Here is a 65,658-nt window from a genome sequence, read left to right on the forward strand (position 1 = left end):
TGTGAAACTGTAAGCTTCTTTCCTTCTTACTTCCTAAGAATCTTGTCCAATGGCACAAGTGTCGTTTTGGCTGCACTGCTGAAAATGTTAGCATCAGTTAAAAGATTGAAAGGCTTATAGATTGTTTTAACGATTGAATCATCAATGCTCTGAACTTTAGGTGTATACATTTGCTTTAAAGATCAATGATGAAGCATATAAGTGTGATTTTGATATTGGTTTTTTTTGGCAGGGACAAACTGATAGTACAAGCAAAGGCAATGGAGGTGATATCAGTGTCCCACAAACTGATGCCAAGCGTGTTCGACTTTGAGCTGAGAGAAATTTTCTTTTAATTGTTCTTTTTGGCGTGTTTGGTCTCGAAGGTTATCAATGTACTATGTCTAGTTTGAGGTTTGCTTCTTTTTTTTTGTTGCTGTTAGTTTGCCCGTTGTAACTTGTTAATGCCTATTTCCTCCTCTTGGGTTCTTTCGCCATAAGTAAGATGGATAAGCCAAATGTATATGTTCATATTCTCAACAAGATAACTTCTAATAGGGGAAAATCGCAATTTAAATTCTGAGAGTGTCACATTCTCGCATTTTAAATACTGAACGTTTTTACTAGGACTTTAAATTTTGAAAGTGACATTTTTATCATAACAAATCTCCAAGTCAACTAGGAGATATGTACTGTGCATTTTGTGATGACGTGTCGATTTCTTTTTTAATAAAAAATAAAATACACAGAAAATTCAAAAAAATATCAAAAAATCGAACAAAATTCAAAAATATAAAATTTCAAAAAATATAAAAAATAAAATTTCAAAATAAAAATAAAATAAATATTTTAAAAATTAATCCAATTATAAACCAATAAGTATATATATATAATAACTTGAATGGTGATTCTAGATTCTGGTTTTTTGTTTTTGATTTTTTTTAGTTTTTTTGATTTATTAATACTTAACTTGTTAAATTTCCAAAATTAATCGTATTATTGGTATTATTTATTAAAATGCTATTTATTTTAGTAATTTTAAGTTTCTTTAAAAAGAAATTAACTTATAAGTGAAGTTCTTAACTAGTAAATAACTTTGAAATTAAATAAATAACTAATCAAACTTTAGAGAAACTAAAATATATGTTACTTATCTAAGAAGTTCCACTCATACCAAAACCTAACATATACAAATCTAAAGGCATACTCTCTATCTCTTAATTATATTTCAAACTAACTTACAATATTTTAGTTAAGGTCAAAAACATTTTAAGTGGTCTATGACATATTTTCTAGTTTCACAAAAAATAATAAATTAAGTATTAATAAATCAAAAATTAAAAAAAAAATCAAAACAAAAAAAAAACAGAATCTAGTATACCATTCAAGTTATTACATTATATATATTTATTGGTTTATAATGGATTATTTTTTTTAAAAAATATTTTATTTTATTTTATTTTGAAATGTTTATTTTTATATTTTTGAATTTTTCAAAAAAAAATTGATTTTTTCGAATTTTTTATATTTTTTTGTTTTTATTTTAAAAAAAAAAACGACACGTCTTCACAAAATGAACAGTACATGTCACCTCGTTGATTTGGTAAACAAGTAAACCTCATTGGAGGTTTGTTATGATAAAAATATCACTTTCAAGATTTAAAGTGCTAGTCAAAAACGTTTAGTGTTTAAAGTGCAAAAATAAGACACTTTGAAGGTTTAAAATGTGATTTTCTCCTTCTTATAGTATGTTTTTTGTCTGACAGATCCTTTTTATCACAGTATATTAAAACATTATCTAGCAGATGATAGTGTTCCATTGATTTTGGGATATTTAGAAAACTAATATGAAAATGAAGGAAATTCATCGATTCTTCTGGAATATAAATTTTATTGACTCTCTATGGTTGTTGCCTTTGATGACCACTGAAAGTACAATTTAAAAGATGACAGCTGACAATTTATAAATCAATATCAAACTAAATAAAACTTCGTTGATAAAACTATGAAATTAAGGATCTTTGCGTTCTAATTTACAATTTCGGCTAGATTTTAGCCTTCTAGGCACACTTGCCACTTACATACACACATGCATGTTTCACGTTCCATGTTCTATACACTTACGTACACACATGCATGTTATCAACAATCCGAAAGTTAAGACTATCTAATAATATTCATTTTTCGACCAAGGTCCGGAGATTAATAATATGTAATTATATCCGTTAATCCTACTTGGCTATATAATATTCTAGTGGTAATGGATCGTTGAACATTTTCTATTTGGGGTGATTCTCTTCAAAGCTAAACCACCAAATTGCTCTTTTAAGTGTTTCTCTTTATGTGTCGGGTTACTTTCTCAGTTATTCGAAATTGACATGTCACTTAGATTCGATGCCATGTTACTACCTTCTTTTGTTAGTTCCATGTCACATCTTGTAAACTTTCTGAAAGATTCTTCGTGTCTCCTCCGCGAGTTTCCATTCCCCCGTTATTTGGAAATTTATTTAAAAATGAACGTTTTACCTCTAAAATATCACCGGCATATGAATAATAATTATGATGTGTATATATATCTTGTCCAAGTTTAATATTTTCTTATTTTAACAAGATTAAAATTTCTGTCATTTATTTAATAGATAAAGCTATGTTATTTATAAAGTCTGACTAATTTATTTATTTATAATCCATATATGGTTTAACAACAAATTTAAACTAACAACTTTTAGTAAATAACACACCGATTATAAATTCACAACATATGATAAAATGTGAATAACGCAAGATAGTACACGAAAACGAAGAAGCTTATACATTATACACATTTCACCAAATGAAATATATGAATTTTAGCCATTGTATTGTTGTTTCTTTTCTTCATTCATTCATCATGGTTTTGTTTAGTAAGTAGTCTTGAACGGCTTGTAAACCTTAAGGTCAAGCATTACTCCAGCCACCGAGCCAACTCCGGCGACCACCGAAATCACTAAACAACCACCGCTCAGCATTTTCAAACAAACCCACTTCATACTCCATCTCTCAACTTTCCTCTGCTTTATATACATCTCCACCGGAAAATAAACCGTCAAAGGCCAAAACCCTAACGCTCCCAAGATCCCCACGACGTCGTTAAAAACGGCATAAGCATCGATATCACGGTGGTCAAAACCACGAAACATGACCGGAACACTGCTCTGAAAACGTGACTTTATACGGTGCCCTAACTCCAGGGATCCTGATTTCAATTCCTTGGAGACCAAGTCACTATCAGGAAACCTAGCCGCGGCTTGTTTATCCACAAACGCGAAGATTGGCTGAGCAAAGACTTGGTAAGCTCCTACAAGTGGATAACAATAGCGACGTTGGCCACGTCGAGGAGCCAAAACGGGTTGTAGAAACCGAAACCGGTTAAGAGGTTTCCTGGTGCTGCGTCTCCAAAAGCAGCGTAGCCCATGCACCACATAGCATGTAAAACGTCGTCGTGACGGCTATGCTTATTCTTGTCGCTTGCTTCATCGTTTTTGATTCTGCTGGTGGAGATCTTACAGTGTCTTGAATCTCGATTAGGACAACGGAGTATGAATAAGCAAAGGCAATATCTCCAAGTGCTTGGAAGGTTCTCCATATCTTTTGGGTTTGAGTCACTGTTCCTATGCTTATGCCAGTGAGACTTCCCTTGAATACTCCATTAGCTGAAACCATAAGAGTTAGTTAGGAACACTCTATTTTACTTGTCTAAGAATCTTTCTGAAGTTGCTCCCTCAGTTTCAAAATTTGTTTTAAAGTTTTAAGTTTGTGTGTAAGAGAACAAAAAATGTGGTTTTATTTTTTTAAGACAAATTTAAATAAAATTCTGTATGTAACCTCACTATTTTAAAATGTAATAAAATAGATAGAAAAACTGCTACTAGTATAAAGGATAAAAAATTAAATAGTTTTTAATTTATGTAAAAGTGTCCAAAATGACATTTTTGTGAAACATATATTTTATGTACCTGCGACCTGAATGATTCCGAGAGCTAAACCTATTGCAGAATATGTGAAGGACATGATGGCAGCAACTATGGAGAGCCACCAAATTTGGTCAAAGTCTTTGATCTGAGAGAGCAAGATCTCTGTAACACCAAACATATCATGTAGGGGTTGCTAGACATGTGACAAGGGTTCTTCCCTCCGCTCTCGTGAAAGCAGTTTGATCTCTTAATCGCCCTGAAAGCTTAAACCAAATTAAAAGGGGTTTTGACTCATTATTTAGTAGCTAAGGAAACTTCTTGTTGAGAAAGTGAGACTCACATCATGCTTATAGATGCTGCAATTGTGTAACCGACTGTGATTCCAAAAAGATTCAAGAACTGAATCAGACCACAAATCTTGAACCTAAACCCACCTGTCAGAACACAGAACCAGACAGTGTAAAGCATCACAAAACATATTAAGTAAAACTAATATAAGTTAATAATTACAGTACCGAGGATTGATTGGACAGCATCCATGTAAGTGTAGTTTCTCTTTCCGGAAACAGGATCACCAGTTCTGTAGCAGTCACTGAGAAGAGTGAAGAGAAGTAAGTGACGAAAGAGAACAAGAACATCACTGCAGGTCCAGCGATCCAACCGAGTTGGCCTATGGCCCATGCTAGAGATAGAACACCAGATCCTATCACAGCAGTTATAATATGCGCACTTGCGGTCCAAACCGTCCCTGAACACAAAAACAAAAACAAAAACAAAAACAAAACAAAAAAAATATGAACATCTCTCGTCGGGCTCTTGATGATTTCTAAACTTGAAGTTTAAGTTAACTATACCTGATCTCTTAAGCCTTCCATCATCATCAAAACATTTGAAAGCTGGCCGAGAAACATCCATCTAGGGCTTAGTAAGACATCAAAGTTGTGAGGAATCTCTATAATATTATTTGAGAAGTCAGTTTCCTATGTGTCGCTCTCATATTAACTCTCACGATGGTTGATTACACTGATACCCTTAATGAATTAAAAATATTAAACACTATTATTTTTTTATTTAGTTTCCTTTTAAAAAACTTCCAAAAACATATACATATAATAAAAAGGGAAATTTTTTATAAAGTTAAAAAAAATTGAAAACGAAAATATATGTATATATAATATGATTTCAAAAAAAGGAAAGTTCACAAAGTAGTAATATTACATTTAAAAAATATTTTTAAATAAAAAAAATATAGTTTTGAAGTAATAAAATACTTTATTTATATCAATATTTTTGTAGATGAAAAACATAAATTTGTATATAATGTGATTTTATTAAAATATTTACACGGATAATCTTGATATTAGAAAAAGAAATAACATTTCTTTCAAAACATAATTTTAAACAATACAAAAAAAATTCAAACTAATAGAAGTATTTTTATATATCTAACTATTTTCTTAGAAGATTACACAAAATAATTGAGAAACATAAATTGATATATGTTTAATTGACTAAAAATAGTTTATAATTAGTATTATTGAAGTGATTTATTTATTTTTCATATATTGTTTTGACTATAATAGCTTCCAATTACATCAAAAATAATATCGATAAATTATATTTTACTTATATAATATTATTTTCAAATAAAATTACAATTTTGTGTACTGCTTATTTTTAATAGATATTGAAAACAAAAACAAAAATCAAATAGTTGCAAAATAGATATATTATATTTTATCATTATTAAAGTTATTTGTTTTTTAATATTAAATTTTCTTTTAAATTTTATGTTTTGTGGAACTTAATATAACTATAATCAAAATACCATAGCAAATCTGAATTCTCATTTTTAATATTAATTAAATAAATTTTAGTTTCCATTCAATAAATCAAAGGCATAAAGTTATTTAGAATTTATAGAATATTTTAATTATTATAAATATTAATATGTGTTCATGAGCTTCCAGAAATGTATCACCTACTTATGTATGTAACTTCCTATTGAGCATCACTTTCTTTTATAATTTATTTTTAAAACATCAATATATAATTTGATAAATATTATGAAAATACATGCACGTTTAAACGATAAATAAAATTGATTTGATTTGACTTGATTATAATAAAAATAAAAATATATCATTTGAATTTGAAAGAATAACAATAACTCAATATACTCACAACATGAGTGATTCGACTAATCTAACTTATATATAAAATCATAGATTTAACTAAAATAAAATATATAATTTTATAAGAATAGTAATTTATTTTATAAATATAAATCATAGAACAACTCAAAACATATTAAAATGAAATAAAATATTAAACAACTGTTACAATTTAGTTCTTTTCTAAAATTTATATATATATATGCATGAGACTTGAGAATATTATCGTTATATTAATTTATGTAAATTGGAATCAGACACTTTAGTTTATTTTATTTTAGTCTAAGCACAAAATAGTTGAAGTTATACATAATATTCATAAAATATATTTATATATTTAAGACAATAACCACCTAAATGCAAATAAGAAATTAATCAAAATTTTAATATATTTAGAATAAAAAATATTATAGTTGAATTCATAGATGCATTCCAAATTATGCAAATGATGACTAAATTGACTGTAAAAACAACAAAACCGATTAAATATAACATATATAAAATCATATCTATTCTATTAAATTAGAAACATGACCTATTGATATAAGTTTAGTCCAACATTTTTCCCACGTGATCTACTTAAAAATAACTGTAACTACTTTTTATTAACCCTCCACTTTAATCCCAAAAATCTTGGGAACCATTTCACTCTAATACATATATTAGTGGATGATTATATATTGAGAATATTAAAACTTCCACTTCTATTGAATTCACAATAAAAACAAACTAAACTGAATGGCCACTAAAATAAATTAAGACGGATGCATTGTAGAGAACATATAACTGATGCATTGTTTGTATTTAACTGTCCACTTATATGTTTATACAAAATTATGGACACACAAACTAATAATTTTAACCTATTTAATTTTCTAAATATAAAATCTTGCACAGGTTCAAAATTCAGCACTACGAACAATGTTTAACTTCTTTTTAACAATGAAAACACAAATATGAAAATTAATTTTTTAAACAAAAGTTTAAAACAAAAGATTTTACGTGCCTTTTGAAAGAGCGGGTCTGAATCTAGTGTATTATTAAGTAATATAATATTATAAATATAAATGATGCTTACAAATTATAAATTAATTTAAAATTAAAAGTAAATATCAATCAATCAATATTATAGTATATTTATTTCAAAAACATTTATACCCGTGCATGAGCACGGGAAAATCACCTAGTTACTATTAGTTCACAATACTGTTATAACTTATAATTAACGATTTTGACGGTAAAATATTTTAGAGAGAGTAGTTTACCTCTCTGCTTATTGAGCCTTAAGAGAATAAGCTGTAGACAAAAGCTATATATGCACAAAACTAAACTCGAAGAAACTAAATAAAAAATGGACAAAGAAATAAATGCAAAAGGCAATGGGTGGTGAGAGCAATACTGCTGCTGCATGTTGTTTGTTTTGGGTCTGGTCATCTTATATAAGCCATCATAAGTGGAGAAGAGAATCTTATTTGCTTATAAAAACAATAATTGTTATTTACAGGTAAGATAAATGAAATTTGGCCACATGAGCCTTACACATTTGTACAAATCTCTATATAATATGCGTATCACTTAGGGTATCCAGCATATCTATATATATATATATATATAACATACATTTTAAAAACAAAACATATTCGATACTACATATCAAGTTTTTGATTCTTAAAAAAAAAAAGGTTTTTGATTCTTTGAATGAAATTATTACTCAATAAAATAGATATATTTTGAGTATACGAGTACTCGAGTATTCTTACAAGCGAGTATGTACATGTACATGAATCTCACGATGCTATAACTTTTGAGGTAAATGAATTTGTAGTACTCGAGATGTGGAAATGGAACACGGAAACTGACAAAAACTACCCATAAATTATCTTCGACATACATTATAAATGTTTCAAAAACATTGCATGTGTCGGACAATATGGATAAAAAACTTTCCGAAAGTATTGATATTTAGTTTTATTCTCCTATCTCTCATGGTATAATAACGTGTACTCTTCTTTTCAAGTGCTTTCATTCTTTTTTTTTGGTAACAAGTGCTTTCATTCTTTTCTCATCCATAATTGCAAAGTTCATGCCACGGCTAAATAGATCAAAACATTAGTGATTCTCTTGATTCGCAAACTGGATCGAAACTTCGAATACTTCAGTTTATTCATTATATGGGATATCCTAAACTTATAATAGGTCGAGTTGATATGTAATGTCTTCGAGTTGATATAGCATTAGCTAGGAACAAGTACATACATAAACATCATAAGGAATAATATTTACCTTTTTGGCTTGGATGTACAGAATGTATGTATATATAAATATTTCAACTTGGAGATTTTTAAGAATTATTGTTTCCTCCATTCTTTAGTGAAAATACGTAAAAAAAGAGAATCGAATGCTATATAGTGTACATACATTCTTAAAAATAATGAATCGAATGCTATATTCCCACAATATACTAAAATAAATAATATAGAAATATAAATTATGCTAAGAAAATATTAGTTATATAGTATAACTAAATAAAATTTAAAATGTATTGTGTTTAGTCTGTAAAAATTAGAAAAAAATAAAGGAGATTCTAAATTTGTTTATTTCATACTATGAATTTATTTTACCTAACTCAAAAATATATTGATATATAATAACAGTTAATAATAAAGTAAAATGTATAAAACAAATCATTATATATTAATAAAATCAAATAAGAAACATAACCAATAACATTATAGATTTATACAAAATATAACACTAAAATGTAAATTGTATCTTTGAAAGTTTTACGATGGTATTTGTTATATATTTATAAAATGAAAATCTACCTGTACGGATGTACGGGTGAAAAGTCTAGTAATCATTCTTACTTCAAATGCTTCCGAGCCCTAGGCTATATTAAAAATTATTGGATATTTATATACTAGAGCGAATGCTAAGTTTAGTTTTTTGTAATTTTTTTTTAATATTATCATAGGAATGTGTTTCAAAAAAAATAATTAACATAAGGAATAGCCGAACAAGTGCTGCATCAGCACATTATAAATCTTGTTATATTGTTTTATGCTTCTCGATTTCAAACTAACATGGGCTGAAATTTCTTCGAACATGTATCGATTATAGTTGTACAAAAAACTAAAATTGATAGGGTTCATACAAAAACTAAATTATGCAATTTTCGAAGAATAGTCCTTAAGGTGAAACTTAACTTTGTACTATAGCTTATTTGAACGGATGGATCCACAACATGAACAAAAAAAAAGATCCCGTTTTGATTTCGGTAAGTTTTTTTTTATCTATTTATACTATTTGGCATGACCGCATGAAGATTAAATGTTTTGATTTCGTTAACATTTTACGTATTCGTAACCAATAATATTTCCGTTTGCTAGTTCTATCAGTTCAAGTTCCAAAAGGTTAATTGTTATTTTTAGAATTCAGGCCAAAAAAATATTGGTTTAAACAAAAAACTAAAGCGAAAATGTGTGATCATAAGAGAATCGAATTTCCATGCAATTATGCAAGTGTTATTATCTAGCATAGTATCTTTGAACACTTTCAAAAACTCCTTTTGAATACCAAGATTCTTTTTTATTAATTAACTTATTATATTCATTACATTTAAATTCTGAAAAATGGTTTATAAATCACTCTATATATAAGGGTAAACTTTACACACTCAAGTCTCTACTGTAAACAGTACAAATTACGTCAAAGCTGTCTGAAAAAAGATGGAGAAAATCAAATCAAGCCTACAGAATCTGATTGATCTTTTATTATTATTTTTGAAACTGACCTGTGCAAATAACTTTTATTACCATGACTTCAAAACCGCGGTCATTACGTATCACATCTTTATTATTATTTCTAATCTTCTAACTATTGAAAGTCTAATTCGTAATGCTAGAATGTTCATGGATTAGTTAGGTGAAAAGTAAAGTGATCTAAGAATAATTTAGCAGAGATGAAAGATAAGATTGTTTCAAGTAGATATTTTTAGCAAATATAATTCATTATGATTATTGTCTACCGTCGTATCCTACCCAACATATAACATTATGTTCTATACACGGTGTATATATCGGTGTAAAAACATAACCAACCGTATATAAAATTCAAATTTCATATCTAATCTATATTTTCACATTTTGTTATGCGAAAGTCAATTATTTCCGTTGAATTAAAAATGTATGTTTACTGTGCCGTTAAGTTTTTAGAGGACGTGTATTAAAAACACTCAATATAAATAATATTTTTAGCTTAAAAGTACCGTGGATTTAGCTGGCTTGGGTCTTTATCGGCAGAGCAGATGATAAAACAGTAATAGTATTCTATAGAAACATAATGTTACAGAAATTGTATATGTTTTCTAATTTGTTTAATATAATAATTAGTAGAACAGTATGATCATGCTATTTAAAATTATTATAAAAATTAGTATATAATATATAATATATTTATTTTTAATGAATATATATATTAATATATAAAATTAAAAAAGTTAGAAAAATAATTTATTTTATTTAATAATTTCTAAATTATGTTTATATCGAAAAATATTATTTAAAAATAAATTTTACAATTAAAATATCTATTTTTTAAATAATATTTTACATTTAAAATATAATATAATTTTGGTAACCATGTCATTTGATGAAGGTCAAAAAGGTTTAAAACCTTTGTGGTCTCTGTTTTTCTAGAAAATAGCGTGGTTAGTCCACAAATTTAGGGACTATTATGAAATTTTACTATATTAAATGACAAAAAACTAAAACGATGTCCATATACCATGGAAAAGAGTTCAATATACATTAATACAAATGTAGAATGCGTTTATAAATTTTAAAATAACACTAAAGATCATAGGCTTCAGTATATAGAACCTTTACCAAAAAATTCAATATTTTTGTAAGGGTCAGTTAACACATAGATTTTAAGAAATATTAAAAAGAATGAAAATATTGTTTCAATGCATATTTGCATCCTTCACTAACATATGATAAAGGTCAAAGAGGTTTGAAACTTTTGTAATCTCCAATTCTCTAGAAAATATCGATTTTATAGTGGTTAGTCCACCAATTTTAGGGAGTATTACGAAGTTTTACTAAATTAATTGACAAAAAAAAACTATGCCAATGTACCATGAAATAGAGTTTAATATACATTAATACAAATTTAAAATGTGTTTAAAATTTTTAAAACAACACTAAATATAATAGGCTTCAGTATATAGAACATTTACAAAAAAAATTCATTTTTTGTAGGGTTTTAACACATAGATTTTGAGAAAAATTCAAAAATATGAAAATACTGTTATAATGCATAATTGCATCTTTCACTAACATATGATGAAAGTCAAAGAAGTTTGAAACTTTTGTTGTCTCCATTTCTCTGGAAAACAACGATTTTATGGTGGTTATTCTACCAATTTAGAGAGTATTATGAAGTTTTACTAAATTTATTGAAAAAGAATTAAAAGTATGCCCATGTAGCATGAAAGAGAGTTTAATATACATTAACACAAATGTAGAGTGTGTTAGAAATTTTAAAACAACACTAAAGATCATAAGCTTCAGTATATAGAACATTTACCGAAACAAATAGATTTTGAGAAAAATTCAAAAAAATATGAAAGTTATGTTTTAATGCATAATTGCATCCTTCACTAATATATGATGAATGTCAAAGAGGTTTGAAACTTTTGTTGTTTCCGTTTCTCTAGGAAATAGCGATTTTATAAGTGTTAGTCCATCAATTTAGGGCGTATTATGAAGTTTTACTAAATTAATTGACAAAAAATTAAAATGATTCTCATGTACCATGGAAGAGAGTTTAATATATATTAATACAAATATAGAATGTGTTTAGAAATTTTGAAACAACACTATAAATCATAGGCTTCAGTATATAGAACATTTGCCGAAAAACTCAATATTTTCATAGGGGTTACACATAGATTTTTGAGAAAAATTCAAAAATAATAAAATTATATTTTAATGCATATTTGCATCATTCACTAACATATGTAGAAGGTCAAAGAGGTTTGGAACTTTTGTTGTCTCCGTTTTTCTAGAGAATAGCGATTTTATAGTGGTTAGTCCACCAATTTGAGGAGTATTATGAAGTTTTACTAAATTAATTGACAAAAAATTAAAAGGATGTCCATGCACCATGAAATAGAGTTTAATATATATTAATATACAAATGTAAAATGTGTTTAGAAATATTAAAACAACACTAAAGATCATAGGCTTCAGTACAAAGAATATTTACCGAAAAATTCAATATTTTCGTAGGGGATTAACACATAGATTTTGAGAAAAATTCAAAAATATGAAAATAATGTTTTAAAGCATATTTTCATCATTCATTAAGATATGATGAGTTCAAAGAGGTTTAGAACATTTGGTGTCTCCATTTTCCCAGATAATAGCGATTTTATAGTGGTTATTCCATCAATTTAGGGAGTATTATAAAGTTTTACTAAATTAATTGACAAAAAATTAAAAAGATGTCCATATACCATGAAAGAGATTTTAATATACATTAGGACAAATGTAGTATGTGTTTAGAAAATTTAAAACAACACTAAAGATCATAGGGATCATTATATAGGGCATTTACCGAAAACTTCAATATTTCGTTGGGGTTAACACATATATTTTGGGAAAAATTCAAAAATATGAAAATAATGTTTTAATGCATAGTTGCATCCTTCACTAACATATGATGAAGGTCAAAGAGGTTTGGAACTTTTGTTGTTTTCATTTCTCTAGAAAACAACGATTTTAAAGTGGTTACTCAACCAATTTAGGGAGTATTATGAAGTTTTACAAAATTAATTGACAAAAAAAAATGATGCACATTTACCATGGAAGAGAATTTAATATACATTAATACAAATGTAGAATGTGTTTAGAAATTTTAAAACAACACTAAAGATCATAGACTTCGGTATATAGAACATTTACCGAAAAACTCAATATTTTTATATGAGTTAACAAATAGATTTTGAGAAGAATTCAAAAATATGAAAAAATGTTTTAATGCATTGTTGCATCATTCACTAATATATGATAAACTCCAAAGAGGTTTAGAACTTTTGTTGTCTCCGTTTCTTTAGAAAATAATACTTTTATAGTAGTTAGTCCACCAATTTAAGGAGTATTATGAAGTTTTACTAAATTAATTGACGAAAATTAAAACGATGTCCATATATAATGAAAGAGAGTTTAATATACATTATTACAAATGTAGAATGTGTTTAGAATTTTTAAAAGAACACTAAAGATCATAGACTTCAATATATGAAGCATTTACCGAAAAAATTTAATAATTTCGTAAGGGTTGTTAACACATATATTTTGAGAAAAATTCAAAAATATGACAATTCTGTTTTAATGCATAGTTGCATCTCACAATTTAGGGAGTATTATGAGTTTTTACTAAATTAATTGACAAAAATTTAAACCATATCCATGTACCATGAAAGAGAGTTTAGTATACATAATACAAATGTAGAATGTGTTCAGAAATTTTAAAACAACACTAAAGATCATAGGCTTCAGTATATAGACTATAGAGTATTTTAACAAAAAAATCAATATTTTTGTTGGGGGTTAACACATAGATTTTGAGCAAATTTCAGAAATATGAAAATAATGTTTTAATGCATTGTTGCATTTTTCACTAATATATGATGAATGTCAAAGAGGTTTGGAACTTTTGTTGTCTTTGTTTCTTTAAAAAATAGCCATTTTATAGTGGTTAGTCTACTAATTTAGAGAGTATTATGAAATTTTACTAAATTAATTGACAAAAAATTAAAATGATGCTCATGTACCGTGAAAGAGAATTTAATATACATTAATACAAATAGATGAGGTGGAATCAGGGTCCCGATACGATCTCAGGATCTAAGAGAAAACCCCTAGGTTCTTACACGACCTCATGGTCCAATTACGATTTCAAGAACCTCCGGATTCCCATATGGCCTAACCACTATCCATATGGTCCATACAGCCCCCCGGACTCCAATACTATTTTAAATGTGAAATACTATTTAAAAAAAATGTTATTGTAAATTTATTTAGAAATCAAAATTTTAATTTTGTGGATATAAAAATAATTTTATGATATTATTAAATAAAATAAATTAATTAATTATATATTTTCTTTAATTTTATAAATTATAAACGTAAATGCTTTTCTAAAAGTTTCATATGAGAGCATTGATCAGAAAGCATTTGGAGAACATTAGCATTTAATAAATGCATTTCTAAATGTTTTTCTAACAAATGTTCATTGGATAATGTAGAGCTTAGTATTAGTAATAATGCTAATGCTGATGTACATCTTTAGTTGGTAGAGGAGTGAGTTTTCAGGGGTTAAGGAACACCGCAACGTGCAATTTCTTATTAGTTTGGTTCGGTCATTTTTTTTATTGTTTAAGGTATAATTTTTTTATGAACCAAATCGGACTGAACTTCCATTTGAACTAACCAAAATTTTGGTTCAATTCAGTTCAAAATTCCATGCCTAATCTATTCGGATTCAGATCGAATATTTTTAGTTCGCATTTCAGTTCTTATGCTCAGACTAGGTTCACTAATAATACTTTAGGTTTATATATATATATATAACAATCATTTATTTTCGGATTCGAACCCACTGGAATATCTTTGTATACAATGCTAAGGTGTTATAAAATTTCATATCAACAAGACTTATATATTGAATCATCCAATAAATTTTATTAATCACTCTAATTAACACAAAAATATAAAAAAATTCAGACCCACAAACAATCTTCACGAAAGTTGAGATTGAGCTTGGTTAGAATCAATAACAGATATTGTATTCAAAGAGATCCCAAGAGGATCACCACCTTCCTCTTCAAAAACCACCAATAGATTTCCAGATGGTTTCAGAAACGCCCTTGGAATATGATATCTGCATCAATCAAATTAAAATTATACCCCCCAAGTAAAATGTTGTCGTAGTTCATAATGCGTAGTTAATGGACATGTGTGTCACTTACATAGATTGAGAAGGATGACCAGAAGGTGTGAGAAAGGAAACCCAATAACGACCAATGCTTTGACCATTCACCCATACTTCCCCTTTACCCATACTCCCCATATTAAGCCCCACCGGCCCATCTCCGTTCGGCTCGTCAAACATCGTCTGCATATAAATGAAAGTGCAAATGAGGCTAGAGTAAAATGTAGAAAGTAATATACACATTGTATAACCCATACACGTATTGATATATTAATATGAGATTTTAGTTTTATTTACAAATAATCAGATATATAGATAATAGAGGCATACCTTGTACCAAGCAAGAGGGCAATTCTTAATGAGTCCAGCGTCATTGGTACTCCGCTTTACGCTCTTTAGATTCGCCCATTGATGTAACCTAACTTTATCCCCAAGCAAACCCACCTTCACAAGACATACATGTTAGGTTATTTTACTTATTTATCAACACAACAAATTCATGACCTCAGACGTTTTCATATTACCAAGTGACCCCATTGATATCCACTCAAATCGATGGCATTTGTCTCACCACAGCTAATTTGAGCTTTGGTTAGTCCATAAGATTTCCTCTCCATGTAAGCCCCAGAGTCCTTTTATTCATAGGATGAGAAAAAACGTGTCATGGTTCTAATCTGTGTAATACAAGAAACTATTAAACCGGGGTTTGGTTTAATCAAATACCGTACCGGTAAACCGACCATGCCGCTAAGGATTGAAATGTTGTTTTGTCCGTTGATTAAGCTAACTGGAACTTGGAGTTTAACCACCGTGATGTTTCTGCTTCCATGCCCAGAACCTGCAAGAACACACTTCCACTATATTTGAAAATTGAACACATTCGTAACCAAAATAGTAATGTTCTAAAAAATGCGGCGAATCGGTCAAAACAAAACGATTTTTCTAAAATAATCTCTTATAATTGTGTACCTGCTAGTGCATTATTGACGAACACGTGAACCACATGTCCTAATGACTCAATGTAGAGAGACGGGTTCGCGCAAGGTGAACTCGACTCAAACCTTAAATTCATCGAGCCAATATTGTTTTAGTGGTGAGAAATAAACATTAGAAATATGACGAGAAACATGTCTAATATATTACCTTAAAGTGTACCAAAGATAATCAGTTCTGTCCTTTGTCAAGTTGGTATGTTCCAACAAAGCATTAGTCTTCAAAGGTGTGTCTGAAAATGTTGGGATTGATTCTCTAAACACTTCCCATTTGTCTGGAACATTGAACACCTGAACTGGTGTTGTAACTCTCATATTCTTCGCCACATTCACCTTTGCTGTTTCGTAGATTAGGGTTTTGCAATCCTGAAGAATACCAATTGACTTGGGAAGCAAGCTATACGCATTGTTTCTGAACTGCATTTGAATGGCTTTTCTCGCGTCGTTGTTCACCAGAAACGCAACGCATCCACTGTTCTCATCTTCAAAGACATAAGCTTGCTGCATTGGTCCCAAGGAGAGAACCGTTTGCTTCCCATGAAGCAGAGGATTTGCTGAGGATTTAATAGCAGCGTGAAGCTCCTTCAAGTGACCGTACTTTGGTTGTCTTAAAAGACCTTTAAACACAAAACAAGATCAGAATCAGGTTTGTTAGTTATCTTTCCAAATAATGACTGATGCTAAGAACCGGATTAAAGAGCTTTAGATCGAACCGTATTCATCAAGAGGAGCTTGATCATAATATCCTGTAATGAAATATGAAGATGATGTCCTTCCAAAGTTTGTTCCACCATGGTACTGTATAAATTTATGGTTGATGATTAGTTCCTAATGCGTATAGACAGGGACGTGCTAGGCACAGTCCAGTGAAACATTGTTTTCATCCTTAAATTTTTAAGAGATATTATACATAGATATATGCCTCTGAATAATTATTTTTTTTTAATTCCTTATAAAAATTATTTCTAAATATTTATGGCCTCTAAATTTTGAAGACCGCTAATGTTTAAAGAAGAAATATCGAATCTTAGTTACCATGTAGTAGTTAATGTAGCTTCCGTTTTTCGCAATGAAAAGAGCTGCATGGAAAGCTATATCCTCAGCAGATCTAATATAAGGTTCTCCTCCATAAAATTGATAGCTGTTTTTATCAAACATAGTTAATTAACTTCTTGGACAAGAAAAGGAAAATTCAAAATAGACAATAAAGTAAACCCTTACAAAGATGTCCAATCTTCAGTCCACATTTTGGGTTTATTAGGTGAGTTTGGTCCTGGAAATGTCTCGCCGCATCTCATTCCATTGCACGTATTGATCTACAAATTAAATCCTCGAATATTTAAGAGGAAAGAAACATTGATCTTAGATAAGTAACCGGTAGGGTACGGTACGAACCACTGGATCAGGAGCATCGGGCTGCTTGCACATTATCCATGGCACTCCGGTCTGAAGCCCTACTGCCATTTGAGCTGCCCACTTGACGTACGATGCTCCTTTCTCATGAAAACCTGCCTCCACGTTTCCGTACTCGTTCTCTATCTATATTATTAAAATCACACGAACTCAAACAAACACATTCACATCATAATTAGAAGCTAACCGGTCCGGTTTGACTAAACCGTAAGAACTTAATGTTACTATTCTACTATCAGCTATACTAAATAAACCCTAAAATGAAAAGTGTTGCCCCAGCTCATAACACTGGTTTCAAAGTCAATGATCATGATTGGGGTTGGTATGGTTAAGCACTGGTTCGGTTTAGTTAGTTAATCCTACTTTTTTGGTTTTGGGTTGGTTCCCTGACATTGGTTTCAGTCTTTCAGATGAACAATAATGAAGTTAATTTACCTGGGAAAGAATGATTGGACCTCCTTGAGACGCATATAAGCCCTCTGATTTCATCAAATTTACGATCTTACTGGTGAATCTTTGCATGTGGAACTTGAATGGCTCGTTATCGGTTCGGTATACCATACCGGGTACATCCCGTAACCAAAATGGCAATCCTCTGGTTAACCAAAGCGGTTGTCAAAATTATTCAACAAAATTTTCAATGTACAATAAAATATTATTTTTTGAGTTTATGAGTAGTATACCCATAATTCCATTCAGCTTCGACGAAGGGTCCAATACGTAGGCAGACATAGAGACCTTGTGATCTAATTTCTTTAATAAACTTCACCAAATCGTTTCTTCCACTAAAATCAAACTGCAAATGTTCATTTTAAGTTTATATCTTAAAGTTTAGTACAAAAAAAAATATCTTAAATTATTTTAGCAGAAAAAAACTAAATGTCATTCTGTTATATAAAAGTAACAAATTATAAATTTCACAGAGATAAATTAGTAAATGGACCAACCTGTCCGAGCTTAGGCTCATGGAGGTTCCAAAAAACGTACGTTTGGATCACATCGATGCCTCCTTCCTTTGTCTTCTTTATCAGAGACGGCCACATCTGCATAAACAAACACAATCATATATTTATTAAATTATTTTAAAGTTACAGTAAATCATTCAAATAATTGAAACATTAATGCATTTCGCAACAAGAATAAGACTGGTTGTCTTTGGATCCCCATTGATTAGAAATTTTAATGACATAAGAAGATTTGTTCACGTGATTGTGTTAAAGTTGTCAAAGGCCTAATGATAATAAGGCTAAGAAACAATGATCATCACATGTCACTTAGGTAAACGATTGTTTTTGTAGGCTAACAACAAAAAAAAATATTGTTATGTATTATTGTTTCACACATTTTGATCTTTTACTTAGTCTATTCATTTATTCAATCAATTTTATTTTTACTTATCAACCATGAGAAGACCATTAAGGAAGCACAGAGAACGAATATATGCTAATTAGTTTAGGATTGTAAATGAATTGATTCGCAACTTCTATCGATTATTTTAGTATATGATAATTTTTAGAAGTACAAAAAAAAAGTCCAAGAAGTAGACAATGACAACATATTAGGAGGAGCCTATAAAAAGAACAGAAACTGTGTCGTTTTGAGACCCGTGACTTTCATTTTCAGTAAAGTCAAAGAGTCAAAGATGTCGTGTTAGATGGAAATCTCTGTCTTAATCTTGATAGTGAAGCTTAATAGATATACCTTGTGAACCATACAATAAAATAATTTACAAATAATACTTGATAGATCAATTTCGCTTCACTACGTAATGCATGTCTTTTTCGATTTTAATGTATTATTTATGTATATAACTTTTCATAAAAATTTCAAAACTAATTATCACGTACACGGCATAAACTTCTGACTAGTGTTATTCCTACCTACTGATTTCGTACTTAATTACATTTTCAATCATCAAACAAAATTACCAAAAATTAAATACATCTTAATTTCCTAGAAAAGGTTTTAAGTAAAAAAGAGTTTCTCACGCAAGACGGTACATAAAATGCGAAAACACCTTAAGCAACTATAACTAATTATTTATAAAATAGTCTAGTTACATAAAGTATCATTTGATATATTCCAAAATTCATTTTTCAAGCAACCTCGCATCTAATTTGTGATATCCAAAATTAATACACTGGATTTATTTTGTCATATATATCAGAATTTTGTCATATTACATCAGTATGACACAAGTTCTGGTCCAACCATGTTTTTACAACCTACCATTATTGTTTACACTTGCCAAAATGTGATAGACATATACACATTATCACCCCCCCCCCCCCCCCCCCTTTTTTTTTTGAATTACCAAGATGTTCTGGCCGAAGCCGTAATCCTCTTAAATATAAAACCATAGCATGCACATCAATTTGTCCAAACACTCATTTAAACTAAGGACCTCTGGCACAATAGTTAGGGCATGAGCTAATGACCACATTATCTTATATTATACATATAAAATGAAGAACATTTACCTCGGGTGTGCTGCGAGGATAATGAATGGAACCGGAGAAGAGAAGTTTCCTCTGTCCATCGATAATCAAAGACCGTCCGTCATACGTTACTCCCTTCTCCGCCGTATCACCGCCGGCGGAAGCTGTGGAGAGAACAACAACCATCGCCACAAGAATCCAACACGATGCGACCCGACCGGACATCATCTTCTTTCTTTTCTTCCTCTTTGATGTTTAATTTCTATTACAGATTACTGTTCGAACATGTGTGTTTATATATACACACGCATCAAACACGTGGGCGTACGTATTAACGCATTACATAAGTCTAAAACAGCTACGGATTGACTAAAATGTCCTTCTGATAAGGATTCCATTCATTTTTAGTATGGTCTTTTTTTCTTTTGTCAAGGATGGTAACATATCAACCAAAGTAGTTAGTATCAACTATTAGGATAAGTACTATGTCGAGTCTCGACAGGTATTTATTATCTGGAAGATATTGAGTATCTAGGATAACTTCGTATATAATGTGCTATTATCTAGATATACACAAATCATAGTTTGCATATATATAAATCTAAGATAATGACTACATAATTTAGAATATAAAATTTATACTATTATTTGAGAAGTGAATTTGCTTACTTGTCATCTTCTCCATGATTTTAGTTAATATATTTACTTGTCATTTTTTCCATAATTTTAGAATAAGTCATTAGTTTAATTAATACTATTATTTCAAAATTTTGTTGATATATATCTATATATTTATCATGATATTTAAGATAATTAATAAACATTAACATATTCTACTGATATATATATATACTACTATTTTTAAAAAATATATTTTAAAATATATTTAATAAATAAATAAATATTAACAATAGAACTTTAAATATTATCAAGAATTTTCTGATTTATCATGTTCTCCATAATTTTAGATAACTTTGCTTATTTATCATGTTTTATTAGGTTTAAGCTAAATTATTGATTTATTATTAACTTTTAGTTGAGTCACTAATTTATTAATTTAAAAAATACTCTATTAAATCTTATATAATTAAAAAAGAATTTTATTTTAATAATATTAAATTTATATGTTATATTAAATATTTAGTTAATTTTTTATTTGTCATATTTTTATTAGGTTTTAGACTTTTAGCTAGGTTATTGATTTCTTATTAGTTCTAACTTATTCACTAATTTATTAATTTAAATAATACCCTTAATGAGTTTTATATATAATTCAAAACAAAATTTATTTTAATAATATTAAATTTATATGTTATATTAAATATTTAGTTAATTTTTTTATTTGTCATATTTTTATTAGATTTTAGACTTTTGGCTAGGTTATTGATTTCTTATTAGTTCTAACTTATTCACTAATTTCTTAATTTAAATAATACCCTTAATGAGTTTTATATATAATTCAAAACAAAATTTATTTTAATAATATTAAATTTATATGTTATATTAAACAATTGATTATAAAATAATATAATTAAACTATCAAAAACATATTAAAAAATAAGATAATTTTTATAAACATTGTGTTGTTATCTGGAAACAATATTTTTGATTATGAAAGTTAAAAAATTAAGATACCAAACAATTTATAATTAAATATTAGTCAAACAAAGAAATTTATATAAAATATTTTCTAAACTATTTCTATGATATGAGTGTTTTAAAAAATTTAACACAATAATAAGTATATATTTTGATGAAAAATATTCGACATATATAAATACTTTGATGTTTAATTTAAATATTTGAAAAATAGATAATAATTTATTATGTTAGTTTTAGATTAGTAAGACATAAATTAATAAGAAGCTTATACCCGCTTATGCGGACAAAACACCTAGTCACCAAGTATAAGACTAGCTATTCGGGGATTTTATAATTTAGAACGTAAAACTAAAATGAAATGAACAATGGATAAACTTTAACATAAAGATCATACCATTGTTGATTTGTGCTCATTGCCGAGATAAATTATCTTTGACAACATTTTTGGATTTGACTTAAGGTCATCGGTGCGAATCATGTGAGCCAAAGAAAAGAACAAGTGATTAGTAGTATTAAGTATTAACTAGTAAATGAAGGGTAAGTTCGTCAATAGGCAGAATTTCTGGAAAAGTTGAAGCGGGCAGAAAATGATTCTGGAAAAGTGATTCAGGGTTTTAGCGTGCACGACAGAGAAATTGGAACTTGGAAGACAGGACTTGCCCCAATACAGCCTTCACGTTAAGATAAACGTGGCTTTAAAATGGGTCTCAAGTTTTTCTCAAAGCCCTTAAACTGGGCTTATACATCTGGCTGCTTTGCTATGTATTACTTCTTCTTAAAAAAAGAACGTTTTCGAAAAAAGGTTTGAAATTAAGTGATATTTTAAAATTTCAATATAAAATTCACTAACTTTTATGTTATATGATATTTTATATCCTGCAGTTTGTGTTTTATTGGTTGAATTATGGTTAAATAGATTGTTAATAATGTTTTTATTCAAAATAAATATAAAAATAAATATTTTTAATCTGTGCACATAATGAAAGGAGTAAAATAAATTTGGTTTTTAGGGATAATTTAAAAAATACTTTATTTGCGATTTGAAATTTGACAAATACACTATATTTTATATTTTTTTGAAAACTACACTTTCTTATATGTAAAAAGACATTTTACCCTCTATTTTATACCTTATGTTAGTTTATAAATATTTTTCTACGAATCCATTTACAAAGTTAAAGAAACATTAGGATCAGCTTAACAAATGCACACACCACCTTTTTGGCATGATATGCTGATTATTTTCTTATCTTACTTGATTCTGGCGAACATGTTACATGTTATTCATACACTGATTTAATATATTGTTTCTCTGCTTAAGAGCCTAATAGAATCCATTATCCATTGTAAAACAGGATTTTTTATAACACTTGTAATCAAAGTATTCTTACAACGTGAGCCAAACAGGCCAGCAACAAAACCCAAATAAAAATACATCTTGTAACCAGTAGGCATCTGTAATTAATCATGAACAAATTTGGGAGAAAGTATCTTCAACGAGGCAAAAAGATCATAAGATTGTGAGAGAGAACCATTGTAACACAAGATTATTAGTTACCAACTACTAGACAACATTCTTCAACTATAAATTAATAAAACATGTTTTATAATTAACTGTCGTTTAAAAGTGGAAATGTTAGTCAAAGAGACCATCGATTATCGCATTACTCAGCTTTACGACTTCCGTCAATAAGCCGGCGTGCAACTAAGATGACGTCATCCCAATGACATACGCGATGAGATAACATATCACTACTCTGGTGCGGTGAAGCGCACCGTAACACTCGTCCCTTTCCACTCACGAGCCACAAATATATACATTGACCAGAGAACAACATGCACAAGCATACACCGAGAAGCAGTAGATAAAGGTTCGTGCAGATGACGGAAGCAATGACATCACATTCGATTACCCCAATTATTCCTCGACACGTGTGGCTGCGCGGTCAACGTTGAAGAGAAAGCGGTTGGTCCCGTCACACGTGTCGCGAAACCAAACCACCCACGTGCGGTTCACGAACCTCCTCTCCTATAAAAGCTCCATGGACTCACTCTCTTCCCCTCGATTACAATCGCCGATTAAAAACCAACAAAATGAAGGCGGAGCTAAATTTACCGGCGGGATTCCGATTTCACCCGACGGACGAGGAGCTAGTGAAGTTCTATCTCTGCCGGAGATGCGCGTCGGAGCCGATCACCGTTCCGGTGATCGCGGAGATTGATCTGTACAAGTTCAATCCATGGGAGCTTCCAGGTTATTATTATTACACGATCTCTACAAGTTCAATTTTTAAGTTTTTATTGATTTTAATTTTTAAATTACAAAATTCGATTTTTTTTTTAATTTTGTTTTTCAGACAAGGCGTTGTACGGAGAGAAAGAATGGTACTTCTTCTCACACCGAGACCGGAAATACCCAAACGGTTCGCGTCCAAACCGGGCAGCTGGAACCGGTTATTGGAAAGCGACTGGAGCTGATAAACCGATCGGTAAACCGAAGACGTTGGGGATTAAGAAAGCGCTCGTCTTCTACGCAGGGAAAGCTCCGAGAGGAGTGAAGACGAATTGGATTATGCACGAGTATCGTCTCGCTAATGTTGACCGGTCCGCTTCTTCGAACAAGAAGAACAACTTAAGAGTACGTAAATGGGCCTTGGGCTCTTAATGGGCCGTGACATCACGCTTTATTAACTGACTTTGGATCTTGTCTGAATGCATATGATTAATGGGTTCTTGTCGGAAAATTTTCGCAGCTTGATGATTGGGTGTTATGTCGGATTTACAATAAGAAAGGAACGGTGGAGAAGTATTATCCGGCGGATGAGAAAGAGAGGGTGATGATGATGACTACTAATACTACTACGACGTCGGATTCGAAATGCTCGAGTCACGTGATTTCACCGGACGTCACGTGTTCTTCCGAGGTTCAGAGCGAGTCGAAATGGGTTGTTGATCTTGACGACGCGTTTGATGCGTCCATGTTTGGTTCCTTGTTGCAAAATGACGCTTTTGTCCCTCAGTTTCCGTATCAGTCTGATTTCGCCAGTATGTTCGAGGACCCGCTGGAGCAGAAACCGTTCTTCAATTGGAGTTTTGGTTCTCAGGGGTAAAGTTGTAAAGGGAATAGAGTTTGAAGCTTTCTCAGAGTATCCGGCCACTGAACCGGAGGGGGAACTCGGTGTCGGATCCTGACCCGGAAACCAAGCTGGGCTAAACAAGTTACTGGGACTTTCAACTTCAGGCTATCCAACATCTGATGAAGGGACAAATGGTGTGTCCACTGGTCTATCAGACTCATCAGCAAGATTGACTTATGTTTTTTTTTATTTTATAAAGTGATATTTAAAGAAACAGAACTGTAAAAGAAACAGTGATTATTTCAAATCACATATGTATTCATATATATGTTGTATATAACAATTTTTTTTCTAGTAGTTGTTTAATATCTTTGTAATCACATTTTAAATTAATGAAAATTTATTTGCCTTTAAAATAATTTGTATTCATCATAATCAACGAGCATGAGCTTATTTTTCTTTTGATGAAACAATGTACATTTTTATCTCCAAGATAAGATTACAAAGACTTTAAGAAAAGAGAGAGAGAGAGAGAGAGCAGAGAGATGCTGATGAATGATAGATTCAAGAGTTATTGTGAGAACTGGAACGAGAAGCCCAAATACCAAACACAAGAAACCAGAAGATGAATAAGATCGCCCAGTAGCGTGCAGGACCATACCTGATTCTAGTGAGCACAACCTGTTTTCAAGTTTTTTTTAGCGTTTAGTAAAAATAGAAGTCAATTAAAAAATCTGTAAAAAATGAGATGATTTTTACTTACAAATCTGAAGAAGATGACTATTATCAAAGCACATAGTCCACCAAGTAGGATATGAATTCCACTCCTAGCAGTTTCCTACACCAATTAAAACAACCATTAATCAACAAAACTAATAATATACTCCCTCTGTTTCAGGAAGCGCAAATTAGAAAATGGTTAAATATTCAATTTTTTATTTTTATTTATTATCAAAATTTTATTGCATTAATTTTTTTCTTAATTTATATAACAGTAAAAAAATAACATAAATTGCATTGAAATTCTAAAACGACCAAACGGACTGAGTATCAACTTAGATACAGGAGTTTGATTGATGACATACCTTTCCAACACGAGGAGCAATGATCCAGACCAAAGTAACAGTGAGCAAACCAGTAGCAAGCAGTATCCCTGTCCCTTCCACGGCCCATTTAGTCGCACGGTTCTCCATAGGCAATACACCAAAGTTCACAACACCTAAAGGTTGTTCAGACACAGCCTGAGAAGCTGCAACAGAGCTACTGTTATTGTTGTTATTCAAGGCATGTGGGCCAAACCATGAAGATATCTCACTAAGTCTTTGCCTTCTAATCACAGCAGCTTCGTCTGTATCCACGGTTGCATCTGTATGCAACGCCGTGTGGTCTCTCAAGGCGATGACCACTTTGTTGAAATCAGCAGTTTTAATATTCTCCGCAGCTATCCCACAGATCTCACACACGGTGGATCCATGGTTGAGGAACCATTTGAGCGCGCAGGCGTAGTGTACCAGAGCAAGCTCGTTTTTGCAAGAGCATCCAAGTTCGAGCAACGGATCCTGATGATGATGCAGGATTCCCATTTCGATATCAGTCTCTGTAGATTTGCTGACATTATCATCAACTGTTTCGTCTGCATTGGTTTTGAGAGTGATCCCCAAGAACCCTAAGGCGGCATCTCCTCGTTTGTCGGATTCTGCGGAGTGGCATACACGACATGTTGGTAGCCCTGAGTCACTGTCTGTACTGTAACGCGCCACGGTTGCTAGTTCATCGGTCTTGAGGGGTGGACAATCGTGATCATTGACTCCTGTCTCCAACTGATTCTCTTTACCCATCAAGCTAGGAATATAATAAAATCTTTGTCTCTTCACAGGACCACAAAAAATATAGATGGTTGAACTCCTAATAATATCTACTTTATAGACATTGATAAGACAAGACAAGTCAAGATCCAATAAAACAAAAGGACCTCACTCACTGTAACTTATACTATAGAATCACACTGAATGAGAAACAAACAAGAGAGAGATGGCCTATTTTGCATTCCTGCAGAGAAAGGCATTAAAAGATGTCATAAACATAAATAATGGAACAAGCTGATGGTCACATATCACTTTAACAAGAATGTTAGAAAGGGCAAACAAAAAAATTAAATAAATAGAATCCAAGCTTACTTACACTCACAAGGAACAATCCATAAACTAATGGTGATAAAGTAGCAAAAAAAACCTCATTAACGATTAAGGTATCATGCTTAAAGTGAGAATATGACTCTGTGAGAAGAATGTATCATTTATAATCAGTTTGATCACCATATATCAAACCAACCTTTCAGATATTAGAAGAGCCAAAACATGGCGAGATGCTGAGATCAATTCAAAACAAATGGGAAGTGACCAAAAGACATGAAAAAATGATGTCTGAAACCATTATAAACTTATTCTGCAGGTTGTAACTGAGCAGGATAGTTGCAGCAACTCCAAACGAAAGAAACCACTAACAAGTAAATAAACAAATAGTATAATATATATACACACAGAAGCAGATTAAAACATGCATTACTCTAAATGGTTTACCAAAGCTGATTAAGCAGCCATTACTTTTAACTTTTTAACTAAAAGGCAAATTAAGCAACTAGGAAGCAGCATGAAACTGCCATTATTCAACTTTTTTTTTAACAGAAGCATATTAAAGCAGGCATTACAGAAGCAGATTAAGGAGCCATTACTTTAATATTATTTTGAACTCAAGCAGATTAAGCAACTATTATTCCATGTTAACTGAAGAAGCATGAAGCAGCAATTATTCAAAAAAAAAAATTCACAGAAACAGACTTAATAAGTTAATATGTACAGAAGCAGATTAAAGCAGGCATTTCTCCAACTGGTTTACATAAGAAGATTAATAAGCAATCACTTTTTTAACCCAATTAGATTAAGCAATGTTAATTGAAGCAGCCATTATTCAGTTTTTTTTTTAACACAAGCAGATTTAATCAGCCATTACTTTATATTTATTTTAAATAGAAGCAGATTTAAGCAGCCATTAACTCAATTTTTAAAAGCTCTCTACCAAATCTCCACCACTGATTTTAATGGAGAGACACCCACTGAAAAAGACAAAGAAACAGCAGTTTCGTTCTCTCATGGACTCATGAGCCACCGACTAAAACAGAGACATCAAGATCTAAACTATATGCAAAAATGAGAGATCAACCACATGCAAATCTGAGCAGATTCGAACATTGCTAGATCAACAAACTTGGCGTGAAAAAAAATGAATCTGGAGGGTTTTGAGTGAGCAAACAAACCTCTGGCAAAATCTGGGCAAGCGAAAAGTTAGAACCTTTGGAAAAACCAATCTCTGTTCATAGGTTTCTCCTCGAGTTCCGGGGGGTTAGGTAGCAGGATGTGTCTGGGGGAGGAATGCTATCTATCGTCTTTTTGAGCTAAAAGACGTTCAGATTCGAAAAAGAGTTCTTCCCACTATACATGGTGCGGAGAGCTGAGTGGTTTTTTTTTCTTTTCAAGATTCTTTTTTATTTTTACTTTCTTCTTTTCAATATATATATATATATATATATAACGTTTTTTTCGAGAAAACAAAACTGTCCAAATTTAAAGAAAACGATGATGATAAGTAATAAATGATATATAATTTTTTGAATTAATATATTATTTTCGAATTTATGAAAAAAAAACTGGACTTCATATTTAATTAATCGTTTTTATTTTATTTTCAAATAATTTGAAATAGATAATGTAATCGTTCTAAACATTCATTTTTCTTTTAAAAGAATTAATATTATGTTGAATAACAATTCCGCATAATCTAGCAGAATTAGAAAAAAACTACTATTTTTGTATTAGAAAATCCAAGCATTGATTGTTTTCTTTTTAGCCAAAAGGCGTTGAAATTCTTTAGGATGTAAAGTATTAAAGTGAACATAATTAGAAACAGTGTTTCAAAAAAATAACATACTTAGAAACAAAAATCTCAATATATACAAAACATTATCTGGATAAATATAAAATAAAATGATGTCCCTTTTTGGCTATAACTTTTTCTTGAATATATGTTGCTTTGAAATTTGAAAATATTATATTTATTCTGGACAAAGGATGAATGGAAATGAGCTTATTATGTCGACTAAAAAATCCATATTATCTAGCAGAATTAGAAAAACCTACTATTTTTGTATTGGAAAATGAAAACCAAGCATATATTGTTTTCTTTTTGGCAAAAAGGCGTTGAAATCCTTTATGATTTACGGTTTTGAAATGAACATAATTAGAAACAAAAATCTTGTTTAAACACACAAAAAAAATAGAAACAAACATCTCAATATATACAAAGCACTACCTGGATAAATATAAAATAAAATGATGTCTCTTTTTGGCTATAATTTTTTCTAGAATTTTTTTCGCTATAAAATTTGAAAATGTTATGCTCTTTTCCAAAAATATTTATTCTGGTCAGAGGATAGATGGAAATGAGCTTATTTATCCAGAGCCGACCAAAAATTAAAAGAGAATAATTATAAACATAGAACAAAATAAAGATAGAAACGAGCTAAATCCATAAGACGTGAAATGATATCATAAACTTTAGTTTTGTTCCAATGTTAATACTGTTCAAAATTAAGGTGGGTGTAATCGCTAATTCTACCATTTGATTCATGTCTAAAAGAGGAAGAATCTGTTTAAACAAATATTAAAGTGCTGTTTCAGTTCGTCCTCTTATACAAGATTGAATGGACGGACAAGCCAGGCTGGTCCTTGGGCTTGGAGTGCTGAACCTAATAAACACCTCTCATACTCTATCCATTATACACGTAACTGAATCTTATACGAGAAGCTACGAATGGATGCAAATTAAGCCTTTCTTTTCTTCTGCATGGCTTTTGTATAATAACCAAAAAAACGACCAGAGTCTGTATGTATATTTTGATCAAAGTTTTTTACTCTTCTTTTCTCTCTTCTAGTTAACACTTTTCTGACGCCAATATTAGAGTACACTATACAATGACATTCTTCACAAACACCAGAGGCAAATAAAAATAAAACAAGGCAAAAATCTCGTACCCGGTCTTTTTCTAATTGGGTAAGAGTAAGACATTGTCAGCAAAATTTGTACTTCTTCTTCTTCTTCTAGAAGAGATTGAGAGCCATTTGTTGAAGAAGTTGTTTCTTTTGAGCTGCGTTTATCACTCCTTTGCATTCTGCATCCAGTAACACCTCGTTCATTATGGCCGCCGCATGGCCTCTAGGTTCATCTGATGCCCTTCTTAACATAAACACCTGCAACACAAAATCCACCCTTTACATCAACATCATCATTCATTACATGATACGCTTTTGTAGCCTTGAGATTTAGTCATATGATAGACGAGAGTGTGTGAGAATATGATGTACCTGCCCGTGGTGAGTTATCTCCAAGCTACCAGGTTGCTGAATAAACGGTTCTCCATCTATTTGAACAGGGAAAGGACTAGACACATGTATTCTTACTACGTTCCCCTGTGCTAACCTCCTAGCCTGCGAAAGACCGACCTGAAAGAAAGATTCACCCGTTTTACAAATTTTAGTTTTTTTAATCATTTAATATATAAATCTTTTAGCCTCCCACTGAATGAGGAATACTGCTAAAAGTTCATGCAGGTCGTAGACCTGTAGTTTCCCAAGGTGCCACGCGCCACGGACACATACGACCTCCAGAGTCTTGTCGTGCATAGACTGAATGCTAAAATTATCATCATCGTGTTCATAATCATTTTGCCAAAGATCTACTCCGCCCATGTAGCTTCCAATGTTAAGTACTATAAGACCCTCTGAATCCTGAAAGGAAAATAAATTAGAGACATCAGTTCCTAGAGGTAACAGCAACAATGGCAACGATGTTAACCTTTTGGTAAAATCCACTTCAGTCTCAATTACCAGAAAATCAAACGATGTTGTTCGCTATGGTTTTTTTTTACAAAGCAATTCTACGCTGCCCCATGCTCAAATTATACATGATATATGTTTAAGGAGTGCCCTAGATTTTGTCAAACTAAAACAAATTTTATTTTTGACCATCCAATCCCAAGTCAATAAGCGAATTGTTTTATGAATTTTCTTATTAAAATAAACTTAATAATTGATAATCAAATAGGAATATAATAATGTTGGGTTATTAAACCTTTTTCCAGCCGAAAAAATGAAAAAATCAATTAATATTAAGGCCCAATAGGCCAGGTTTCTTTGTAAATCTGCTTTTTATCTACGCCCAAGGCAGTGATAAAAGGAAACCAATCTGCGTTAACAAATCTATTTTGACCATCAAATTCAAGTTGATAGTTAGATCATGATTATTAGAGGCTTTTAGGAATTTTTGCAAACTAAAATAGATTCTTAGCTTTTTTAATTAAAAGTTAAGATACGGATTTTCATATTCCGCTAAAAACCCACCCTAAAAATTTCACCCTAATAACCCTTCGATAATCATGCTCTTAATCACTTGCGTATTTTTAATACTGAAATAAAATTAATTAACCTTTATCCATCCGAAAAAAAAGGAAAAATCAACTAAGACTAAGGCCCAATGGGCTTAGTTTACTTTTTCAAAAAGGAATATAGCGAAGCCGTGTGAAACCCTAGATTTCCTATAAAATCAGAAGTCTTTGGTAAACCTTGACCTCTGTTTCCATAATCGATCATCTGCCCTCTTGGTGATTCGTTCTTTCCTATCTTCCTCAACTTCAAGAAAAGCAAACATGGAGCACGATCCAGAGCGAGAGTACTCTTTTCTCACTAGGGATGATCTCAAAGAGAAGATGAACAAACAGATCGATGATCTCTCCGAGATCTTCCTGCTCTCAAAACCCGCTGCGACCGTACTCCTCATGAACTTCCACTGGGACTCGCAACGAGTTTCCGAGCGTCTGAGCGAAGACAAGGAGAAACTCTTGATGCGATCGGGTTTGATGAGTTCGAACTATGGTGATAGCTTCTTCTCCGTGGAGAAAAACCTAGCTATGCTGACGTTGGAGGCTAAAGACATGCACAGCGAGTACGTTCTCAGATCTTTCCTCGAGGAAAACAAGGGTTTGACGATCAAACAGTGTCCTGCACCGGGTTGCGGTTACTTCATCGAGTTTCACCGAGACATTGGTTTTGAAGAGTATGGTCTAAACGTTGTGTGTCTATGTGGTCATACCTTTTGCGGGAGGTGTAGACTTGAGTCGCACGGACCTGTGACGTGCAACAACGCTTCTGATTGGTTGAGAGACTTGGGGAAGTTATCAGAGTCGCTGAGTGTTTCTTGGATCGAAAGTAACACGAAGCCTTGCCCTCACTGCCAGTTTCCTTTGGAGGTTGGTTCTCGTTCGAGGCTGTTCCGGTTTGTGGAATGTCTCTACTGCAGGTTGGTAAAACAAACTGATCTTAGATTGTCATGTTTCTCTAATTAAGTGTTAATGATGTTTAAGAAAATCATTAAGCTTTAATTAGATTAGTGCCTAGGCTGCGCTTAAACTGCAGTTTGGTAAAGAAAAACAGATCTTAGTAATTAAATGTTAACAATGTTCAAGAAATCATTAGGGGTAAAAAAAATATAGTTCTAAGATTGTCATGTTTCTTTTATTAAATGTTAAACAATTGTTAAGACTTTAATTAGATTAGTGCCTAAGCAGCTCTTAAACTGCAGGTTGGTTAAAAAAAAGATCTTATTAGATTGTCATGTTTCTCTTATTAATTGTTAACAATGTTCTAGAAATCGTTAGGCTTTAATTAGTTTTTTATAGGAGATTACTGCTTAGACGCCGATTAAACTGATTTTTTTAAATAAATATTTGAGAAACGTTTTGTTGCCATGACCGATATTTAGTGTTGATTAATCATAAACTAACCTGTGAGTTTACTCTCTTGTTTTGTAGTGGTCGTTTCTGTAGCGAGTGTATGCAGACAGTGGAGTCCCACAACACGGCAGACGGATACTATGGAGCCTGTGTTGCACCGTTGCTACCACAACTCGTGAACGAACCAGAAGTGGTTGTTTCATGTGTGGATCGATGGGAGGCGAGCGATGTCGCAATGGTGGAAGCTAAGTCGGAGCTAGAATCTTTCGACGAATCCCACTTCACGAGCCAAGAGTACATACGGAACATGAGAGAAGGCTTGATGCTGATTGTTCAATGCAGACAGTTCCTCAAGTGGAGCTGCGTGTACGACCACGTCCACACCGAGTACCAAGCCTCTAAGAGGGAGTACTTGCGGTTCTTGCAAGATTTTGCGAGCACGCTCGTGCAGAGTTACTCGGAGACGCTGAAGGAAGAGACCGTGAAGGACTTTTCTGCGACTACTCATGAAGAGACTATTTGCCCCAAGTGGAAGTTAGCCAACGCGACGAGTAGTATTGGTAACTTCTTTTTTCACTTCAGTAAGACTTTGCAAGATGGGATAGATGACGTGAAGGTGAAGTCTTATGACAACTTTGCTGGTCCTTACTGGCTTTGTGATCGTTGTACCTCTGGGAACACGTGGCTTGATATGAGGTGTAAGATGTGCTGTGCTAGTGCAACTCCTGTTGAGAAGAAGCTGAGAGATTTGTCTATTTAGCTAGGTTTCTTTTAAAAGAAAAATAAATGATTTAGGAGGCATGGTTTTTTTTTGCTTTTTTTTTAATCTCTTTTACCATGTTTTGGAACTTTACTTCACCTTATGTTTAATAAATAATTGTTTTCCATCAATGCAAGAATTAATAGAAACAGAGCAAACTGTAATGCACTGTCTGCATAACCAACCAAATAGTAATTTCTTATGTACAGAGAGAGAGGCAGCTAATTATATGTTATGGTATCATATGATCTATTACAAAAACAAAGGTTGTGTGTTTCCTTGGTAATCTCACCTGTTTCATTCAATACAACTAGTAGCAAGTCCAGAATACTTTCTAAGCTGTAATGCAAGTTCTGTTTTATCTTCTGGTGAGCAATAACCAATTCATACTATGTATATGTTATGGTATGTCATATGATCTATTACACAAAGCATGCTTGTGTGTTTCTTTGTTTTTTTCACGTCCAGATCAAGTACACTTTCTAAGTATCTTATTCCATATTGCTGAGGATAATCTGTTAGATCCCTGATCAATCGTACTGGAATCAAACCGGTCTATTAACTCCAAACCGGATTTTAAAAAGTGTAACTAAGTTGGAAATTTACGAAATTGCCCCTGTCTGTTAATAAAACTACAGTGGCAGCGTTCAGACATTTCTCTCTTCTCAGATTAGAACTTTCGCCATCTTCGATCCTCTCCCTTCATCGGTGTTTCATCCATCTCTAGAGTCGGTTCGAAGGACCTCTGTCTCTCTGCTACAAACAGGTAAGTTTCGGGTAGATTGTAGATACACTTCTGATACACACATATCGCAGATAAGGTGTTCGACAAAATGTCTGAATGATATTTTCCCTAAGTCATTTAATTACTCTTTTAGGACATTGTAACGATTTTCCGACAAGATGCACGCGTTTCTCAAGGACATAGTTCCCGCGGCGCAGAACAACATAAACACGCGTTTCATCATCCTCGACAAAGCAAGATCAATATCATCACCCCCAGCCACGAGCGGGAAGAGCTGCATCGCGTTAGCTGCGGATGAAACGGCGGCGGTTCACATACAGCTGTGGGGAGACGAGTGCGACGCGTTCGAGGCGGGAGATATCGTGAAGCTCACCAATGGGATATTCTCGTACGTGCGGAACGGTGGGTTACTTCTCAGAGCTGGAAAACGCGGGAAGATGGAGAAGGTGGGTGAGTTCGCGGTTGCGTTTGTCGAAACGCCAAACGTTAGTGAGATCCAGTGGAGTCCTGATCCGGAGAATCCCAAACGCTATATTCAGAACGGCGTCGTCTCGGCTTATTCCCGTATTTTCCCTCCTTTGCCTTGAATTAAAAAAGATTTGTATAAACACTTTAAACAAGACATACGAATGATAAATCAAATATTTGTACATGTTTAAAGATGAATCAATGGTTATTTTACGAGTAATTAATTTCCTGTTTTTATAAAGTTGCATGCAAACAAATATTTGATTAAAAGTTGCATGTGTATTTACATAAGTTTTAAAATTGACTTCCAACAGCATGCAAACAAATATTCTTTATGTTCTCATCATGCATGAATCTGATTGATAAATTTACAAAAATGACGCGATCCTTACTGTCCATCTTTCTATAAGCCAACTCCAAAGTTTTTATTGTAAGGAAACTCATTTCTTTGTTTACTACAGTTTTTTCTTATATTAATATTCCATGTTAAAAATTATCTTGATTTTGATGTTCTTATAAAAATTGAAAAGCCATCTTTTCAAGGAAACAATACTTTTTTAATTATCCTTCAGTCTCTTTTGAAATTATCAAAGGAACAACTTGTTGTCATTATATTCTCACTTATCCTCATTAAAATTCTCCTTAAATAGATTGATAAAAAAATAGCTTAATCAGACATAACGTTTCATAGTTCCAAGAAGCTTAGGCTGGCCTTTGTACTTATGTTTACATTTTTCCTAACAAAAGCGATTCACTAGAAGAAGCATCTGGTTGGGAAGTTCAAAAGTTATACATAACGACCTTACATAGATGAAACCTAAGGTGTACTCAAAGAAGCAACGACTTCTTAGAAATTTTCAACATGAAGACACATATAAGCAACCTGATATTGTTACATGGAGCTAACATAAGATACTTGGTCTTTGTCTTGATGTTGCTTCACATGCGTTTCGGTGGAACGTATTGGACACGCTCTTCTTGGCATACGTGCTGCGGCAAACACAAGGATAAACAATGTTAGAGAAAGTGTTAAACTCAGAAACTGTGTTTTTTTTTTTTTTTGCTCTGGAAGCGAAAGTAAGGTGTGTTATTGTTATAAGTTGAAGAATCAAATTTCGAACCGTGAAGTGATAAATATATATAAGTATACCTGCATTTCCTCAGTGAGTGGCTCTGAGACAGCAAGAGTGTAGCAACCAGGAGCAAACTTCCCTGTCAAATTCAGCAAATAGCACACAATTAGAGCTAATCACTACACAGACATATAAGTACAAGATTAGCCAAAGTATCTTGAAAATCTTTTCACATCAAAAGCCACATTCCAAAATGTAATGTTAGATTTAGGCTCTTGAGCCACATTATTCTAGAAAAAGAGAATCACATAACTCTTGAATGTAAAAGTTATCTCTCACCATCTATTATATAATCTATCAGAGGATAACGATGGAAAGAAAGAAACGAGATTGTTTGCTGAGAGAGACAATCAACATACCGATTCTTAACCACCTAGCCGCCCAGCTTCTACTTGGATCCATCACAGAGATTATTCTGCAAATAAAAAAAAAATCTTTAACATGAGCAGCAATAGATAAACACATCAACTTACAAAAATACAGGCATAGTACATAACCCACTAGCTCCCTCACTTCATTTTCTTACAACAGCTCTAAAAGCAGTAACCTTTGGGAGATTCACATCTCACTAATCCAACAAAGAATGCAAAAGTTCACTGAAAGCTTGAACACCAAGAAGCCTACCTTCATACATTCATAAAGGAATTGACTTTCATACTAAGCAACGTCATCACTCCAAAGTTCAGAACTTTCCAATACTAAAAATTAAAAATCAAAACTTTTGAAACCCTAGAAAAATTAAAAATAAAGGGGGTTGGGATGTGAGGGCATTACCCATTGAAATTAGGAGTCGTGACCTCGACGATACGCTCGTGATCCTCTTCCATCTTGAAGAAAGGACAGTTCTCGCACCCTGCGTCCCTAAACTGTTTAACAACAAACAAAGCTTCAAGAAGAGAGAGAGAGAGAGATCAAATACAGACACCCTAATAAAGAAAGAGTGAAAGAGAGAGACCTGGTCATAGGTCTTGACGAGACGGCAGCGAAGACAAGCCCTTAGCTCATGGCCGAAGCTGGTCGGAATCTGTGCCGGTGCGCTTCCCATTACTTTCTTTCTTTCTTTCTCAATCAGACAAATCACCTTTCCTCCTCTTCCAATTCCAAATTCTAACTCTCTTGTTAGGAAGACGACGAGCCGCGTGTTGGGCTTTATTTAAGGCCATTTTAACATTAATTGGGCCGTAAATGGGCTTTGTGTAGAGCAAGTATTAGTTTTAAAATATCTGTTTTCGAAGACAAAGCAGTTACACAGCCGCCAAAAAGAAATAAAAATCTCATCAACGTCTTCCTCTGTTAAGTAGAACCATTCTAAGTTAACTTTTTTTAAAAGAAGACAAATGTCGGCTTCTCTCTTTCTAGAGAGAGAGAGTTTCTCTCGATTTCTCTTCTTCTTATCAAAATCAATCTTTCAGAAGGGGAGTTCTCGCCGACTTGTTTCCATCACCGGATTATTCCGGTTAAGTCTCCCGAAGGTTCGGGCTTTTGACTCCGGGAAGGGATGGTTCTCACAATACTTCTTCGCCGGCTTTTGTCTCCGGGAAGAGATGATTCCGTCACATCGTCTTCGCCGACTATCACCAGGGTTCTCCTGGTTCCGTTTGATCATCGTTTCTTGTGGTTCTCTGTTCGATCGATTCTCCTCTTCAACCTCCGATTGATTGTTCCTTGCCTTTGTTAAAGGTTGAGTCATCTTCGGGCTTATCTTTATCATAAAAGATGTTCGGTTTGCATGTAGGAATCTCGGAGGTTTTGACAGGATTGATGTCGATTGCAATTTTCAGAAACGATGTTCCGTCAGATTAGGCTGTAGGCTGAACTAGGTTGAGAACTGTTCGATTTCGATCGGTTTTCCTTGGTTTCGGCTTCGTCGGCGGCAGGGCTCTGCCGTATCACCTCTCTGGCTTCCGGGGGATGAAGTGGCTCTTCGCCTTGACGCGTGTTTCATTGATTGCCGGGCAATCGTCCACGTGGTGGGTGACAAGTCAAGATTTCTTCCTCAACGGTTTACCTCTTTTGAGCTTGCGGCTCAAAGAACTTATGTTAATGTTGGCCCGTTTGTTTAAGCCTTTAGTTTTTTCTTTCCAGTTCTGGACTTTGTCCCATTTTGGGCTCTGATCCTTCGATAAAACTTAGATGTCAAAAAAAAAAAAAAGTAGAACCATTCTCCTCTGTTTTTTTTCTCTCGTTCTACTGCACATTTTGGGTTTCTCCTATTCTCTCTGATCTTTGCGTTTCTGTTTTCTATCTCTCTACTCCACGATCAGTCTCTTGCTGCGTTTTGCTTCTTCTTCTCCTTCCGTAAGATCAGTCGCTCCTCTGTTTCTTGTACTGTTTCGCATCTTCTTTTCGTTATTGTAGCTGATTCTTCTTCCGATTCGGTCTCGTTTGCCTTCTTGTTTTGATAGTTTCGCGCTATAATGAGTTTCCTTTGCGATTGCTGTTACTTCCGATTACTCTGAATTTTCAGATGTTTAGCTTCGATATTAGCCATTGAGTTTTGTTGATTTCTTGGTTTCCTCGGAGACTAGTTTGTTCTTGATCGAACACGTCAAGGGTTCTACTGATTCTCGTTTGATTAATCATTTACTTGTGTAAAGTTTAGATCTTTTTCATCTCAACGCTACTTCGCTATCACCATTCTCGAGTGTACAATAGATGCTCTGTTTCAGTGTGATCTTTACTATGCTCTGTTTCAGTGTACAAGAGATGCTCTGTTTCAGATCATTTGAAAACGCTGCTGGTCTCTCTTTATGTATACCGTACGCTAGATTGCTTCACGAAAGCTCAAGATTTTGATTCTATGGGCTGTCTCTGCAGGATGGATGCTACGGATGATACTTTAGGCCCCAAAAGTCTCGTCAAAACGTCTGAGTTCATCAGGCTAATCATCGACGCACTTACCTCTCTCGGATTCAACGCCATCGCTACCGAGTTAGAGAAACAATCTCGCATTCCTCTTCACAGTCAAGCAGCCAAGCAGTTTCTTGAGCTAGTAAAGAACCAATAATGGGACAAAAGCATTGATGCACTAAAGCCTCTTGAACTAGCTGATGAAAACACTGTGATACTACTCCTACTAGAGCAAAAGTACCTTGACTCTCTCAAGAACGAACAAGTCCCTGAAGCTCTCAACACCATAAGGGAAGAGATACAACCTCTTGGTCTTGACCTACGTCTCCTTCACAAGCTCGCTTCCAAGATTCTCAAGCCAGATCCTGTTGGTGAAGAAGAAACTGCAAGAGCTGCTTCCTCTTGGAGTTGTAGTCCCGGAGAGAAGGCTGGAGTATCTTTTAGACGATGACCTTGATACTCAGCGGGGGAGTGTGACTTCCATATGTTCCAGACAGTGATTTGTCCTTATTCTCTTATCATTACTGTGATAAAAGAAAAATCCCTTCAGAGACTCTCCAGGTAATGAATAATGACTTTATGTTTGACTCTATATAACCTTTGATGATTAGGAGACACTAAGTTTGTATATGTTAAATGGTTCAGGTGTTGAGTGAACATACAGATGAAGTCTGGTTCTTGACATTCTCACATGATGGCAAATGCTTGGCTTCTTCTTCTAAGGATAAAACAGCTATTCTCTGGGAGGTATGTAGCTATCAAATAATTTGATAATTTGTATATAACTATAACTAGAATGATTATTACTAAAATAACAAGGAAAATTATTCAAGCATTTCTCAATTTATCAAATAAATGTTACTTCAAATAACAAGGAAAATTATTCAATTTATAATATTTATTCCATAGAAACATATGATTCCAATACAAAGTCTTACCTAGTTATAGTTACATACAAATTATACGATGTTGACTTATAATTATTCTAGTTATAGTTATATTAAATTATCAAATTATTAATATTTTTTTCAGAAGGATGCAGATCGGAAATTATTAATATGATATAATCAAATTACTAGTTATAGTATATACAAATTATCAAATTATTAATACTGTATAGTTATAGTTACATACAAATTAAACTTATGTTTTTCTTTAACAAAAAAAACACACACAAATTACCAAATACAAATTATTAATATCTGCTGATATATTCACTTAAATATGTTTTTGTCCAGATGGATGCAGATGGGAAGTTTACTCAGAAGCATAAACTTGTGGGCCACGAGAAGCCAGTAGTAGCAGTCTTATGGAGTCATGATGATCAACAAGTCATTACATGTGGAGAAAACGAAGTCATCAAGCGCTGGGACGTTGGTTCAGGACAATGTGTTCAAACCTAAAAAAAAAAATAAATAAAAATAAAAATGTGTTCAAACCTATGGAAGAGTTGATGTTGGTTCCGTTTCTTGCGGATGGCTGCATGACGGTTCAGGTAGAGAAACCAGAGCTGAGAGAGTGATTCAGCTACATGAGAAGGAGATGATTACTTCTTTCTCGCTTTCTAGAGACAACAAGTATCTTCTTATCGACCTCGTTACACAGGAGATCCAACTCTGGGTTATAGGAGGTGATGAACCGTTCTATCTTTCGGAATACGATGGACACAAGCGTACTCGGTTTATTATCAGGTCTTGCTTTGGTGGGTATGATGAAGATTTCGTCGCTAGTGGGAGTGAGGATTCTCAGGTATGTTAGGATCTTTCTTGACTCTCAAGAAACATAATAGGTCTTTCTTGACTCTCAAAAATATAAGGTCTTCCTTGACTCTCAAGAGAACATTTGTGATGGTGTGTCTCTGTTTAGGTATACATATGGCACGTAGCAAAAGGGTTGAGACCTTGTCGTGTGTTGCGTGGACATTCAGGAGCTGTGAACTGTGTGAGTTGGAACCCAACTGATATTCATATGCTGGCTTCAGGGAGTGATGATAGAACCATCCGGATTTGGGGACTTGCCAAGAAGTAGAAGTGGTGATTCAATGGTTACTTTACTGCAAATTTGATTCATGTACATATGATAATATTCTTGTTCACATTTCTTCAATCTATTAATGTTGTTTTTGCTTCTTTTTGAGTACAATAGAGGGTTAAGAACTAAAATTTGAATACTAATAGTGACTTGACTGCAACACTTGATTCATGTACATACGATAATACACCTTTTATGTTGGTTACTTGTTCACATTTCTTCAACATATTGGTGTTTTTACTTCATTTTTGAATACACTAGAGAGATAAGAACTAAAGTTTGAATATTAATAGTGGGAAAAAAATAGCAAAAAATGCATTTTTGGGATATTTTTTTTTTTGCTCTAATGTTGATGATTCATTTACTAACTTGTTCATCTTGATTAACAAAACGAGAAACATTATAATTATTATTAGAATCTGGAAGGAAGCTAGAACACAAGAACAACATTTTAAATGGAAAAAGAGAACAAATAGCTAGCAAAGACGAGTACAGTAGCATTTCCGGTGGAGACCATGGCAACGACCACCGGAAAAGCGCTCGCCACGGCAGATATTGGCACAGTTATGGTTGGACAAACATATGCTCCTGAAGTGATGGCTCCTTGATTGGCACATCCTTCCCTCTATCCCAATAAACTCCTCTATAATATTACACATAAATTAATTAATACACATTAAAAATACAACATAAATGAATGGAGATAGATATAGGTCATGTAACAGGCACTTCGCATTTATATATGAAAAACATCTGGTTTTGGTTTGAGGTTAACTAGCAATATGGTTATGTATGGAGTAGTGTATATAGAAAGAACAAAAAGGAATGAAGCAAAAAGCTTACGAGATGAGAAGAGGACTAGAAACAAGAAGGCAGCGAAAACTTTGTTCTCCATTGAATAATTGTATATATGAAATGGTATAAACGTGTAAGTGATGAGTTGAGCAAAGACCTAGGTCTCCATCACTCCATATATATAGAGAGAGAGTTCCATATGTAGTGTGGTTTAGGGTTGTTTTTTTAACATATTGTAGTAAATGTTTCATTTTTAACCAATGAACACTAAGAGCATGATTAACCATAAATCCCATATGGGTTGCTTAATGAGTATTTAATTAGTTAATTGAACTTTGATTGGACATAAGCACTTTAGTTAAGATCTCATTAAGATGTGTCCTCCAATGAAGGGATCTTATTAAGGGGTGCTTAAGTTTTTTTTAAGATAAAATTTAAAGAAAACATAATTAAATATTACATTTTAAACATATAATATTAATTAAAAAAAAACAAGGATTAATAAAATAAACGAGCAAGATACATTCGGAACTCAGTTGTTGTCTTCATCATATCCAAATTTGGTCCACAGATGTTCAACCAAATCATGTTTGAGTTGTTGATGCATTTGTTTATCACGAATCTTTGTTCGAACACCCATCATATTGGCGATATTTGTAGGCATATCCGTTGAAAAAGCGAGATCGACATGTGAAGTTCCGGTGTCTTTTCTTTGTTGGAACTCTGAAACATCAATTAGATTGTACCCATCTCGTTCGTCTTCGACGATCATATTATGGAGTATGATACATGCTCTCATAATCTTTCCGATTTTGACTTTATCCCAAAAAAGCGCTGGATTTTTAACAATGGCAAAGCGAGCTTTGCAATACTCCAAAAGCACGCTCGACATTTTTTCGTACAGCTTCTTGATGTTGAGCAAATAATCTCGCTTTCGGCCCTTGTGGTATTGGAATAGATTGGATAAAAGTTGCCCATTTTGGATAAATACCGTCGGTGAGATAGTACGCCATATGATACTCTCTTCCATTGACAGAGAAAGTGACTTGCGGAGCTTGACCATTTATTATTTCATCAAAAAGCGGTGAGCGATCAAGAACATTGATATCATTTAATGTACCTGGAGGTCCAAAAAACGAATGCCATATCCATAGATCATACGAAGCAACCGCCTCTAAAACGATCGTTGGTTTCCCCGAACCACGTGAATATTGACCTTTCCAAGCGGTGGGACAATTCTTCCACTCCCAATGCATACAATCGATGCTACCTATCATCCCCGGAAAGCCTCGACAGTCAGCAATATCAAGCAGGCGTTGAAGATCAGCTTGAGTTGGTCTTCTCAGGTATTCATCGCTGAATAAATATATTATTCCTTCCACAAAATGTTCGACACATGATCGAGTAGTAGTTTCACCGAGTCTGAGGTATTCGTCAACCGCATCAGCGGCTGTACCATATGCCAAGACACGAATGGCCGCTGTACATTTTTGAAGTGTAGAGAGACCAAGCCTTCCGAGACCATCTCGTTTTTGACGAAAGAATTCCACTTCATTGGAGAGACGATCAACAATTTTCATGAACAACGGTTTGTTCATTCTGAATCGTCGGCGGAATAAATTATCAGGGTATGTTGGAGTTTCACTGAAATAATCATTCCACAGACGAAGATTGCCCGCTTCACGGTTTCTTTCAATATAAGCACGTTTTTTTCTTCTTCTCCTTTCTTGTTGATCACCAGCATCATTGACAAGATTCTCGAACGTTTCATCAAAATATTGATCAAAATATTGATCAAATATTTCTTCTATATCCTCAGAATGATCATTAGATGACGATGCCATAATTTAGGTAAGATTGTTTTAAAATATGAGAAATATGACTTGACTAGACCAGACCTTAAACAACACAAACTAGTTAGACATCAACTCATCGATGAGCTTCTTTTTCAGAGCTTCCTCATACGCAGGTAGTTCCTTTCCTACTAATGACTGAAGTAGCTTCATCTTCGCCACCTTCTCTTTTGCCGCGATATCCTCCTTCCTGATGCTCCACAGACTTTGAAACTCAGTTAATTTCTTACCCTCTGGCATCGTCTTCTTACCAAAGCCCTTTGAGGCCTTAACACCCGGGGGACGAATGGTGGCCTGCTCTTCTTCACCAGTGGTTGTTTCAAATGCGTATGAGCTCGCTGATTGTGCACTCTCATCACCCTTCCTCTTTTTAATGCTTCCTGCGGTTTTAGCTGCTGACATTTCACACCATTTCTGGTCGTTCCGCAACTCCTTCCATGCATGCTCAAGAGTGAACTTCTTTTTGTGGTTGGTGTAGAAGATCTCATGCGCAAGCTTGAGAACATCGTTCTCATTTTGGCCACTACTCTTCTCTCTTGTTGCAGAGTCATAAGCCCCACAAAATTTGTTCACTTGGTCATTGATCTTCTGCCACCGGTTCTTACAATGCGATGCCTCTCTCGGTTCAGCTCCTGCAACCTTGGGACTAGCCGCAAAGTACGCAGCAACCCTTTTCCAGAACGCACCGGCTCTTTGCTCGTTGCCTACAACCGGGTCTTTGCTTGTGTTAAACCAAGCGCTAATGAGAGCAACATCATCTACAGGCGTCCAAGACCTCCTTTCTTTACGCTCTCCAGTAGTCTCTGCTGCCGTTGGTTGACTGCCAAAGAGAGGGACTTGGGAGGAAGAAACTTCACCAAAGACAGTCTCTTGCTGACTATTCAGAAGGTCTACAAAGTTTGAGACCGGTGGTATATATGAATTGGAATCCATATTTGAATGTCTCAAGAGAGAAAGAAAAGAAGTCGCTTTAGGTAGATGGAAGAGAAGAAAGTAATGAGAAGTTGAAGTAGAAGAAAGCTATGAGAAGTACAAGTAGAAGTTGATATTTTTTATAGAAGAGAAGAAGGAAAGAAGCATTGATCACGTTTGATAAACGAGTTCAACAGCCAACCATGTCGAGTAGACCCTTAACTAACATATTTATCTAACACATTAATCACACATCAACTCACACATTTATCTAAAACCCATATTTATTACTACAATGGCAATAAATCCATATAATCCAAACCACAAAAATAATCGGTTGAATCTTTTCATTTATCTAAAACATTGAAAGCACAATCAATTCAAACCACAGGCACAGAGGAGATCAACATCAAAAGCAGAATCAGTTCAATCAAAAAGCATAATGCCGCGTTAAATCTATTCAATTCAGACCCAAAGCCCAATCACTTCAATTCAAAAGCATAAACTCGGGTTCAATCTATTAAATTCAAACCAAAACCACAAGCAGTTCACACACACAAACCAATTCAACATCAATGCGAGACTAAAAACGTTTCTATCATTCCCTAAATTAATCTAAACTTATATACAGAAGGTGTGTCTTACCTTTATTGCCATTGTAGTCGAACCTTGATGTATCTTGATCCGTTATGACCATTGATGTCCTCTTCATCCGAACCATCTCAGCACAAAAAGAAAAAAGCCAAACCAAATAGGATCAGACGTGAGCCGTTATATAAAGCAAACGAATCAAGTAGAACTAAATAGAGACAGTGTAATAAGACCACAATCTAAGACATGCATCAGTTCACAGATTAAGACAGTCTAAGACCACAATCTTATATATGCATCAATTGAAAGATTAAGACATGAACATATAATAACTCTGGTTTACCGTGGAGAGAGAGATTGAGCCACTGAGGGAGACGCTGGGAGTCGCCGAGGAGAGATGAAGAAAGAGAGGCGGTGTGGTGAAGGAAAGCTGGAGAGATGCGTCTTCGGCGCTCAAAGACGACACGATCGGCGACACCACTGACAGAGACGAGCTTTCCACCGACACAGATGCCGACGACTCCAACCGATCGGTGAGAAAACGGGAAACACCGGCGGAATCGACGAGGAGAGGTGGAGAGACGCGGTTTCGTAGAAGAGAAGGAGAGAGAGAAGCAGATGCGTTTTGTGCGAGAGAGAGAGAGAGAGAGAGAGAGAGAGATTTAACCAATGCCCCATACGTGTCCATTTAGCACCGCTGCTTCTGCTTCCTCTTTAAGCGCCGTATTTTTAAATTTAACTATTTTTTATTTTATTTTAAATCATTAATTACCTAAGCATTGGGCTTAAGCACCCTGGTTAAAGATGGTCTAAGCATAGAGTGTCTAGCATTGGTTTATTATTTTATTGGTTCAGTGCTATGATCAAGGATATGAGGACAAACTAGCTTGGCATTGGTCGGCACATTACAATAAGCAGCGGCAACAACTAGCAGGAGTAACAGTTAATTAATCCCTAAATTAGTAAAAATTCAGTTTCCTTATTGGGAAGTGGTGAAAGAGGGGTCAGTCACGTGCATACTTGTGCACCCGTGGTATGTCTCCAGTCTCCACATGAGGGTATCTCCAATGCAACACTAAAATTTACTCTATATTTCACTCTAAAATAGAGTAACTCTATTATAGAGTTGAATTTGCTCCAATGGTTCACTTTATAATAGAGTTACTCTATAATAGAGTGGAATATAGAGTAATCTTGTTTTTTTACTCCAAATATAGAGTGAAAAAATAAGATTACTCTATATTTCACTCTATTATAGAGTAACTCTATTATAGAGTGAACCATTGGAGCAAATCCAACTCTATAATAGAGTTACTCTATTTTAGAGTGGAATATAGAGTAAATTTTAGTGTAGCATTGTAGATGGTCTGACATGAGGAGTGAAAACGCACAGTTTACCACACACACCAAATCTTGATACTCACGTGACTAGGATTACTTTTATTTTTTGTAACTTAAACTAAGATTATTTTATGATTAAATATTTAAATACATGAAAAATTCTCCTACGATAGTCTTTTTTATTTTATCTTCATCTTAACAAAGAAAATGATCAAAATAAAATTTTATTCTAAAATTAATTAATTTAGGCATAGAGTTAAAGGATAAAATTTTAAATTTTAAAAAATAAATATTAAAATTTCAAAATAAAAAAAAGTTTATTTTGATCATTTTTTATTTAAAGATTATTTTGCGACAAAAAAACTAAAAATGACTATTTGGAAAAAATTACCTTAAATACATAGATTAAAAATATTCAACTTTTTACATTTTCTAAATAAAAACATAATTAACTATTCATTTAATCACACTTTAACCAATAATAAAATAGATTATATAATATCATTAGTTATATAATATAAATTATTAATCAATTTTATATTGAAAATTTAAAACATTATCTCATCTGAAACAAATGTTTTTTTTCTAAAACGTTAAATAATAAAATAGGGAGGAATTTTATAAGACCAAAAAATGTATGGTTTAAGCTGAGATGAGATGGAACGTTATAAAAGACCCATGTGAAATTATACATTCAAGAAACTGAATAGCATTTTCCACATTCAGCTTCATTACACAAACAGGAACAGCACACCACTCTAAATAGCATATAGCTCATGCTTCAACAAAGTGAAAGCAAACAAGTACCTTTACTCGTATACATAATCATATTTCATCTCATGTGCTATATTTTAATTTCACAACACTAGAGGACACAGCAACATCCACACACAACACAAACCTTTTCTGTAAATTAACAGAATCTAGAAGGACCAAGACTAAAAGAATACATATATTTATGATGTGACAGAGCTTTTGGGGTGTTTCAGTCACTGAAGTCCACACTTCCACTGCGTGAGCTGCTACCATCTTGGCTATGCAAAGAAAGGCCTCTCATATGACCTGGCAAACCTGAGGCGGCACCATCAACTTTCTTCTCCTTGAAGAACTTTTGCCTCTCAACGTGTTTAGCAGGTGGCGGTGGAATCACAACAGGCGAGGAGGAGGAGGACTGCGAATGGCTATCACCATCTCCTGATGACTCCTCTGATGGTAAAGGACGAATGAGTGGACGGTTGAGTCTCTCACTATGGATTGCTGATCCAAGCAACACTTGTGGAGGAGGTGATGCCTCTTCTTCTTCATCTTCAGGCATTGCTCTAGCTTTCCCTTTTCTCAATCTGCAAGCACACACATTCACATGAATAAACATCTTCAGATTCCAACAATAATAAGGGGACAGACCTTCTGAATAACTGTTCAGGCTCCTCTTCTTCATCATCATCTTCAATGGAGATAGAGCTGCTTGGTTTCTGGTGACCGTTTGAGGTAGAATGGTAACCATTAGATGTAGTAGACCTGCCTGGCACTGTGATTCTACCAGAGAGTAAATCTTCATGTTTGTTAAGAATCCTCTGAAGCTGCTCGTTCAATTCTATTGCTTGAGAAACTGCTCTTTCATCCCTGCATCAACAAAGCCTATCTACTTTGAGAAGAAAATAAAATGATTTTAACATGAACATCTAATCCAAGAGAGATGGAAACTTGCCTTGATGTCATGACGAGGTGCATTACACGCTCCTTCTGGAACGCGCATTGCTCCACAAGATCAAGAGTAAACTCATCTCTTGCTCCCTTAATGGTCAAAAGCAGATGAAAAAGAGTGGAGTTAACAATACAAAGTCATGGGGTTATATAGGCCTCGGCATTTCAGGTATCGGTTTGGTTTTTTTTTCGGTTTTTGTTTTTTTCGGTTCTAGACATATAGGATCCGTTCGGATGTTTAGAAAATTCGGTTTGGTTATTTCGGTTTGGGTAACAAAGTTGGTAACCGAGATCATTTCAGATCCAATTTGGTTATGGTTTATAAGTTAATTCTGGTTAAATTCGAGTTTTTTCAGATTAAATATCAGATTTTTTGGGTTTCCGGATAAAAATCTGGATAGTTTGAAGTATTTTAGAGAAAAAGTATTCGGGTAATTCGGTTTATAAATAATAGTTTTAAATTATTTGATGATTTCAAAACTAAATATAGTTAATATTAGTAAGTATATAAACTATATTGTAGAAATTTGGGTACCAGTTCGGTTATATGATATACCTCAGGATTTTGAGAATCAACAGCATCAAGCACTTCCTTCAAAACTTCTAATGCAGCACCAGCCTTTTGCAAAATGCTACAATCAAAAGAAATATATAACAACAGATTAATCTCTCTTAAAAATCTAGCAAACATTTAGCAGTTAGGTGCCTGACATGTGGAGAAGAAGGAAGATTACCTAGAAGAAGAGGAGGTAGTTTGAGATTCTCGCTGCTGAGCAGGAGCAGGAGGAGCAGCAGTCCTCTCTTTTCTAGCGGATGCAAGTTGTTCATTGAGCGTACTTCTTGGAACCGTTTGTGCAGTGACCACAACTTGTGGTGTGGAACTAGACCTCTGAGGAAACTTAACTCCTGCGTTCTGGAGGTAACAAGAAGAGAAAAGCTTAGTGTATTATGAAAAGATTCAGGGAACTAGAATGTTTTCAAAACTCACCACTAAAACATAGTATGCTGAATAGTACTGAGGGAATCTTCCTGAAGCGCCACCAAGAGAGGTTTGAGTTGCGTCAAGAAGGAGAAATATCCTTTCTCTTACAGGCAAATCCGTCTAAAGAATAAGCAAACTAAAATAAGTAGCTTAACTCTCAAATTAAGTTACATCTAGAAAGAGAGATGAAGAATATACTTTTTTCTTTACAATCTTCACAAGTGTAGGGAGGACACCTGTGTCTATAACCAGCTTATGAATAGTCTCTCCAATGTTGTTCATCAACATCTCCAGCAACTGCAAGAACAAAGAATATAATAGATCTTCCGGTAAAAAGAAAGATAGATTTAGAGACCAGGAGCTTTACCTGAACAGCATATAATTGAGTATTTGGGTTCTTGCTCCCCAAGCGTTTTTTGATAGCCTTGATAACATCTTTTGCTTGCCTGTTTTATCATAAGAGAAAACTCATTAACAGATGAAAAATGTGTCCATCATATTATAAATCCTTAGGTAATTAAACATTATACAAACAGTTATTGATATTAGAAGATGTTTATGGCTCCTCATTATACCTTTCATCTCGAGCAGCTAGTTCACAGATCTCAATGTTTTTGGTCCAATCCATTTCAGCAAGCTTGTCACTTGTTGCAGAACTAACAAGCTCCGCAGCCATTTTTGGTTAATATCTGTTTTAAGCCCAAAATAATTTAAGCAATTAAAGAAGAGATATTTGGTTCATGCTAAAAAAAATGAAGCAACCAAAAAGAAATGTGTAAGGTGGATCAGGACCATAAAGGTTCACTCAAGAGAACCTACATTAGACTGTTAGATTGGTTCTGCTTCGAATGTGCAGTAGCTGCTAGTCTGCAATGAATAAGATCATGTCAGATAGGAGAAAGTAAATCAAACGGTTACTATGCAAAGTCTAGACAACGCTTAGAGTCTTCCCCCACCACTCTCGTCTACTTCAACTAAAAAAAAAAAAAGTCTTCAATTACAATTCCTCAAAAGCATGAAACGTTTCAGACACGAGACAATCTGAGAATCAGAAACACCAAGTCACCAACACATGCCCTAAAATCAAGGAAGCAGACACGAACCCGATCACGAAGAAACATAATAAGAAAAAAAAGATAGATTGATCACAAGCTGACACAAAAATAGATCTCAGACAAACAACAATCAAGTAACTTCATTGGATAACGATAGAGTGAAAAAAAAAACCTTACTTTCGATAACGGAGAGGGTAAGAAGAAAGAGCCGATAAACCCTAGTCACCTTGAGCATTTCACAGAGACTTTAAAAAGAATAAAGACGAAGCCTTTTGCGCGTTGTCTTCACAGAATTAAATCAGAATAAAAGATTTAATTCCTTAATTAAAATCCTTAAAGACAGACAGTAATCTCTCTGTATATTACTACTGATGATGGTTTCCTTTTCTAATTAGGTGATTATTTTTTAATTTAAATAAAATAAAATAAAAATCAAAGGCTGAAGCCGACAGAGCACCGCCACGAGGGAATTGTCTGAAAGCGAGAGAAAAGGCTTTTTCTCCGTCTTGGTAAAGTCTTGTTGGCGCCGGAGGAAGAGAGATTATATTAAAGTCACATGCTTGTGAGCTTTAAACCACCAACTGACAGCTTGGTTGACCGCCACGTGTCGTACGCTTTTAGTTACGTCACTAGGGGAAAGCGTTTTATAAACACCTCTTGATGTTATTTGTATTACGATGAAACGACATTCGCTTTAAGAAGGGAAACAAAACAATGCACAAAAGCCCAAAGAAAGCTCACAAAAGCTTGGGCTAGGACTCAGAAAAACTTGCTTCAGACTTTCGCGCGAACCAAACCAAACCAAGTAAACCGCAAAATAAAAACAGTTGGACCAAGTGGCCTTATTACAAACATACTTTTCCAATTATCATAAGAGTTGGATCATGCTCCTCAGAGAGATCTCGCACGAGAACCACGTTAACGTCCACATCAACTCCGCGGACATGTCTCTCTACCTCGCATTCGACTACTTGGAGCACGATCTCTACGAGATCATCAGACACCATAGAGACTAAGTAGGACATTCTTTAAACTAGTACACCGTCAAGTCTTTGCTTTGGCAGCTTCTTAACAGATTATATGCAAGTTGAAAGACTTTAGAGTTTTACTGAATCATATACAACTTACTTAACGTTACAATGACAAGAATAGAGCCAATATAAAGGCTCAAGAAAGATCTAGGTCGTTAGACTACCAGCTGTAAAGCTACCAGGAAATTAGCCAGCACAACACGTTAACAGCGGAGCAAATGTATTGTGGATAAGGAGCGACTCCGTACTCAGCTCCTCTGCTACAGGAGACGACAAAGGTTGTTGTTTGTGTGAAGTCGACCGTTGATGAAGATATGATTTATCACTTGTGTTGGGCTGGGCCTTTACTTGCTGATGTCCACTAACATCCCCCCTCAAACTTTGCGTGTGAAGAACTTCAACGCCAAGTTTGCTCCGCAGATCAACAAATGCTTTCCGCGGCAAAGGCTTTGTAAAGATATCAGCCACTTGCTTCTCAGCTGGAATATGTCTCGTCTTTATCAACCCCAGAGCAACCTGTTCTCTAATGTAATGCCAGTCTCTATCAAAATGTTTTGATTTCTTGTGAAGAGCTGGATTAGTTGTGAGATAAACCGCAGATAGATTATCACACAACATCAGTGTAGCTTTTTCCTGAGGAATGTGCAGATCACGCAACAGCTGAGAGATCCAAGTTACTTCCTGAGCTGTCTCTGCCAAGGCTCTATACTCTGCCTCCGTTGATGATCGTGACACAGTATCTTGTCTCTTAGCTGACCAAGATACCAAATTAGACCCAAGAATCGTGCAGAACCCGGTGGTAGATCTCTTGGTTTCTTCACAGCCTCCCCAGTCACTGTCACAATATGCCATGAGAGACAGATCTTCATTCTTCTTGATGTGTAATCCATACTCCATTGAGCCCTTTAGATACCGAAGTATACGCTTTAACAGCGCAAAGTCTGTCATTGTAGGAGCATGCATCCTCTGACATACCAAGTTAACAGCATACTGAATATCAGGACGCGTAATGGTTAGATACTGAAGCTTTCCAGCTAGGCTCCGGAAGTAGGTTGGTTCTGAGAAGAGACTTGTGTCTTGTGCTTCAATGCGTTGAGGCAGTGGAGTGGGCATCGGATTACAGTCTGTCATAGCTGCTGCGTGTAATATCTCCTTTATATACGACCGTTGATGCAGCATGAGACCTTCTTGAGTTGTTTCCATTTCAATACCCAAAAAGTAAGACGGCCTGCCCATGTCTTTCATGGAAAATCGCTTAGATAAAGACTCCACTAGCTCTTGCAGCAAACTCTCTGTGCTTCCGGTTAAGAGAATGTCATCTACATACAATAACAGTACCATGAACTTGTTGTTTCTGTTGTACGTAAACAGAGAGGGATCGGACATACTGCATACAAAGCCAAAGTCGATCAAGTAGTTACTAAACGTATCAAACCACGCCCTTGGCGCCTGCTTGAGGCCATACAGTGCTTTGGTGAGTTTACACACATAGTGTGGTTTCTCCGGATCTATGAAGCCAGCAGGTTGATGCATAAACACCGGCTCTTGCAACTTGCCGTGAAGAAAAGCACTAGAAACATCTAACTGCTTGATTGACCACCCTTTGGCTGTAGCTATATTCAACATCAGTCTTATGGTAGCTGTCCTGACTACCGGACTGAATGTTTCTAAATAGTCCAAACCTTCTTCCTGAGCACACCCCTTAGCCACCAACCTCGATCTCAGCTTCTTTATTGTACCATCAGGATTCAATTTCACCGTATGAACCCATCTGTTACTTAGTATGTTCATATCTTCAGTCGGTGGAACCAAAGACCAAGTGTTCAGCATATGAATTATGCGCATTTCCTGAGATACAGCATCATTCCACCCTGGGTGCTTCATTGCCTCTGCTATGTTCTTCGGTATTGTGACAGAATACTTAGGTGCCAGCAGAGCATACTTAGTATTTGGTTTATGAATCCCAGCTTTAGCTCTAGTCTGCATTGGATGAGCATTCATTACTGGCTCTGGCGCATTTGGTACTTCTAGTGGCTCTTGCTCTCCATCATTGTTGCCTTCTTGATTATTATCAACTGGATCATTCACCAGAGGAGCCGTCTGAATCTGTGGTGCTGGAAACACCTGCGACATTGTTGGCACATTCTCTTCTACCACCGCTGGGCTTGTCACCTTCTGCCATGCCTTTAGAAGGGACGTATCATACAGAGGAACCAGATGCTTATATTGATCTTTAAAAGGATATAGCTCTTCGTCAAAGATAGCATGTCTTGTGATGTACACTTTCCCGGTTGGTGGAAAGAGACATCTATATCCCTTATGCATACTACTATACCCCACAAACACACACTGCAGAGATTTAGGATCAAACTTGTGGTTTTGTTGGTCGCGAAGGCAGGGGTAACATGCTGAACCAAACGCTCGCAGTGCTCTATAACTTGGTTTAACTTTGAATAATGCTTCAAAGGGACTTTTATTGTCTAGCGCCTGGGAGGGAAGAATGTTACTTATGTAACTTGCTGTTGCAAACGCTTCAACCCATAGATGTAAAGGTAAATGACTCTGAAACATCATGGAGAGTCCCAACTCTGTGAAGTGACGATGTCTTCTCTCAGCTAGACCATTTTGCTCAGGCGTGTGTGGGCAAGACAGACGATGTATAATTCCATTATCCTGCAACAGTTGCTTCATCTGATTATTCACAAACTCTCCACCACCATCTGATTGAAACACTTTTATTTTGGTATCAAATTGAGTCTCCACCAACTTCTTAAACGCCACAAATACTTGAAAGAAGTCTGATTTATTTCTCAACGGATACAGCCAAGAGAAGCGAGTACAATCATCCACTAACACAGCATAATAACGAAACCCTTGGCTAGATAAAACAGGAGAAGGACCCCATAAGTCACAGTGGATCCTTTCCAACGGTTGAGAAACATGAGATTGAGACTGAAAAAAACTGTAATTTATGACTTTTCCCCATCTGGCAAGGCTGACAAATGAGGCTTGTTCTGCTCTTATTGATGCTTATCTCCTTGCTGCTCTGAAGTTGTTGAAGAACTCTGAAGTTTGCATAGCCTAGTCTGAGATGCCAGAGATCTTCAGAAGCTGCAACCTGACGATCTGAGAAGTAAGCTGCAAACCCTTCATTCTTCAACACATACAATCCTTTATTTCGGTTTCCCTTTGCCACCACTTTCTCCTTGAGGAGATCAATCAGATATACATAGTTAGCATCAAAGAAAACTCCACATGGATACTCTTCACAAAGTTTGGATACTGACAGTAGAGACTTCTGAATAGTAGGACATACCAGAACTTCATTTAAAGTTATGTTACCTGAGGCAGAGGATAAGGTGGTTGAGCCAACATGAGTTATGGGCAGATAAGCTCCATCTCCGACCATAACCGCATCTGTTCCTTCATACGGATGAGCTTCCTGCAGATTTGCAGAGGATGACGTGATGTGAGCAGTTGCCCCCGAATCAGGGTACCAGTCCCTGTCTTCTGAGACACGGAGAGAGTTGAAAGCAGCAGGAACAGATTGGTAGTTGTTGTCAAAGCGGTTATAGCACTTCAACGCCGTGTGACCCATTCTACCACAAATCTGACATGTAGGTCTATCTCCCTGCGTGTTGTTTCCACCAGACTGATGTTGCGGGAAGCCTCTACCACGACTTGAGTAACCTCCACGCCCTCTGTACTGTCCAGACCTGCCTCTTCCTCGGTAGTTAGGATTATACCCAGGAGCCATATTCTGAGACGCAAACGCCATGTGAGTGTTGACTGCTGGAGTATCCTCATACGATTTCAACTTCAAATCAAACCCCTGAACTTCAGACACCACATCATTGAACGTTGGAACAGGGAACTTCGTCAATGAACTCTGAATCACCGTAGTAATCGGATCAAACTCACGTCCAATACCATTGAGAAACCCAAAGATCTTCATTGATTCATCTACCGGTTTCCCAATGGCACTCAGAGCATCACAAACTGTCTTGAACTCTCGACAATACACAGCCACCGTCTTGTCTTTCTTCGTCAAGAGCTGAAGGCTCCTTCGCAATGAAAACTCTCGAGAGACTGAACTCTTGTTAAAGTTATCAGCCAACGAGATCCACACCTCGCGAGACGTAGACAATGTGTGAACGGACCCCAGAACTTCTTCAGACAACGTACCGAACAACCAAGATCTGATCAACTGATCAGTACAGAACCAAGCTTCAAACAACGGGTTGGGCTCTTCGACGTTTTCCATGTCGTGAAGCACCACGCGAGTCGCCGGAGGGGACACCACCGCACCATTGACGAACCCCAACAACTTCTGACTCGACAAGAGAGACTCGAACTGAGTTTTCCACAGCAGGTAGTTACTGTCATTGAGCTTGAGAGTGACACAGCTCAAGACATGAACTTTACTGGGAAAGGGATAAGGATTCACTGGATCTGCCATACCTGTTAAGGTTAAATGGCTCTGATACCATATGCAAGTTGAAAGACTTTAGAGTTTTACTGAATCATATACAACTTGCTTAACGTTACAATGACAAGGATAGAGCCAATATAAAGGCTCAAGAAAGATCTAGATCGTTAGACTACCAGCTGTAAAGCTACCAGGAAATTAGCCAGCACAACACGTTAACAGCGGAGCAAATGTATTGTGGATAAGGAGCGACTCCGTACTCAGCTCCTCTGCTACAGGAGACGACAAAGGTTGTTGTTTGTGTGAAGTCGACCGTTGATGAAGATATGATTTATCACTTGTGTTGGGCTGGGCCTTTACTTGCTGATGTCCACTAACAGATTAAACTATCTACATAGTAACTGGATTGTACCCAGAGATTTAAAACCGTCGAATATTTTAATTATGGGATTGTTAAGATAGCTGATTTAACCAAGTGGTCTTGGACTAGTGGTAAATGGCTCATAGTTGTGAGTACCATCATGGGTTTGGTTTTTCTTGGTCACCTGAAGCGTCTTAAGTGGTAAGAAAACATGGATCTTGCGGGTCTCGTGATGATTAGTCTTTGGGCTTAGAAAGCTTTTGGAATCACACCACAGTTATAAAAAAAAGATAGCTGATTTTGGGCTTGCAATGATATACCAAGCACCGTTGAAACTAGCCCTGCGATTTTGGTTTTCCAAAACCAAACCGTCGGTTTTTGGTTTACGGAAATTTTGAAAACCAATTCCGAAATTGACCGAATTAAATTTCAGTTTGGTTCGGTTAGCGGTTTTTTAGTTTTCACTTTATTTCTTAAAATAATCGATTTTCTTTTTTGTTTTCGGTTAATTTTGGTATCGTTTTCTCAAAAAAATAGGATATTTTCGGTCAAACTCGGTTATTTCGGTTAAATTTGATTATTTTTGTTTTTTCTGTTACTTTCGGTTCGGTTTTTGGTTATTTTGGCTATTTCGATTCTTTTAAAAAAATTGAAAATCAAAAACCAAACTGAAAACCGAATTATTTTTCAAATTCCTAACAAACTAAACCGGCATGAGATGGGGGAATTCTTTTAAAAAAATTGAAAATCAAAAACCAAACTGAAAACCGAATTATTTTTCAAATTCCTAACAAACTAAACCGGCATGAGATGGGGGAGTAGATCGATGCCAAGACCAATGGTTGGGCATAACATGCAGAGGATGCAACCTCAAGGCATGATGGCTTATAATTTTCCAGCTCGGGCTGGGATGAACCCAAGTGCAGTGCCTTCTAAACCAACATATTAGCCCTAGACAAAACAAAAAATATGGACCTTTTATAAATATTTTTTTATATTTTTTTTTCATTACATTTCTTTTAACTTAGAACTAAAAAAAGCTCTATGACCTGAAACAAATAAAATAAAAATATAGACCTTTTTATAAATTAGGTTACTTAATTATGGACTCTTTTGCTAATTAACAGAGTAAAAAGACCTTAAAAAGAACACAAAAATTTTGTGGACCTATGGCAAATGTCTATGTTGTCGTAGCCAAGAGCCCAAGTGTTCCTCTGCCGCAGAAACGCGGGATGGCTCAACCGCACCAGCAGAAAGAGGAAAGATCCTGGAATGGGTATGCCTGGTTAAGCACCTCCTAACAAGACCAGACGTCTGTAAGGTAAAGTCGATATCATCAGTTTCATTTTTTCGTAGCATTGGAATTTGTAATGAGCTTTGGCAGCGTTGTGATTTGCTTTAAAGTAGACTAGATTGTAATTCAGCATATGGTTTCTTGCTATTCATATGGATGGATTCTCTAATATTGTAAAAACATTCTCTCAAGTTTTTGTCTTAGTGAGAGCCAACCTAAGTTAATGGTTTTACGTTTTAAAGGTCTTTGTTACTTCGAAAGTTCTAAGTGGCTAACATTGAAATGTGAAGTAAACAATATCGGAATTGACCAAATGTATATCTAACTATGGACTATTTCAACAAACAGGTTTTAGAACTATATAGCTAGGTTTCTTTTTGCAATTTTTTGTATATCTTTTTTATCACACGGAAAATGTGTATATCATAAAAATAGCTAAACAATTGGTGATTTTGAATCTTTGATGTAATTTCTGTTTATGTAATCTTTATTTATTTAGTAGTAGTGTTTTTCAGTGATATACTGATATTCAAGACTAGCACATTGTGTAGTGTAATACTACTTTACTTTGTGGTTGCACGAGATTCACGCTCTTGGTAATATAAGACCATGATTATCCAGGTTTCTTAAGGGGGTTTTTAAAGTAAATGAGTCATTTAATTAAATGAAAACTAAATTAATTTCAGATAACCGATCCTTAAGAAAGGATTTTGGTGACCGATCCTAAGTATGGTTTTATACCACGTGTCAGCCAAGCAAAATATGTCTTTTATTTATTTTTATTTTTTTTTCCTTTCCTCTCTTCTTCTCCGCCGGAGACGAGACGCAGCTCTTCCACTTCCAAGCGTCTATGTTCTTCTTCCTCATCCTCTGAACCGTCTTCTTCGTCTCGAAGCCCCACCAAGCAATCTAAGGTCAAGATCGATGCCGCTATTGAATCTGTACGTTAAATCCGATTGAGAATCAAGGACCGGTTTCAGATTCAGGATCAGAATCTGGAGAGCTGGAGCTTGGATCCTCTGATCCGTAAAAGCCTGTTGCAACCACTATGTATAAATTGCTATATCCTCTATGTTAAGTGACCAAAGTTCAATCACTTGATGCAGAGAGAATGTGATCAGAGTCCAAACGAGGTTAGCTTTTTCATTGACAAGAGTAAGGTTCAAGAAGTGAAAAAGGACAAGCCCTTGCTTATCTCCTGAAGAAGCTCAACACTGAAGGGAAGCTTCCTCTTAATGAAAAGTAGGTTTGTATTGTATCAGTTTTTGATATGCTTTGATTTGCTTCCGCTGGTGAACTTTGTCTCTATCATGGATCATCTAACTACATGGAGAAAGAGTTCCCTTTACAGGAATACTAAGTGATAAAGCTCAAAAAAATCCAGGTTTAGTCTCTAAAATCTTTGTTCTGACCATATCAGTAATTTTGAGAATCATTAATCCTCATTGCCATGTGCTTGATTTTTTGTAGACCTTTTCAATTGGAATAGACTTAAGCTTCGTTACTGTGATGGTGCTTCTTTCAGGGGAGATGGTCAGAATGAGGTTAGAATCATTACACTATTGAGTTATTCATGTGTTATTTCGTTATTTCTCTGTAACTCCAAGTCTTTGTAAAAGCTATTCATGTGATTAACTGGTTTTGTTTCTGTTAATACACAGAACTGATGTGTCTGGTGGACGAACAATCAGGAACTTATACAATGGTATAGTAGAGTTTCAGAGTGTGAAAACAACCTGCCTCGTCTGTGCACAAACCATCTTGATCCAACTTCGGTAGTACATTCTCTCTTTCTGATGATTGTTGCAAAATGAATCCAAGTCTTGTAGTAGTTTATGAAACTCCCTTTTTGTTCTTTGCAGTGTTTCTTCCCAGAGAATCTGATCAGTCAGATGAAAACTCAACTTTTCATTGTCAACGCTGCATATGATACATGGCAGGTAAGCAGCATTACAATTGCTTAGGTATTGGTCCTTTGATGGTTATGCTCACATTACAAGTTTTGTTATAATCAGATATAAAGCAGCATAGCTCCAACATCAGCACATCCTAGTGGGTTTTGGCATGACTTTATGGTCTTAGGTTTAAGTTTTTTTTTCTGGTTTTAGTTTTGTAAACCAATTTTAATTTATAAATAAAATTAATTTTAAATTTTAATAAAACAATCTTTAATTTTTTTTTAAGAACCTTTAATTAAGAAACTTCCAATGGAGTATAAAAACTAAGTGTTTCTTAACTAAAGTTCTTAACTAACTTTTATTATTAAACAAATCATTAAGAAACCCAAATGGGGTTATAGGGTTAATGATGCTCTAACTTCCAGAAAACTGTGCTCCCACACAATATTCAATACATGCAATAAACAAAAATTCATACTACTTGTTTTTCTTTATTGTACTTCTTTTATTATATAGTTTTTGGGATATTTTATTTCACCCTTCCATACACGCAATCATTAAAGGAATCTAATAAACTTTATGATTATTGGAGACGAAAATGTTATAATATTTAGGAAAATAACCAATCATTTAGAAAAATGCTGTAAAGTGAAAAACAAAAAGAAATATGGTCATGTGACAATAATTACATTCAAATGCAACTCTTACTTATATAAACCCATACCATTGTAATCTGTGTTTTGGGGCAGAGGAATGCTTTAGAATAGACTAGATTGTAATGCACCATGTGGTTTCTTTGCTATTCATATGTATGGATTATGTAGTTTTGTAAAAACATCGTCTCAAATTTTTGTCTTAATGATAACAAGTTTAAGTTAAATGGTTTTACCTTTTTTTTTTAAGGTATTTGTTGCTTCAGAAGTTCTAATTGGTTACCAGTGGAATGTGCAGTAAACAAAATCTGGATTGATCAAATGTTATTCTAGTTATTTTTATAACATTTTAATATTATATATATTAGTATGTATATATAAAGAAAAATCAAAACCCTGGTTGAAACTGGTCCGACCAGCTATCCAGTGATAATGCGGAGTCAATGTCCGGTCCGGTTTTCAAAACATTGTTATTTTTATAAATAACTTATAACTGTTAATATTTAAAACAAATAAATCTTTTTGGCTAGATGTGAAATATTATATGGTGATATGTTAAGTACAAAAATGTTTGCCTTCAAGATATCACATTTACTTTGTATCCTTAATCCATCAAATTGCCTTGTTTTGTATTTACACAATGTTTTCAAACTTATTCAAATTCACACGCCATAATGTATACATATTTTAATTTTATTAAAAATATGTATAATTATATATTATTAACAATATGCATTGTGTAGATGACTACTTACTTTGTGGTTGGACGAGATTCACGTTCTTGATATAATAGAGCTTCTAGAGAAGGTATTACTACCACAGAATACCCCCACTATATATGTTACTCAAGAGCGGGTCCATAATTTTTTATATACGAGGCATAATTATTTTCCTAGAACTATTGTTTACATGATAAATATTTCAGTGAGGTGGGGCACATGACATACCTCCTCTTGTCATAGAACCTACCAAGTAATTCAACATATCCAATAAATAAAAATTCAGTAGTATGCATTGCATGCAGTAGATCCATTCCTATTATTTTGTTTATTTTGCCGACATTTTCCAGTACCTATTATTCATATAACTTCGGCGAATCTAACTTTTTCTTACTGTGTGCATTTTGTACGGATACAAATTTATCAAGTTGGATACAAATTTATCAAGTTGGATACATATTGCTTGTAAATTATATAAACATGAGAGTATAGTCGTCAGGTAACCAAAATCAAAGGTAATCTAAAAGCATATTTACCAAATATGAGAGATTTTCAAAATTATAAATAAATTTAGTGCTAAAATATTATATGAATATTTTAAATGTGTAATATTGAGTGGGATTTTCCTGTTTTTAGGTATCCACATAAAAATATTTATTATACGACTTTAAGAATCCATCAATCATAGCTATTTTCACCAATCACATTCAATTATTAAAGGAATATTTAATAAAAGTTTCTATAATTGGAAGCATAAAGGTTTTAATATTGCGATAACCAATCATATAGAAAAGTGTGGTAAAGTGAAGCAATGTGACTGAAGAATAACTCATACGCCTACTACATTCAAATGTAACTCTAATCTATATGTAAATCTAGGTCTCAATGATTTAGAGAAGACTTTCTTATTGATAATGAACGTGCTTTACAATGTATATATACAAACTCGACAACAAGAGAATAGGAAATATACTAAACCGACTTGGAATTTATCCTAAATAGATATGGTATATCGTATATTTGCATATATTCCTAATACTCCCCCTCAAGTTGGAGTGTGAAGTCTCTTGACACCCAACTTGGACAGTAACACTTCAAACTGTGGTTTACCAAGAGCTTTCGTCAAGATGTCAGCGAGCTGATCCTTAGTACGAACATGTTTAGTGGCGATCAAACCAGCAAGGACCGCATCTCGAACACTATGACAGTCTCGTTCTATGTGTTTTGTTCTTTCGTGAAACACTGGATTGGCTGCAATGTATATTGCCGCTTGATTGTCACAAAAGAACGAGACAGGTTTGGGAACTGGAATACCGAGATCCTTAACTAAAGGAACAATCCACTTCATTTCACGAGTAGCTTTAGCCATAGCCCTGTATTCGGCTTCAGCTGACGAGTGAGCAACGGTATCTTGTTTCTTGGTCTTCCACGTAACTGGAGAATCACCGAGAAGGACTACAAATGAGCTCAAAGATCGACGACTAACAGGGCAAGAACTCCAGTCCGCGTCACAGTATATGGAGAGGTCAAGATTTTCATCGGAGCTCATGAGTATTCCTTGATCGAGAGAACCTTTGATATATCGAACAACGCGCAATGCAGCCTCCAAATGTCCTTCACGAGGTGACTTCATAAACTGAGACAGAAGATGAATAGAGTAACAAAGTTCAGGGCGAGTCATGGAAAGATAGACAAGACGGCCCACAAGGCGACGATAGATCTTTGGATCAGAAAGTAGAGGTGACTGATCGGAGGCGATCTTGTGGTTCTGCTCGACTGGTGTGCATGCTGGACGAGCATCCTGGAGATCCATATCATCAATGATATCCATGATATATTTGCGCTGAGACAAGAAGATCCCTTCTTCAGTGCGTGCTACTTCTATACCAAGAAAGTATTTGAGCTTACCAAGATCCTTCATGTGAAACTGTTGTCCCAAATACTCTTTAAACTTGGTGAGTTTGTCGAGACTATTACTGGCGATCACTAAATCGTCGACATAGACCAAAACTCGAATCTCAACTGATCCTTTAGTGTATAAGAACAATGAATAGTCGGAGTAAGACTGAACAAAACCGAATTGCAGGAGAGCTTTAGATAACTTGGAGAACCAACACCGTGGAGCCTGTCGAAGGCCATAAATAGATTTCCTGAGGCGACATACTTTTGTTGGATCAGAGTGAGTAAAGCCTGGAGGTAAACGCATATACACTTCTTCCTCAAGATCACCATGAAGAAATGCGTTATGAACGTCCATTTGGTGAACTTCCCACTTCTTAGCTGCGGCAATACGGAGAAGCATACGAACCGTGCCCATTTTAATAACTGGGGCAAATGTTTCCTCAAAATCTTTGCCTTGGACTTGTTTATTTCCGTTGGCAACCAGACGAGATTTGTGTCGCCGAATTGTACCATCAGGATTGTACTTGATCTTATAAACCCATTGAGAACTCACGGCAGTCTTGCCAGGCGGAAGCGAAGCAATATCCCACGTGCCTTGCTCCTCATGAGCAGTGACTTCTTCTTTCATAGAGTCGCACCAAACCTTATGTTTAATGGCGTCATGATATCGCTTAGGTTCAACTCCTGAAATTACAGCTGCTAAGAAAGCTTGATGCGCACTTGAGAAGGCATCAACAGAGATATATGTAGCTAAAGGAGATTGTGTCATACCTGGAGCGTTTTCCGAGGACGAGGATGAAGCGCAGAATGGAACGAGATGGGTATCTTCATGACACATGACGTTGTAGTTGACGTAGTCTTTAAGCTTGACAGAGGGAAGACGCACTCGTTGTCCTCTGCCTAACACAACCGGATCATTCATGGAGATATCTTGTACTGGCTCAGACCTCTGATCAGTACGTGTTTCAGTACTTGTAACGACTTCTGCAGGAGTTGTAGACCTATCAGCTGGTAATGCAGAACGAGACTCCGGAGCCTGTGGGCTCTGTGTCTCAGATGTTATTGGTTCAACTACCACAGTAATATCTGTATTGCCAATTCCATCGCTACTCCCCCTGTCGAGTGAGCTGGGGACAGACTCAAATAACCAATCTGAGTCAGAGTAGTCGAGTGCATTAGTAGGTGGAGCCGGAGACACAATTCCCTGAACCGACGACTGTTCTGAAATAGATGACATAGGAAACGTGTCCTCGTAAAATATGACGTCTCGAGAGATGAAGAACTGTTCCTTGTCGAGATCAAACACCTTCCAACCCTTTGTCCAAAAGGATAACCCATAAATATACACTTACGACTTCGAGAGCCAAATTTGTCTTTGTCGCGGGCTCTCAAATGTGTGTAACACAGACTTCCAAAGACCCTAAGATGATCATAATTTGGCTTCTCACCATACAGGACTTCATATGGTGAAGCACCTCGAAGAACTTGTGTGGGAGTACGGTTTATAAGATGAGTTGCTGTCATGATGGCTTCACCCCAGAACCTCACCGGTAAACTTCCTTGAAATAGTATGGCGCGGGCCACATTAAGTATATGCCGGTGTTTCCTTCGACACGTCCATTCTGTTGAGGCGTGTCTACACATGACGTCTGATGAATAATCCCACTTTCTCGAAAGAACCTTGCCAAACACATAAACTCTGTTCCATTATCGGACCTCACTGTCTTAACTGTTTTACTGAACTGAGTAGAGGCCATGCTACAAAAATTAGTCAAGATCGTACGAACTTCGGATTTCTCAAGCATGAGATACGTCCACACAGCTCTTGAATGATCGTCCACGATTGTTAAAAAATATACAGCACCAGAAGAAACCAAACATCACAATGAATCAACGCAAAACACTCATTTGATTTATTGATACTATCATAAAACACTTCTCTAGTTTGCTTAGCCCTAAAACATGTGTCGCAAGGACTTAGGGCAGCTAGTTTAGTAGACGAAAACATAGGTAAATTAGATAAAACTGAAGATGACGGATGCCCAAGCCTCTGGTGCCAACGAAGTTGATCAGCGGACTTAACAACAGGAGCTGAGACACGGTGAACTCTAGCAGCAGCCATGACATCTGTGAAGTAATACACCCCATCTCGTTCCTTACCGGCTCCAATCAGGGTCCTCGTGAAACGATCCTGTAAGAGACAAATCGTATCTGTTAGTAATGCGAAACAATTAGTTTGCTTTAACAGTTTTGAGACTGATATCAAGGAACAGTTCAAATTTGGCACAAACAAGACATGATCAAGAGTGATTCGATCAGTTAAAGGAAATGTTCCTGTATGTGTGGCATATGCTTTGTTTCCATCTGCAAAGCCAACTGGACATGGCAAAATACTCGTTGTGTTGACAAGAAACGAGATGTCTCCTGTCATGTGATGGGAAGCTCCCGTGTCTAGTATCAAATCACCCAGTTTACTCTTACCATTCAACTTATCGGTGGGAGAGCAGGCTTTCTCGTTGATCATCTGAGTCAACGTTCGCCACTGTTCTGACGTTAGCTCAGGAAGCTAGACGAGTTGGATGTAGTCGCGTGTGCCTTTGCTCCACTGCCTCTGGATCGATCAGACCCATAATTTCCACGACCACGACCACCTCTGTAAGCTCCTCTGTTTCCTCCTCCACTTCTGTTGCTGAACGTTCTTCCCACCAGTCAGGAAAACCGACTAACTGCCAGCAGTTTGCCTTCTCATGCCCACTACGACCGCAGTTTGAGCATTGAGGCACGCGATTTCTGGTTCCAGAGTCAGTACGTGAGTTGCTTGATCAGAACTTGCTGCGCCCGCTTCTTTCTTAACTGTAAAAACAATAGCATTCTGTTGCATCTCTCTCTCTTTGACTGAGTTGAGACGCTGGCTCTTCTCGAATCACCTTAGCATAGATTTCTCCAATATCCAGTGTAGAATCAGAGGATTTATACCTTGACACACTCCTCCAAAACGAGCTTGATCCAATCCCATTACAAACTGGTGACCTTTTCTTCTTCTCTATCTCTTTCAAACTCTGCCATAGCAGAACACGAACACGAAGGCAGGGGCTTGTACATATCCAGCTCCTCCCAAGTCTTGGACAAACGTCCATAGTACTCGATCACAGACGCACCATCTTGTCGACACACTGCGATCTTTCTTTTCAAGTGATGCACACGAACCTTGTTGCCCACAAAAAACCGTACAAACACATACTACACCTTCACCTTGTTGCCCACAGAAAACCGTACAAACCCATACTAACACACCTTCACTCGGATAAATTCCAAGTCGGTTTAGTATTTCCTAATACATATATAAAAGTATAAACCCTACTACACCTTCACTCCAATTAACATCTAAACAAGCAATATTACCATCGGGAGAAAGGAAAAAACATGGCCGAGTTAGTCCCTTCGAAGTTCCAGGAACATCTCCGGTAGATATTTCCTATCGTCGATCTAAGTAACAACGAAGACCTAGTGGCACGTTGCGGTGGTGAAAGCAAGCGAGGAATGGGGGATGTTTTTCTGGTGGTTAACCACGGGATCCAAACCGAGCTGATGCGGCGGTTGAAAAGAACTTGGGACAGAGTTCTTTGAGCTGCCTGAGAAGAGAAGGAAGCCGTAGCTAGGCCAGCTGATTCTATGGACTTAGA

The 65,658-nt window shown here is 35.0% G+C and overlaps 11 protein-coding genes, 1 long non-coding RNA gene and 1 pseudogene across 17 annotated transcripts; 5 read left to right on the top strand and 8 right to left on the bottom strand.

Annotated features, from left to right (window-relative positions):
* Window positions 1–2,859: 2,859 nt before the first annotated feature.
* On the bottom strand, window positions 2,860–7,532 carry LOC125604840 (annotated as a pseudogene).
* Window positions 7,533–14,812: 7,280 nt separating this feature from the next.
* LOC125604839 (beta-galactosidase 6-like) lies at window positions 14,813–20,343 on the bottom strand. The gene is made up of 15 exons (XM_048775031.1): window positions 19,992–20,343; window positions 18,459–18,554; window positions 18,195–18,307; window positions 17,947–18,106; window positions 17,494–17,637; window positions 17,320–17,414; window positions 17,134–17,239; window positions 16,812–16,896; window positions 16,250–16,715; window positions 16,076–16,167; window positions 15,835–15,944; window positions 15,631–15,738; window positions 15,437–15,550; window positions 15,144–15,289; window positions 14,813–15,055 (listed from the first exon to the last, which is right to left on the bottom strand). The coding sequence occupies exons 1-15, from the start codon at window positions 20,175–20,177 to the stop codon at window positions 14,914–14,916; spliced, it is 2,163 nt and encodes a 720-aa protein (XP_048630988.1). The 5' UTR covers window positions 20,178–20,343; the 3' UTR covers window positions 14,813–14,913.
* Window positions 20,344–23,645: 3,302 nt separating this feature from the next.
* On the top strand, window positions 23,646–24,661 carry LOC106382913 (NAC domain-containing protein 102-like). The gene is given in 3 exon segments (NM_001315835.1): window positions 23,646–23,805; window positions 23,909–24,189; window positions 24,305–24,661. Coding segments are annotated over 3 exon segments (798 nt in total).
* A 399-nt stretch (window positions 24,662–25,060) lies between these two features.
* Window positions 25,061–28,193, bottom strand: LOC125604842. Its single transcript, XM_048775033.1, has 4 exons — window positions 27,942–28,193; window positions 25,714–26,677; window positions 25,392–25,466; window positions 25,061–25,309 (listed from the first exon to the last, which is right to left on the bottom strand). Exons 2-4 carry the CDS (start codon window positions 26,464–26,466, stop codon window positions 25,193–25,195), a joined length of 945 nt encoding a protein of 314 aa, XP_048630990.1. The 5' UTR covers window positions 26,467–26,677; window positions 27,942–28,193; the 3' UTR covers window positions 25,061–25,192.
* A 1,345-nt stretch (window positions 28,194–29,538) lies between these two features.
* LOC106415447 (diacylglycerol kinase 2-like) lies at window positions 29,539–30,494 on the bottom strand. The gene is made up of 3 exons (XM_048775034.1): window positions 30,301–30,494; window positions 30,046–30,183; window positions 29,539–29,931 (listed from the first exon to the last, which is right to left on the bottom strand). Exons 1-3 carry the CDS (start codon window positions 30,427–30,429, stop codon window positions 29,782–29,784), a joined length of 417 nt encoding a protein of 138 aa, XP_048630991.1. The 5' UTR covers window positions 30,430–30,494; the 3' UTR covers window positions 29,539–29,781.
* Window positions 30,495–31,289: 795 nt separating this feature from the next.
* LOC106405151 (probable E3 ubiquitin-protein ligase ARI15) lies at window positions 31,290–33,359 on the top strand. Its single transcript, XM_013845750.3, has 2 exons — window positions 31,290–32,035; window positions 32,547–33,359. The coding sequence occupies exons 1-2, from the start codon at window positions 31,386–31,388 to the stop codon at window positions 33,226–33,228; spliced, it is 1,332 nt and encodes a 443-aa protein (XP_013701204.1). The 5' UTR covers window positions 31,290–31,385; the 3' UTR covers window positions 33,229–33,359.
* A 513-nt stretch (window positions 33,360–33,872) lies between these two features.
* On the top strand, window positions 33,873–34,661 carry LOC106425874 (SOSS complex subunit B homolog). The gene is made up of 2 exons (XM_013866596.2): window positions 33,873–33,994; window positions 34,107–34,661. The coding sequence occupies exon 2, from the start codon at window positions 34,132–34,134 to the stop codon at window positions 34,558–34,560; it is 429 nt and encodes a 142-aa protein (XP_013722050.1). The 5' UTR covers window positions 33,873–33,994; window positions 34,107–34,131; the 3' UTR covers window positions 34,561–34,661.
* Window positions 34,662–35,077: 416 nt separating this feature from the next.
* Window positions 35,078–36,700, bottom strand: LOC125604843 (transcription elongation factor SPT4 homolog 2). Its single transcript, XM_048775035.1, has 5 exons — window positions 36,530–36,700; window positions 36,349–36,440; window positions 35,934–35,989; window positions 35,592–35,653; window positions 35,078–35,431 (listed from the first exon to the last, which is right to left on the bottom strand). The coding sequence occupies exons 1-5, from the start codon at window positions 36,617–36,619 to the stop codon at window positions 35,381–35,383; spliced, it is 351 nt and encodes a 116-aa protein (XP_048630992.1). The 5' UTR covers window positions 36,620–36,700; the 3' UTR covers window positions 35,078–35,380.
* A 219-nt stretch (window positions 36,701–36,919) lies between these two features.
* LOC111211777 (WD repeat-containing protein 26 homolog) lies at window positions 36,920–40,650 on the top strand. Its single transcript, XM_048775036.1, is given in 8 exon segments — window positions 36,920–38,787; window positions 38,789–38,877; window positions 38,880–38,906; window positions 38,909–38,985; window positions 39,070–39,171; window positions 39,663–39,810; window positions 39,851–40,173; window positions 40,291–40,650. Coding segments are annotated over 8 exon segments (1,341 nt in total). The 5' UTR covers window positions 36,920–38,374; the 3' UTR covers window positions 40,453–40,650.
* Window positions 40,651–40,841: 191 nt separating this feature from the next.
* Window positions 40,842–41,414, bottom strand: LOC125604844 (defensin-like protein 6). Its single transcript, XM_048775037.1, has 2 exons — window positions 41,299–41,414; window positions 40,842–41,098 (listed from the first exon to the last, which is right to left on the bottom strand). The coding sequence occupies exons 1-2, from the start codon at window positions 41,348–41,350 to the stop codon at window positions 40,932–40,934; spliced, it is 219 nt and encodes a 72-aa protein (XP_048630994.1). The 5' UTR covers window positions 41,351–41,414; the 3' UTR covers window positions 40,842–40,931.
* A 1,749-nt stretch (window positions 41,415–43,163) lies between these two features.
* On the bottom strand, window positions 43,164–44,036 carry LOC125604841 (glutathione S-transferase T3-like). The gene has a single exon (XM_048775032.1). It carries the CDS (start codon window positions 44,034–44,036, stop codon window positions 43,164–43,166), a length of 873 nt encoding a protein of 290 aa, XP_048630989.1.
* A 2,576-nt stretch (window positions 44,037–46,612) lies between these two features.
* Window positions 46,613–50,020, bottom strand: LOC106382907 (TOM1-like protein 5). Of its 2 annotated transcripts, none has more exons than XM_048775038.1 (11): window positions 49,866–50,020; window positions 49,453–49,500; window positions 49,209–49,322; window positions 49,001–49,079; window positions 48,832–48,930; window positions 48,640–48,753; window positions 48,386–48,564; window positions 48,208–48,283; window positions 47,656–47,741; window positions 47,352–47,570; window positions 46,613–47,287 (listed from the first exon to the last, which is right to left on the bottom strand). In XM_048775038.1, exons 3-11 carry the CDS (start codon window positions 49,307–49,309, stop codon window positions 46,933–46,935), a joined length of 1,308 nt encoding a protein of 435 aa, XP_048630995.1. In that variant the 5' UTR covers window positions 49,310–49,322; window positions 49,453–49,500; window positions 49,866–50,020; the 3' UTR covers window positions 46,613–46,932. The 2 variants fall into 2 exon arrangements, with proteins under 2 accessions (XP_048630995.1, XP_048630996.1); XM_048775039.1 differs by having other exon boundaries at window positions 49,426–49,500.
* Window positions 50,021–57,481: 7,461 nt separating this feature from the next.
* Window positions 57,482–58,960, top strand: LOC125604845. Of its 5 annotated transcripts, none has more exons than XR_007336460.1 (7): window positions 57,550–57,829; window positions 57,910–58,049; window positions 58,155–58,187; window positions 58,274–58,347; window positions 58,465–58,578; window positions 58,666–58,743; window positions 58,819–58,960. It is a non-coding gene; the product is annotated as an uncharacterized LOC125604845 (long non-coding RNA). The 5 variants fall into 5 exon arrangements; XR_007336457.1 differs by having other exon boundaries at window positions 57,553–57,829; window positions 57,910–58,045; XR_007336459.1 differs by having other exon boundaries at window positions 57,482–57,717; window positions 57,910–58,187.
* Window positions 58,961–65,658: the final 6,698 nt, after the last annotated feature.

This window comes from Brassica napus, unplaced genomic scaffold (assembly GCF_020379485.1).
Source record: "Brassica napus cultivar Da-Ae unplaced genomic scaffold, Da-Ae ScsIHWf_636;HRSCAF=936, whole genome shotgun sequence".
NCBI classification, from domain to species: Eukaryota; Viridiplantae; Streptophyta; class Magnoliopsida; order Brassicales; family Brassicaceae; genus Brassica; species Brassica napus.

Excerpts from the sequence above, each read along its gene's own strand:
- LOC125604839 (XM_048775031.1), bottom strand. The coding sequence starts at position 20,177 with ATGATGTCCGGTCGGGTCGCATCGTGTTGGATTCTTGTGGCGATGGTT. Across the intron at positions 15,945-16,075 it reads CGTCAATAATGCACTAGCAG|GTTCTGGGCATGGAAGCAGA; the intron begins GTACACAATTAT and ends GTGTTCTTGCAG. Across the intron at positions 15,056-15,143 it reads GGTCATCCTTCTCAATCTAT|ATATCATATTCCAAGGGCGT; the intron begins GTAAGTGACACA and ends TGATTGATGCAG.
- LOC125604842 (XM_048775033.1), bottom strand. The coding sequence starts at position 26,466 with ATGGGTAAAGAGAATCAGTTGGAGACAGGAGTCAATGATCACGATTGT. Across the intron at positions 25,467-25,713 it reads TTGCTCCTCGTGTTGGAAAG|GAAACTGCTAGGAGTGGAAT; the intron begins GTATGTCATCAA and ends TAATTGGTGTAG. Across the intron at positions 25,310-25,391 it reads TAGTCATCTTCTTCAGATTT|GTTGTGCTCACTAGAATCAG; the intron begins GTAAGTAAAAAT and ends ACTTGAAAACAG.
- LOC106415447 (XM_048775034.1), bottom strand. The coding sequence starts at position 30,429 with ATGGGCGGAGTAGATCTTTGGCAAAATGATTATGAACACGATGATGAT. Across the intron at positions 30,184-30,300 it reads GGCACCTTGGGAAACTACAG|GTCGGTCTTTCGCAGGCTAG; the intron begins GTCTACGACCTG and ends TCTTTCTTTCAG. Across the intron at positions 29,932-30,045 it reads AGATAACTCACCACGGGCAG|GTGTTTATGTTAAGAAGGGC; the intron begins GTACATCATATT and ends TTTGTGTTGCAG.
- LOC106405151 (XM_013845750.3), top strand. The coding sequence starts at position 31,386 with ATGGAGCACGATCCAGAGCGAGAGTACTCTTTTCTCACTAGGGATGAT. Across the intron at positions 32,036-32,546 it reads GTGGAATGTCTCTACTGCAG|TGGTCGTTTCTGTAGCGAGT; the intron begins GTTGGTAAAACA and ends CTTGTTTTGTAG.
- LOC106425874 (XM_013866596.2), top strand. The coding sequence starts at position 34,132 with ATGCACGCGTTTCTCAAGGACATAGTTCCCGCGGCGCAGAACAACATA.
- LOC125604843 (XM_048775035.1), bottom strand. The coding sequence starts at position 36,619 with ATGGGAAGCGCACCGGCACAGATTCCGACCAGCTTCGGCCATGAGCTA. Across the intron at positions 36,441-36,529 it reads TCGTCAAGACCTATGACCAG|TTTAGGGACGCAGGGTGCGA; the intron begins GTCTCTCTCTTT and ends GTTGTTAAACAG. Across the intron at positions 35,990-36,348 it reads ACGACTCCTAATTTCAATGG|AATAATCTCTGTGATGGATC; the intron begins GTAATGCCCTCA and ends TTTTATTTGCAG.
- LOC125604844 (XM_048775037.1), bottom strand. The coding sequence starts at position 41,350 with ATGGAGAACAAAGTTTTCGCTGCCTTCTTGTTTCTAGTCCTCTTCTCA. Across the intron at positions 41,099-41,298 it reads TCTAGTCCTCTTCTCATCTC|AGGAGTTTATTGGGATAGAG; the intron begins GTAAGCTTTTTG and ends GTAATATTATAG.
- LOC125604841 (XM_048775032.1), bottom strand. The coding sequence starts at position 44,036 with ATGGATTCCAATTCATATATACCACCGGTCTCAAACTTTGTAGACCTT.
- LOC106382907 (XM_048775038.1), bottom strand. The coding sequence starts at position 49,309 with ATGGCTGCGGAGCTTGTTAGTTCTGCAACAAGTGACAAGCTTGCTGAA. Across the intron at positions 48,931-49,000 it reads CTCAATTATATGCTGTTCAG|TTGCTGGAGATGTTGATGAA; the intron begins GTAAAGCTCCTG and ends TTGTTCTTGCAG. Across the intron at positions 47,571-47,655 it reads CACCTCGTCATGACATCAAG|GGATGAAAGAGCAGTTTCTC; the intron begins GCAAGTTTCCAT and ends TTGTTGATGCAG.